Source organism: Stylophora pistillata, chromosome 6 (assembly GCF_964205215.1).
Source record: "Stylophora pistillata chromosome 6, jaStyPist1.2, whole genome shotgun sequence".
NCBI lineage: Eukaryota > Metazoa > Cnidaria > Anthozoa > Scleractinia > Pocilloporidae > Stylophora > Stylophora pistillata.
In genome coordinates this window covers 22,621,907-22,692,074 of record NC_142524.1, presented here as the reverse complement: position 1 = coordinate 22,692,074, position 70,168 = coordinate 22,621,907, and the positions used below count along the sequence as shown (strand labels likewise).

The following is a 70,168-nucleotide window of genomic DNA, read 5'->3' as shown; positions in this document are numbered from 1 at the left end:
TAACGAATAAAACAGCTGGTACCGTGGGGGATTTGCTCGTTTAGAGTTAACAAAAAAAAAAAAAAATCGGGTGTCTTGACCTTACGCAAGTATTGCTCTAGTAACTAATTTTTTCGAGAACTTTCTTGCCCTCCATCGCAGAAACAAAATGATACAAATCAATTATAGCGTCTTTTGATGTCTGGGAAAAAGCAGCTGGACGATGTTAGAACCCTCAGAACCCTCTATACAAACCGTGCACATTAAAAACCTTGTTGACAGAAAGAAAACGAAGTGTAATGTTCCTTAAGCAATAACTTATTATTATGCATGTGTTGTTCGCTTAGCTAATTAAACACGTTGCGGAGTGAAAGACCTCCTGGCGTTGTTGACTCCACTGATCAAAAGCACTATTGCAAAGGTGCACACTTTGTGCAAATTTGATTTGGGTACCTCTCAGTCTTGCAGAAAACCACTCTATCTACTATCTAAGAAACTGATGTGCTTTAACCATCGAACTTAAAAAAGAATAATTCTTATTGTCTTAAAAAGAAGTGGTACCTTAAGCAGAAAAGGCTTTTCTCATGCTTAAACTGTGCATGAGTATAACAACGTAATCAATATCTACTGCTAATTGATCAAGGGTTTTGCTCTTTGTTTTTTTGTTCTGTTTTGTTTTTTGTCTACGTTTTCGTTTTCGTTCTTGTTTGTTTTTTTGTTTGTTTGTTTTTTTTTTGCTTGTACACTTTAACCATTCCTGATCTTCTCAAGTAATGTTCATCGGTGAACAATTTTGATCGATGGGACGAACACAATTATTAGACATTTAACTAAAATATCGATCTAACGAAGTTATGAAAGAAAATGTGGGCAATTTGTTGAAGTACCAACCCTACCGGGCCGTGTCGGCGGCCAAATTCCTCAACAAGACATGTATTTTGGGAAGTTGATTTTGCATGCTCGGTTAGCTAATATCGATAGGCTTTAAGTGGCTGAGACCTTTTTTATGGTTTTTTAGCTCTGATTGATCGAAGAGCAAGCTTTCGCATAGAGTATGAAGAATCGGGGCAATTATGCACCAAAGGTTGCAACTCTGTTTGTAATTTTTTTTTTCAAACGTGTTTGACCGTTGCTTTACGTCTTTTTTGCCCTATACGTGTTTTTTATTTAAACTCTTCCTTAATTTCTGAAAAGCAATGTATGTATTTACAAAACAATATTTGGATGTGCTAAGGCTACATTTAATACTATTACTACTGAAACATTGATTTTATTCACCGTATTACTGAATCTACATTCGCGTCCTGACTCCATTTTGGCTACACTTGCAAAAAGGTATCTCAGGAAAAGTACCTATGATAATTTAAATAATAGTACAACAGGAAGAAATACTAATACCACTGCTCTCATCGGGTCCGATCCAAAGCGACGGTAAACACTAGATTTGAATACCTATAACTCTAGAGCACCTCCTGGGGTAAAGTGTACGCATCAAACGTCATTATCAACACCACCAATATATTCCTCAAAGTCCATTAGATTAAAATTGTTTAATCTCGCATCTGGACTGTTCAAGGTCTTTTAATCTTAGGTAAACTCTCGTTGACATCATACAGAGAATTATCTGTGAGATCTAATTACTTAGCATCGTTTTAAATGATTTGTACGTTGTGTCTGGTGGTTCTAAAATTGTTTTTCTCCTTAGACTATTACTAACCTCAGCATATTTACATAGAGTGTTTTGTTATAGTTATGTTACTCTGCGTGGCTAGATTTATCTCTGGTAATTTCCATTGATTTATGCAGCTGTTATCATGATAATCTTAGCTCCAGTTCTCGATACTCTTTCATATAAGTTGTCCCTTGAATATTGCTATATAGATATTTGAAGATATATTAGTGCTTACGAAGCAGTTCAGTAATAGCCGTTATTATAAATTGCAGTGAAATATCTATTCTTGTGTTGATTATGTTGGTTGTTTATGTTGATAAATGGTGATATGATATATCATATTAACTCTTCCCTCTCGTCACTGCACAAAGATGTATCCCATGCCTTTGATATGTCTTTCTCCGTTATCGAGAAGAGCCATGCTCGTATCGATTCCACACGTGTTATTGTCATCGTGTGGCCCTCCAGTGCCAAAACCGATCCTGGAATCAACATCATGGCAGTTATCATTGTTGTTGGCGACAATACCAATTCTTACTTTGGAGGCTTTATCCTTCCAGTAATCATTCTCTGGTGCGATATTGAACCCTTCTTTATTACAGTAAGGCTGCAAGGAGGCTTGTGGACCAATCAGTGACTTCTACTCGTCACGATCCAATGAGGTAGCGCGATAGCGTCCGTCAGCAATCAGTGAGTACAGCGAGTCGGCCTGCAGGTTGATGACAACGAACCTGAGCTGTTGGTTGATTTTCATTCCAAGACAAATTTTGGAGAACGAAGTGTTCCAGTAGGTCAGTAACTTGGTCTCCTCTTGGTCAATCCCAGTCAATCCTCGAGGAAGGTTGTATTCTTTCTTGTTCATCCAAAACTTGGAATCATAATGAAAAGTTCGCTGATTGGGAAATGAAGAAAGTCATTTTTGAATGGACATGAAATTTAAGTAAATAACTTATCTAAAACGTCCAGCCAGTATAAAATAAGATATTAGTCAGCATAAACGTATCGGAAACACAACGGTGTTAAACTGTTTAACCCTTTTCAACATTTTAACAAAAAAAAAGCAACAAAAAAGAAAATTGTCTGAGAGGAACCATAAATACTTTTTTAATGAATCAAGAACTAAAAGTCACAATTAAAGTCATCGCAAAATACAACACTCTTAGATTTCCAATCGTGGTTGAAATTTTTTGTTTTATCTTGATTTAGGATTATCAGAACCCTCTCTGGCTAAAAGGAGACTAAAAACACAGAAGTGTAAAAACCAGCATGGAAACGGTATTTCTTAAGTTGAGGGAAATTACAGCAGAATGCAAATCTTAAAGGGCCTAGATTTTTCTACATTCTCAAGCTGTAATTTAAATCTCTCATTTTTTCGGCTTAGCTAAGCAAAGAAATCGATGAAAATAAAAGAAAAAATTACCTTGTTCCCATTAATCTTCAAAACAGGGGTCCAGAATCCATCTCCACGACCAAAGTCACCCGCGTGACAGAAAACGGAAGTTTCAATTGAGTCCATAAGAATTGTAGCCCCACCACTAGAGTTTATTCTGAAAAACAAAAAATAATAAATCAATAAATAAATAATTCAATAGATAAATCTATGAAAATAGTCCCTGCAATCAATTATTTGGAATATTACATTTAAACTGAGTTTATCGTTTCTAAAATAATAATAATAATGAAAAAAAAACCTCATTGAGCAGAGTTAATAAAAATATTTACTAAGGTGCATTTCAATTAGATTCCACAATTTTCATTTTTGTGTCATATAGAAATACTCTTTAGTGACACACTTACAATTTCTTTTCATAAGCTTCTTTACAGCTCGAAACAGCAACTGCGGAAAAAAAAACAGTCAAAGAAAACAAAATAATGGAAAGGCAATAAAAGATGAGAAACTGTGAGACTGTTGTGATCTGTAATCAATTATTTGGAATGTTACATATGAGTTTATCGTTTCTAAAAAAATGATAATGAAAAAAAAACCAACAACAACAACTCACTGAGCAGAGTTAACAGGAATATTTACTAACGTGCACTTCAAATAAATTGCATAATTTTCGTTTTTGTATCAAGTAGAAAGACTCTTTAATGATACACTTTAAATTTCTTTTTATAAGCTTCTTTGCAGCTTGAAAAAAGTAACTGCAAAAAAAAAAAAAAAAAAAAAAACTAAGCCCAACAAAACGAAGTGATGGTAGGCTAATAAAAAAAGACAAACTACGAGACTGTATCAGAGCTTGCAAAAATTTAGAGAAAACGTTATGCGTTGATTCGCCAAAACATCCACTGAGGGCGAGTGTATAGTATAGCAGAGTTACCTTTGCAAGTCCATCCGTCTCCAGAATATCCAGGTTTACATTTGAGTTGTAAGATCCTTCGCTATTGCTGCAAACAGTATTGACACTGCACTTATTCTCTTGCGTAGCACATTCGTCAATATCTGAATGCATACGATAAATATGTTAAGCGGCCTACTATGTAGATTGACTAAGAATAACAGGAGCACATGTGAGTTTCATTTGCGCGCATAGTTACATTTTAACCTCAAAGATGGTGACTGAAGTATTTATAGAATAATCTACCTTCCTCACAGATCTGACCCTTGAATCCAGCAGTACACAAACAGCAATTACCTCCGCCAGTATTACCGCTGTGACAAGTGGCGTTGTTTTTGTAAGGATTTGTTAAACAGACATTCTGAGATTATAGAGTAAAAAAGCATATGGAAAGATACCGATAGGCATATCATGATTTACAAAAATCATATCTTTCAATAACATCTAGCTCACTTGACCCGTGGTCCAATTTCGTCTTTACAATAATATAACATGTTGTTCTCAAATCCTAAATTACTACTACAATCTTTGACTGTGAAGTCGAGAACTTCATGAGTGCAATGCAATGTTTTCTTACAGTGTCAAAAGCTTAACACAGATACTTTTTAATGTCCTATTAAAATATTAATTTTATAAACTGATTGAGGCAGGGTCTAAACGGCACTTACCTCTGCCCCTCGGTAATAGTAGTTTTCATCCTCGACCAGGTCGTCATTGTTTCCTTCGTGAGTGACATCATTCAACTCACATTTATGTATTCCGTCAATTTCTGTTAGTATTCTTTCGAGATTATAACTGACACAGTTTGGTTCCAAGAAACATTGAATCTCACATGACTCTTTATTCTTCACGTCTTTAACTCGAATCACGTGATTCACCAAGCGCTGACCTTCAAATGTTTTTGAGTTTGAGATCTTCAATTCCAAATAGCGGCAGATCTCTGGGTAAAAGGAAAATTTCGAGATTAAGTTTTGACCAAACCTAATCTGTAAACATTAAGCTAAGGAAAGTTTATATTTATCATGCGACAGGCAAAGATGCATTGTTTAGATGAAGCACTTGAGCCAAGTACTAACTGGTTTGGTGTTATGAAGATATCGAGATCAAACTTTTAAATTCAATTAATGACTCTCCAATTGGGGTATAATCATACATGAAGGAGTGATCTACCAAATCGGACGGACATTATGCGGCAGTAGGATAATTATATAAGACCGAACTAAATGATACGAAACCTAGAGAAAGTTTTATTGTAATCATTAGAGCCGTGAGAAAAAAAAATGCATTCACGTAACCATTGCAAATTTTGACAAAAACACTACAAAGCTCTTGACTGCGCCCTCTATATTTCAAAATCTTCAGGTTGAGGTGGTTTGCCTGTCAGGGCCCTGCGTCTCCTAGAGTGGAAGGATATGTTTATTTTTAACGATAGGCAAACAATAGAGGTCTTCAATCTGGGTCACACTTCAATCTGGGTTGGGGAAAGAAACTATGCCCATTTCAAAAGTTTAATAAAACCTCTAAAATAAGTTTTAGCTCTTAGTTACATGGATTTCTTTTCAAACTCTCTAAAAATGGTAAGAATTAGTCCACAATAAAATGAAAGCATGTTAGCACGATGGGCTTTTTCAACCACCCTTATCAGACCCAGAAAGTTATGTCGTCTAGGCTCTTTTAACTGAAGATAAGAGACTAAATGGAGTTTTCAGACTAATGACCTACCTGGCACTTTTGAATGCGCTCATGCACGATGCAAAACGTGTCTTTTCATTCACAACACTGAGAAAATATCGAGACCCAAACGATCCATTAAGATTACCGACCACTTCACGTGCACCTCCGCCAATGTAATCTATTGCATAACTTGCACTTATTGCAAAAATATTTACATCGGCGAAACAGGCAGAAGACTAGGTGACCGATTCCGAGAACACCTTCGCGACGTGGAGAGGAATGACAAGGACACATCGAAACCAGTCGCTAAACATTTTAATTTACCTAACCATTCTAAGCAACACAGGGCAATCTGCGGTCTTTCCTTACACTTAGGTAGCACGGAAAGCCGGAAAACTCTTCAACAAAAGCTCATCTTTCAAACCGGCAGTCTAAATCCCACAGGTATCAACGAACGCTTTTCATTCCACTAATTTATTCGTGTTTTTCTCGTTGCCGTGTTCCCATCAATTACGTAGCTCCTTTTTCTGCCTTTAAAAGTACACACAACCCACAATTCCCCTATTCGCTCCGACGAAGGGCTAACGCTCGAAACGTCAGCTTTTATAATCATAACGGTGGCCAATTTACCATTTCAACTTTGTTCATATATTCAAATAAATTGAAGTTTAAGCTTGCAATTTATTTCTCATATTTCAAGAAGTAAACTAATATATAAGTAAATGAGATTTTTTTCTGAAAGAGAACTTCAGGCAAGGAGTTGTTTTGCTTTGTTTCTATAGAAGCAGCTCCGTCAGTAACTTATGTGCATCTATCGACACCAAGGTCGGATTTAGATTTGTCTTTGAGAACCCTAACTAAGACAATTGAGGTAATTTTTTGAAGAAAAAATATCAATCAGCTCGCTGTTTAAGTGAAACTGGCACTAGACCAAGTTCTTGCAACGCATTTTTTATCATTATTTCGTCACCTGTCCAAACCGTAAGACTCCAGTTAAAGAATTTTTTTAGCTAGATTTGTTACTAACCTTCTGGAAACACGGTACTGAGCATCACAGAGCAAAAGAGAGGTAAAAGGACACAGATGTGGATGGAATGCAGGATGTGAAGTAATTTGCAGAACTGCTCTGCAGCTTTAGATATCATGGAGATCTCTATATGGTGAACGTGACTCACTGAAAAGTGAATCTAGGACTGAATGAAATGTCAAAGGTCTTTCTCTCGAAACATCAATTCTTAATGAAGATAAACAATGGGATCTGTTTTGTTCCTCTTAAAAGCGCTCAGATCATTTAATTTTAAACACTGCACGCCTGTTATGACAATCTTTATCCCCGTAGTTTTTTGAAAATTGAACTCAAAATAATGAAATAGCGTTTACATAATAATTGAGAATGTTGTTACCACTTTTTACGGATTGGCATCAACTTGCTGTTGACTGATATAAGTTGGTCCTAACGGAGAGAACTAATATTCGATAAAATCCACATCAATAACTACAATAAATTCTGGTTATATTAACTAAGCTAAAAATAGTCGATTGGCTACCGTCAAGAGTTAAAAAGCTAACGTTTCGAGCGTTAGCCCTTCATCAGAGCGAATGGAGGAGTTGTGGAGCTACGGTATTGGTGGAAGCATGGTGACAAGAAAAACAAGAATAAATTAGTAAAATGAGAAGCCTTTGTAGATACCAATGGGATTAAGAGCACCGATTTGAAAGATAAACTTTTTTCTAGAGTTTTGCGGCTTTCGAGCTACCTAAATGTTAGGAAAGACCGCAGACTGCCATATGCTGCTTAGAGTGATTAGGTACATTAAAGTGTTTAGCGACTTGTCATTCCTTTCTACGTCGCGAGGGCGTCCTCGGAATCGGTCACCTAGTCGTCTTCTTGTTTCGCTAATGTCTATCCTTTTGCAATAAGCGCAGGTTTATGCAATAGATGGCATTGGCCGAGGTGCATGTGAATTGACCAGTAATCTTAATGGATCGTTTGGGTCCCGATTGTGAATGAAAGGACATTCCGTTGTGAATGAAAGGACAAGTTTTGCATCGCACAGTGCACGAGCGCATTTAAAAGTTCCGGGTTGGTCATCAGTTTGGAATGAACTTCTGCCCAAAAGTTCCCTATGTTTTTGTCACGTTTTTGTCACGTTTTACCTTGTTACCTCCACCAATGTAGCACCACAACTTCTCTAGAAACTTACCCCCTTCACTACAAATTCTGCTAGTAATTTGAAAATATCATTCAAAATGTAAAATGAGAGGAGTGAAAAGCTCAGCCTCTGACTAATAAGGTGTAACGACAACAGACGTTCACTTTCATAGATATAAAAATATTCTCATTACCATCTTAAATTTTCGCAAAAATTAAGAAAAATACTAGATATTCTATCATCATCATCATGATTATTATTATTATTATATATTAGTATTTTTATTGTCATTTAGAATTTAAGTTGATGATTTGCTGTATATTACTTAACACATCACTCATTATAATTACAAGTACTTTACGCCTTTTCATTATATTTCTATTAGAATTGCTCATTGATTAATTAAAACTATTTCGGCTATGCATTTGAATACATGAAAATCATATATGTGTACTGCGGTTTCATGAAATGTATCCTCACAGTGATGAGCCCTACTTATGTGGAGGTGGAAGTAAGGCCTGAAAAATATTTACCCCGTACGGGATCTTAACCCACGACCTCTCTAATACCAGTGTGGTGCTCTACCAACTGAACTAACAAACCAACTGGTCATTATGTTGATTAGTATTGAACCCGTCGAAATGAATATACGTGTAGCAGGCGGTGTGCACACTTTGATTGCGTTGCATCACTGGTCGTAAAACTAAAATTGAGTCACTTGCATCTTAGCGCGTTGGAGTGAACTTCTTTGGTGGCAGCGAGATAGCGTGAATTGACGTGGATTGCAACGGGGATTCAGTGTCTGTTGTCGTTCCCTCGAAAGTTAAAAAGTTTGACGGGCCTGCGCGACTCCCGTCGTTCCTCCGTGACGAATTCGTTCTAAGGTGGCAACTGACGTTATTAAGAAAGATTCGAAACTGCAATCTGCCGAAGAATCTCGACACAAGTGGCAACAGTTACACTCACAGTTGATGGCGGCATGAATAATTTCATAGTCAGAAGTTATATTCCTAAACACGAGTTATATAACAGGGAATTGACCCTTGACATGCAAACGCACATTAAAGAGACTGAGACCTTGTAATACAAGAACTTTTTCCACTAAGCGTAAATACGGGATTTGTTAAAGGCGAAGCCCCACGTCTTCTAAGAACGCCCGCTCCAACGTTTAGTAAAAACGTAAAGAGTTTCAAATACCCTTCGAGAATAGAGGAAACCTAGATGAGGGTTTTGAGAAATGTATCTCTGGAGTTATTTCTGCAGGAGAGAAGTATACTTCAAAAAAGAAAATAGCAAAAGAGGTCATGAAAACGATATATAAAAGGTGAAATATGGAGCTGAGAAAGGAGAGGAGGTAAATTGAGTCTTACCTGAGCGTTCCACCTACGCTAAGGCTAGGAAAACTTCAAAATCCTGCAATGATCCTCATTTGATACTAGCTTCACTCAACCTAATACATCGCTATTTGAAGAAGGCAAAAAAGATAATTGGTGTCAAGTTTAGTTAAAATTATTTGGCATTCTTTGTTTAAAACCCTTCGTACCCGTGGTTCATCCCTCAAGCAACATCTTTAGACTCTTTGTATTCTCGAATTTTTTTCCTTTGGAATGTTTATATTAGTCGTTGTGTTAAAGGAAATAAATTAACTGACGGATTACTTTTTCGTGAAATCTGGACAAGCATTTTTGTCTGAAAATTTTTTCAAAGAAACGCACACTGGTCGAAGATGCGTGGTACTAGCCTTTCCGTAGGTGAAATAGAATGAAGGTAAGTCAGCGATGTTTATGTTTACAGGTAGTCTGACGGTCTAATTTAATTTTGACAATATTGTTATGTGAGAACCCATCAAACTTATGAGAAAACACGGACTGCTATAATGTGATGCAAACAAACCCACGAGATTCATGGATTTCGTTCTACTGCGAAAAGCATAAACTATATCGTTTAATCGTGGTAAATTTTCACCGCTATGTTTTCATGCTTTCTACTCGATTCGTTCAAACTGCAAGAGATGCTTTATCACATGAAACATAGGGCCTCTATCTTCGCACAACATTTCGAGTAAAAACTATTTGATGTTCGAGCTATAATGAACATGCCAGTGATACGATGCATTTTCTTCTAAAGCTGGAAACTGGGTATCGAACCAGATTAAGTTCCTGCAGTGGGCTCATAAGCACTCTGGTAACCTGATGATAAGCGTAATATAAAAGTCGCCGTTTACAGTTTTCGACTTTAAGAGCACTTTTTCACATTATCAGTTTACAACTCATAAATCTGTTTATGCAATCCACAGTCATTTTTTGTTGAATTCACTGAGTTACACATTTGAGGGGGATGCGAATTATTACCCTTACAAAAAGTGTGCAGCGATACTACTTATACTTTAAGTTGATATGATATAAGATTCCATTCACCTTACGCTGAGAAAATCACTGATTTATATAAGAAGTCAAATTTCCCCTTTTAGGCTAAAAAAAACGGTATTTTGCTGAAATGTTTTGGTAAATTAATTTATCTCTGGCTATTGCCATGTGCATATTTAAATGGAATCCCGATACTATAGGCTCCTAAAGAATTATCTTCTGAATATTGTTGTAAGTAGATGCTCCACTTATGTAAATGTCTATAGTAAACTGTTCTGATAGTTCATGTTCATGGAACTATTATTGTCATTGCTTTGTTGTTGTTGGAAGACTATGGTGATTGTTGTCGTATATAAAAGTGATCCTGGTGATATCTTTTATCACCGTATATACGTAGTTTTTCTTTGTTGTCACTGTACCAAGATGTATCCCATGGCTTTGATGTGTCTCACGCCATTATCGAGTGTTGACCCCGTAGCATCGATTCCACAAGTGTTGTTGTCATCTTTCGGTCCTCCTGTTCCAAACCCGATTCTAGAGTCAACACTCTTGCAATCGCTTTGATTGTTCGCGAAAATACCAATTCTTACTTTAGAAGCTCTGTTCTTCCAGTAAGCACTCTCTGGCTCAAGATTGAACCCTTCTTTGTTACAGTGACGCTGTAAAGAGCCTTGTGGACCAATCAGTGACTTCCACGTGTCACGACCTAATGAGGTGACGCGGTAATGTCCATCAGCGATCAGTGAGTATAAGGAATTGGCTTGCATGTTGATGAGGATGAACCTAAGCTCTTGGTTGATCTTCATACCGAGGCAGATCTTAGAGAAGGAAGTGTTCCAGTAAGTAGGTAATTTAGTCTCCGCTGTGTCGAAGCCAGTCTCTCCTCCAGAGAGGTTATATTCTGCCTTGTTTCTCCAAAGATCGGAATCGTAATGAAACGTTTGCTAATTAGAAGTAGAAGAGATTTATCGTCAATCAGAAAGGAATGATAAATAAATCATTTCACCACAACGACCGACCAACCAAAAATAACAAATTTTTAGGAGGGCTCTAACATAAATTAAGTAGCAACACAATAGTTTTCTTTGAATCCGATAAGCTGAGTGGATGATAAGAGTTTTGAGTAGTCTCTCTAATTTTGATTAGCATCTGACTTTCGATGAAAATGATTCTTCCTTCAGCAGTGTAAACTTATAAAAGCGTATACTTATGAAATTTAATGTTAGATTATTTACGCAAACACTTGAAAGGAATCTAAATTCATTTTAAAGAATCAAAGATGTTCAAATAGCCTTACCGTCATATCATAAAAGCTTTATCATGATAGATAATGACTCTCTTAGATTGTCATAAAAAAAAAAATCATTTTGAAGGAGACCAAGCAATTAAGATTCAATGATATCTAGGTAAAAAAAAAAAAAAAGATGGAAAGCGATGAATAAAAACCCAACAAGAAAAAGACCCTGTTGGGCGTGTGTGTACACAAAAGGCATATTACGATCTTGCAACCGTAATTTTTTTTTAAACTCTTAAGTCTTAAAGTAGATATTTTAATAGTTCCGTTAAAACAAAAAAAAAAAAAAAAAAAAATAGGAAGAACCTTGTTGCCATCAATCTTCATAACAGGGGTCCATGTTCCACCTCCGCATCCTACATCACCCACGTGACAGAAAACGGGAGTTGGCATTGAATCGATATGGAGCGTAACAATGCCACTCACGATTACTCTATCAAAGATAAACAATCAAAAGGATAAAAAAAGAAAAAAGAAAAAGAAAAAGCACTAATCAGTCACTAAATCAATCAGTAAGACAAGAGCTAAGTTAGACTAGGAGAAAAAAAAAATTTCCCTTTTTACCTTCCTTAACATCATTAGCGCTCGATGTAAGATTGACTTTGTCGTTTGTTTTCAAATATAGCACTTACATTTGCCTGTCATAAGCTTCCTTGCAGCTCGAAACCGCAACTGCAGAAAAAAAAATTATGCGAATTGTGCAACTTTATCAAAGCTTTCGAAATCCCAGGGAAACATTCTGATGTATTGATAAATACGTACTAGTATATAAAGTAAATGTAACCATAAAACAATAACTTAGCAAGAGAACTAAAACGAATTTCTGAGTTCATTCCGATCAGGACGACACTTTTCTCAAAATGGAAGATATTTCTGAAAACTCATGATTCTTCAGTATAGACATCATCAAGGGTGCACATGTTGCATGTAGTTGATAACATGCTTTCCTAAATTCTCAGTGCAAGTCTTTAGTTTTGAAGGACTTAAACGTCTTTGGAGAATTACTTGCTAAATAAATAAAGACTGATAGTTTCGAAAGAAACTGTTTGGGGCTGCGTCGGTGGGAGTAACGAAATAATTTGGATATATCAACAAAGTTGAAATGGTAAATTGGCCACCGTAACGATTACAAAAGCTAACGTTTCGAGCGTTAGCCCTTCGTCGGAGCGAATAGGGGAATTGTGGTTGTGTGTGCTTTTAAAGCACACACAACCCATAATTCCTCTATTCGCTCCGACGAAGGGCTAACGCTCGAAACGTCAGCTTTTGTAATCGTGACGGTGGCCAATTTACCATTTAAACTTTGTTTATATATCCAAATTACTCGCTAAATAGTCAGCGTCAGTTCAAACGATGTCTTCAAAATTTTCCGAACTAAAGAGGAGTAAATATATATTTTTCCCGTTTTTTAACCAATTTTCTATTTAAATTGTGCGTTAACATTAGCAATTAATATGACTTGCATACATGTAGCTCTATCAATGTGACGAATCCGCGCCACAAAGGTGGGTGCCCCCTAACACAAACAAAACACAGAACATAAACGAGTCCGAGAACACACGCCACAATACAACTAAACATAGGCCTAGAGATATTTATTATGCTAATTAAAACAATAAAGCGACTAACAATAACGATAATACAATGATCTAATTAATTTACAGGAATACGCTAACTTAAACTACAGTACACTAAAACTATTTACAAGATTATTACTATTAAGATAAAAAAAAGGTTTTTTTTTTTTTAGTTCAGTTCGGTTGGGTTTCACCTTACGCCCGCGTCCGTGTTCTTCTCTTGTCCACAAATCACCACGCTCCACCAACAAACAGTGCCCTGCCAAACCAAACTCCCGTTTCTCCAACCAGGTTCCTGTCTCACCAGTTCTCAACTTTGCTCGTTTCCTTCGTTTCAACTTTGCTTCGTCTTCTGACAACTTTGCAGTTTTCAACTTTTTACTTCTCGTAACTTGGTTCGCTCAGACTTGTTATTGAATTAATTACTATCTCTTCTTCCTTTAGCTCACAGTCTGGTAGATTCTTTGCACACCCGTTCCCCCGCAAATGGTTTTCTACCGTGAAATGGAACGATTATTCTGAATGAATTTCTCAGAAATGATACTGTGCCGAGTCTCCGTCGACTCAAATTTTTCCACGCTCTTCGCTCGTAACTCACAAACCTTCACCTCACTTCTTCAAAAAAAAACCACCCCGTACCAAACCACCCAAATCCTTAAATACACATGGACGCAAGGTGCCCGAAAAGAATGAAGAAAACTATTTGATATACACAATAAAGGTTAATTACACAACAGTTTACACAAGTGAAGAATACAAATTACGTAACAGATACAAATAATCACGAACTACACTGATCCTAAGAGAATAAAAAAAATAATTTACATTTAATAAATAAATTCCTAACACTTCCATGACACCTCCCCCCTTAAATAGCTATTTTTTGGGGACATGGAAACACAAAAATAGTGCTTAATTAAAGATTACATTAATATACTGTAGAGCAATATGAGGTATTTACGCCCTACTAAGGGCATCTACGTTACAATTTTGCTTACCACTCTTATGTTCTATTTTTATGTCGTACTCCTGTAAGGTAATGCTCCACCTTAATAGTTTCCTACTCTTGTCGCGAACCTGATTTAACCACACAAGGGGATTGTGATCCGTTTGCAGCTTAAAAGTGCGGCCATATAAATAATAGCGAAATAGCTCTACAGCCCAAACAATTCCTAAACATTCTTTTTCTGTGGTAGACAACTTTTCCTCTCTAGGCTGTAACTTTCTACTAGCATATGCTATGGGGTGTTCCTCCCCGTCCTGATCTTTCTGACTTAAGATGGCCCCAAGACCTCTATTTGACGCATCTACTTGCAAAATGAACTCGTCATTCCAGTGTGGTGGCCTCAAAACAGGGGGAGTCTGCATTGCAACTTTCAAATCCTGAAAAGCTGATTCATGATTAGTACTCCATTGAACCTTAGAGGGATTTTTACCCTTAGTGAGGTCGGTAAGGACAGCAGCCCGTTCCGAAAAATTTGGGATAAATTTCCTATAATACCCGATTAAGCCAAGAAAAGATCTTACCTGCTTCTTAGTTTCTGGTCTGGGATATTCTTTAATGGCTTGAACCAAAGCTGTGCGGGGCTGAATTCTATCACCTCCAACTCTGTGACCAACAAAATCGACCGTTGACATCGCGATCTTACATTTGGACGGCCTAGCATTCAGTTTGCACTCTCGTAAACGTTGTAAAACCTGTTGGAGCTCAAAAAGGTGTTGGGGAAAAGATGTTGACGTGTCAACCTCGACATCATCAATGTAGGCATCTGCAAAATCTAACCCCTGCAAGACTTTCTCAGACATCATCCTCTGAAAGGATGCTGGAGCTGTTTTCATACCAAATGGCATAACTAAGAACTCATACAAGCCTTTGGTAGTAATAAATGCGGACTTTTCGATGGTAGAGGTCTCCAAGGGAATCTGCCAGTAACCTTTTGTGAGATCAATTGTACTAATGTACTTAGCAGAGGCAATCTTCTCAATCATACGTTCCATGGAGGGAATAGGATAAGCCGGCATCCATCTTTGTGACAGAATTCATTTTTCTGTAATCAACACACAGTCGTATTGTACCATCTGGTTTGGGAACAATGACAACAGGGGCCGCCCATGGACTAGTAGAATGGCGTATTATGCCCATTTCCAGCATATTTTCAATCTCTTTGTTAACCTCCTCCTCAAGTTTTTGAGGGACCTTATAAGGGGCGCACCTAATGGGTGGGGAATCACCCGTGTCGATTTTATGCACCGCTACATTGGTTAAATTTGGTTTTCCTGAAAATACATCAGAATACTCATGTAGCAAGTTTTTTACCTGTCGTCTTTGATCTTCCGTCAAATTATCAGAGATCACTACATCTTTACAAGTCTCATCGTGACCAAATGGGAAAACGTTGCTTTCGTGCGGCAGTGGCATCTCTGGGGACTCCGCCATTACTAAAGTAGCCATTTCATCACGGCTCTGCCATTTGCTAAGCAAATTAATGTGATAAGTGCGATGCTGTTTGTACATCTTGCCTGTATCAAGCTCATAATTCAATCCGTCCTCTAGTGCTCTAGTGACTTTGAAGGGTCCTTGCCATCTCATTTCTAATTTACTCCCAGGGGTGGGAAGCAAAACTAAGGCTTTGTCTCCAACTTCTAAGTGTCGTTTTGAACTATGAATATCATACAACCGTTTCTGCTTACCTTGGGCTTGCTTCAAGTTTTCTTGAACAACTTGTTGCATCGTTGCAAGTCTTCTTCGGATCTCAAGGACATGAGTTATCAGATTGTCTTCTAAAGATGATCCTTCCGACCAAGTCTCCTTGATAACGGCGAGGGGTCCTCTCACCGTATGTCCATAAAGTAATTCAAAGGGCGAGTAACCAGTGGACTCACAAGGAATCTCTCTATAAGCAAAGAGTAAGTATGGGAGATACTTGTCCCAGGTTTGAACCCGCTCTCGAACAAACTTCCTCAGCATACTCTTTAAAGTGCCGTTGAAACGCTCCACTAACCCATTTGCCTGGGGGTGGTACACTGATGTCTTAATCTTAGTTATGCCTAATTGCTCATACAGCTGGGCCATAAGCTTACTCATGAAATTGGAGCCCTGGTCAGACACTATCTTATCGGGGATACCCACCCTAGAGAAATACTGAATCAATGCATCTGCGACCGCTTTTGAGCTCGTTGACCGTAAAGGAATGGCCTCTGGGTACCGTGTAGCATAATCTACGATTGTTAAAATGTACCTGTAACCCGTTGTTGTCCTGGGTAATTCTCCTACAATGTCGATGGCAATTTTCTTAAAGGGTTCAGTAACAATATCTACAGGCCTCAAGGGTGCCCTTTTTGACTTCAGCTTCCTGGCTACCACCTGACATTGCGGGCAAGTTGCGCAATATTTGCGAACATCAAAGCTTAGACCAGGCCAGAAAAAATGTGCGGTTATGCGTTCAACTGTCTTCTTGCTACCCATATGACCTGACAAGGGGATTGTGTGACCAACACGCAGGATTTCATTCCTATAGGATTCTGGTACTACAATTCGATCAACAAACCTTGTTCCATTATGTTCTTCGGGAAGATATTTACGGTGCATCAGGAGGTCGTTAGTGAAGAAGTACACATCCGATTCTTGTGGTGCCATTTTGGATGATTTCTTGCGTACTTTCTCGAGAGTCACGTCTGACTTCTGATCCGCTATCAGCTGGTTTCTGTCTCTATCTAGGATGTTTACTGGAGGTTTAACTTTACTAGGTTCTATTATCAAAGTATCACTCTCAGGATTCTTCTTACTTGTCTCTTCCTGTACCATGCCCTCAAATAACCTTTGCAAATCTCCTTCCTCTGGAGCTTCAGGCCTTATTTCTTTCTTCGCTAAACTCTTGACGGCGAGTGAATTTTCCCTGTCAATTAGCTCGTCTGCTTTCAATTGGGCTTCTTGTAATGCTTTCTGTCTCCTAGTCATCACGAAGGCCTCATCTCCACCAATGTCATCAGCTAGAACATTTCTCTCCCATTGGTCCAAAACATTTTGTCTCGACAGTGTTCTTCCAAAAGACGACCTGCCAAGTAAGCAATCTACGGGTAGCCTCTCCAACACTCCTACTAATTCTACGTGTTTACCTTCTTTGCTGTCTAATTCAACGTTTGCAAGTGGGACTGTAAGACGTTCTCCCGCAGCTGTTAATACTGTGATATTCTCCCCTGTGAAGGCTGTATTGTTTACATATGTTTTCTGGACTAGAGTCCTAGTACAACCAGAATCAATGACCATTTCTGCAATTTTCCCGTTTATTTTACCTCTAACATTGCAATGAGGGAACTGAGATTGTTCTGACGTTAGGGGTGTCATACACAGGAGGTACCCCTGTGAAGGCTTCCCACGGCCCTTTCCACAGTTGAACGACATGTGACCTGGTTTACCACATTTGTAACATTTAATTTCAGGCCTCGTGGTTCTACGGGCTGGAGGGGAGGATGGTTTGGAGGGTCTTACATGGTATTGGTCTTGTTTCTGTTCAGACAATAAGTTATCCGCCTTAACATCTGGCCTCTTCTTTTTCCCAAATTTCTCATAACTAGCGGTTGACATATACTTACCATCAACAAGTGGCCCTTTCCTAGATTGAACATGTAAATTAGCAAGGTTGCCAAGTTCTTCAGCAGTTTTGGGCTTTTGCTCCTTTAACCAAGCTCTAAGCTCAGGACTTACCGCATCAAGAAGTCGCTCCATCAATACCTGTTCAATTATCTTATCCGCATCACCAGTAGCCTCGGCAACAGCTATCCAGCGGCTGAGATACCTTTGGGTTCTGTTTCCCCACTGGACGAAGTCCTCGTCGGGCTTTTTCTCTGAGGTTCGAAACCTATATCTATAGTGATCTGCGGTTAACTGGTAGGCTTTAATAATGCTTGCCTTACTCTCGTGGTAATCCTGGCATGCAGGGTCTGGGATTTCTAAATAAATAGACTTAGCCTTTTCAGTGAGCTTGGGTACTAAATTACCAACCCATTCCCCCTCGGGTAAGGATTGCGCCCTTGCAGTCATTTCAAAAATCCGGAAAAAATCATCTATATCTTCACTCTCCCTCATTTCCCTGATTTTGATAAACTTGGGCCTTTTAACCTCATTGTCACTTACCTGTTTCCTTTCAAACTCCCTTACAGCAAATTCTTCCTTTTCAGCTCTAAGGTTTCTGAGTCTCTCCTCCTCTCGTACCAAACGCCTTTCTTCTTCTTGGGCTTTTTGAGTTTCAAACTCCCTTCTCTCCCTCTCTAATTCCCTTTCAGCCTGACGCCTTTCTCTCTCCACCTCCCTTTCTAACTCCTTCATTTCTCTGTGTTCCTGACTAATTCTCTTCCGCAGTTCTAACATCTGCAGCTCACGCTCTTGTAACTGTAATTTCTGCTCAAAACTAAGACCAGTCTCCAAAGTTTCCTCCGCAAGGTTTTCTTCTGGTGCATCGAAACTCTGACCTATGCGATCTGAAGTTCTGAGTTTGCTCGCTAAAGTCTTAACACCATCCTTAGGAGAAAAATGAATACCTCGTTTGATAGCCTCAGCTCTAAGATCTTTAAGGACCCAGGAATCATAGCCGATCGCTGCAGTAGCCATATTAAATAATCGTATACTATTACCTTGCGTGTCTCCTGTTGAGCTGTTTATGTAAACTGTTAAGGAGCGATCCCACTCCTGACACCAAAATATGTGACGAATCCGCGCCACAAAGGTGGGTGCCCCCTAACACAAACAAAACACAGAACATAAACGAGTCCGAGAACACACGCCACAATACAACTAAACGTAGGCCTAGAGATATTTATTATGCTAATTAAAACAATAAAGCGACTAACAATAACGATAATACAATGATCTAATTAATTTACAGGAATACGCTAACTTAAACTACAGTACACTAAAACTATTTACAAGATTATTACTATTAAGATAAAAAAAAGGTTTTTTTTTTTTTTAGTTCAGTTCGGTTGGGTTTCACCTTACGCCCGCGTCCGTGTTCTTCTCTTGTCCACAAATCACCACGCTCCACCAACAAACAGTGCCCTGCCAAACCAAACTCCCGTTTCTCCAACCAGGTTCCTGTCTCACCAGTTCTCAACTTTGCTCGTTTCCTTCGTTTCAACTTTGCTTCGTCTTCTGACAACTTTGCAGTTTTCAACTTTTTACTTCTCGTAACCTGGTTCGCTCAGACTTGTTATTGAATTAATTACTATCTCTTCTTCCTTTAGCTCACAGTCTGGTAGATTCTTTGCACACCCGTTCCCCCGCAAATGGTTTTCTACCGTGAAATGGAACGATTATTCTGAATGAATTTCTCAGAAATGATACTGTGCCGAGTCTCCGTCGACTCAAATTTTTCCACGCTCTTCGCTCGTAACTCACAAACCTTCACCTCACTTCTTCAAAAAAAAACCACCCCGTACCAAACCACCCAAATCCTTAAATACACATGGACGCAAGGTGCCCGAAAAGAATGAAGAAAACTATTTGATATACACAATAAAGGTTAATTACACAACAGTTTACACAAGTGAAGAATACAAATTACGTAACAGATACAAATAATCACGAACTACACTGATCCTAAGAGAATAAAAAAAATAATTTACATTTAATAAATAAATTCCTAACACTTCCATGACAATCAGAAAAGGCGTTTCGAGCACGAGACAAAATTTTATTCCAGAGCGTAGACGTACAAGAAAATGTTTTTAGAATCACCACCTTGGATGACATCAGAGAGCCCCTGAGTTCGAAGTTATAAATCAGGGGTTTATTTCACTCTTTCCCCCATATACCGTGGTAGGGATGTTGATATTGAAATCAGTTTGGCCGTGGGCCTGAGAGCTAGCAGTCGATTTGCTAAGAAAAAGTAATTTTCTCCTGATTTGATGACTCTTAATGAAGGCTTTCAAACTGATTCATTAGAATTCTTTCGTCATTTAAGATAAAAAAAAAAAAACCGTAGAGTTATCCACCAGTATATGCAAGGGACCCATTAAGGCACAGTGAAGCTCTGTGATTCAGAACTTTCCTCGTAGGCTTGGAAAATGTATTTGTGAATCCCGTCTAATTTCGTTAGAAACCTGTTAACCTGAATTATAATTTTATAGCCAATTTACCTATACCCATTAATCCATCTCCAGAAAATCCTGTTTTACATATACAATTAAATGATCCCTTGGTATTGTTGCATACAGCACCAGCACTGCAGTTATGTGTTCCAATGTCACACTCATCAATATCTGTATATTTAGATTATTAACTTATCGAGTTAGGATGTCGATAGCATTTGATCTCATGAGCAATGAACTGGTTATATGAAATATAAAAACATTAATCACTGTAATACTTTTGCAGATTCAACCGACGCCAGAATATCCAGTTATACATTTACAGTTGTAGGACCCATTTATGTTTGTACATACAGCATTAGCACTACAAACATACCCTCCCGTCACACATTCGTCAAGATCTGGAAATGTAACATATGCATTTAACTTCAATTAATACTGTTTCTAATTCAAACAGTGTTTATCAGTGTTGTTTATAGATGCACACAGATTAAAGAATCGGGGAATCTATGTACTAATAGAATAGTGTTACCTTCATCACAAGTCTGACCCTTGTATCCAGCTGAACACAGTGATAACCTCTGTCGGTAAAACCGCTTTGACAAGTGCCGTTATTTTTGCATGGATTAGTTATGCAGTTACTCTGACATGAAAATGATAATAAAAAAAAGGATAACTATTATCACAACAATAATAAAGACTTAAAAAAAGAACAGTAACGAAGGTTGGAAGAAGAAGAAAGAAAAGAGGAAGGAGAAGCAGAAGAAGGAGACAGAGAAAAAGAAAATGGAGACGAAGATAAGAAAAAAAAAACAAAAAAGGACAAAAAATGACTACGATCCGTATATAGAGTAGAGATGATTAATGATGCCGGCTTCATAACAGGATTTGAGACACATTTACTTACAACCTGATCATGATTTAAAACTCGTCATTGATTATTTTTTTAGGGAATCGAGATATTTGTATTTAAAAGGTGCATAAGAATTAAACAGTTCAAAGAAACTACGGAGTATACAGTTGCACTTGCCTCAGCTCCAATATAAATGTAACTTTGATTCTTAACCAAGTCGCCCTTGTATCCTTCGTGATCGTGAGTAACATTATTCAATTCACAATTATATGTTCCACCGTTTCCACTTGGTTGTTTTCCAAGATTGTAGCTGACACAGTTTGGTTCCATAAAACAAAGCACCTCACAAAATTCTCTGTCCTGGACATCATGAATTCGAATCAAATGATTTCGTAGGCGTCGACTTTCGATTGTATTAGCGGGCTTGAAAACCAAATGGCGACATGGTTCTAGGAAATGATAATTTTAGAGAAACAAAAAAATTAAACAAGAATTCACTTTCAAATAAGTTTTATGACTAACAAAAATAAGTGAATCTTAGGGCTGACTAATATATTTTTTTTCACAAAGGATGCAAGGTTTGAAGCCTATTTTAGACGTTGGTTTAATAAAAAAAAATTATAATAATGGATGAAATTTATAAAGAAAATAGAATCCAAGGTGTTTGTCGAACTCACAACCCGCCAGGATCACCAACCTAAAGCGTTGCGTGTGCAACAACTAAAATATTTATTCGGCTGGCAAACGAAGAATGTCCCTTTTTTTCTTTTTTTTTTTTTTCCAAGTTGACCTGCAGGTATTCATCTTAGAAGTGTCAGCATTTAACTAACCATCATTACGCCGCCGCCATCAATCCTCTTTCGATTTTGGTTGATGGAATATTCAACCTCTAACAGAATCAGTGAAGATAGCTTCTGCCTGTATTATGATTTATCGTACGAAATCCTCCGAGACGGATAAGAAATGAAAACCCGAAATGCTCTTTTAAAAAATTGTGGCGAGCGATTCACTAAACCTAAAATTTTAAATGCCAAATCGTGCGTAAAAGAGCTTAAAGGCAGGTAGTTGTTCATTGCCTTTCCCTTAAGGCAGTCATTGAAGACTATGCAAGATAGAACATCATCCGAAAAAAAGGAGGAATATGCCTATTTTTAATGTGAAGGAGGAGGAGAGTTTTTTTTTCCGGATTTCGCGCTGAAATTTACTGAGTAAATCACCAAGAATTTCGCCCTGAAACAAAACTGATATTTAGCCGATAAAGTCATTTGCACCGCATTCGTAGTTTCGTCACATTACACTTAGTAAGATAAAAGTTACTAGCCTTCTGAGGAAACGGAACTAGTCAGTACAAAACATAAAAGTGGCAAAATAAAATTGAGAAAGGACCACATGACGTAAACATAGAAATGCAAGCGGAACTATCTTGATGTTTAAGATGCTGAAAGGGACTTCACAGAGAACGAAATGCACTGCATCTGGTGTCATTAATGACTTTTTGAGTTACAAAAAAAAAAAAAAAAAAAAAATACATCCAGATGTTTTCCTCTTAGGGCATAAATTCTTAATGAAGTTAAACAAAATAGGTTTTTTTTTAAATTGGAATCTCTCGGCTGGTTTCGGTAATGGAGCTGTCCGTTGTCTAAAAGTACACATAGCCACTGAATTTTAATACAGCATGTCTACCCAACACGTTCTGACAAATTTACTTCCAAGTAAATTACAAATGATCAATTTTTTTTTTCTTTTTTCACGCAAGACCTTAAAACATTGAGCACCCTAATTATTTTTACTCATGCGGATTGACGTCAACCTGCTGAGAGCAGGCTGAAGAATATCGACATCTTAATTAAACACAAGTTTTGCTGAGATTCCACTTACATAGCAAAATGTCTGCCGTATTTTGAGAAGCCTGTATGGCGAGTCAGAATACAAATAACGAGTAAAAATACTCAGCGATACGACGCACCAAAACATCTAAGTTATTTATTATCCATCACGCCAAATTGTTATTTTAGTGTGGGCGAATTTCGCGGATATTTATTAACGGGGAGTGCGTGATAGAAGTCTACGAAGCGTAACGCGGAACGGCGCCTAATCGTGTTGCTGTTTCTAATTTCTTCAATGAATGATGAAATTTCGTTGTCGTCTAACTCCTTTTCCTCTTTCAATTTAACTAATAAAGTTGAATCAATATTTGCCACCCATTTGGACTCCTTGTCGTCAGAAAAATGATTTAATTTATTCGGTATTTATTTGTTTTAACCTCAGTCCAATTCGTCGCTTGTGCGATGCGAAAAACACATGTTTAACTGGTTCTCTGGAGTAAAAACACCGTGTGGTATTTGTACTCGTCTTAGGAGTTATTTGTACTCTACAGAGTGTAGTTTGATATTGACATCAAAAACCACAATGATGATCATTGATACTTCGACTTTAGCCCTGTCTTAAAAAATGATGTTACGTGCATGTTATTTTGACTCTCAAAAAATCATTTGTAAAACAACATTATTTGCTGAAAAAAATTAAACAAAAGAACAATAATAATAATGTGAAAGTGTAGTCTGATCGTCCGGGTGAGTGTAGCCCTGAGAAGGACTGTTGTCGGTGGTAGTGACTGACGTTTCGACAACCTGTCCGGAAGTCATCATCAGAGTCAAGTGAATGATTGTTGTCAGTAGAATGTTCTTATTCCAGTTCGTGTCAAATGATCGGTTGGTTTTGACATGATGTTATTGGCTGTAAGACTCAAGTGACGTAAGTCGGTCGTGATTGGTCTGTTTCGATCTGTCGGTAAAGTTAGGTCGTTCTTTTTCGGTCGTTTGTGATGTTTATGTCGTGATTGAGTCTTTTGTATGGAGCGGGTAGTTGTTGACATCTGTTTAGGGGAGTCTGTTCTAAGTTAGTAAACCAGCTTTCCAGGGTCAGTCGTTGAAAATAGTCAGTGCTGTAGGTTAGGCATTGCGCAGAGTCCCAGTCAATGTTGTGGTTGGTAAGTCGATGGTGTTCAGAAATGTGATTGCTGACATCACCTTTCCTCGTCGCCCGTCTGTGTTCAATCAGTCTTGTTGTGAGGTTTCTGCCAGTCTCACCGATGCAGGAGGCTTGGCAGACGGAACAATTGATCTTATAAATCGTTCCCTGTCTGTTCCTCCCTTCGTCTTTGTCTTTAACGTTGGTTAGTAACTGACGTAGTGTGGTGATGGGTTTGTGGGCGACGCGGATATTGAAGGGTGGTAAGATGCGCGAGATGTTTTCAGACATGCCTTTTATGTACGGTATGGTTGCTGTAGTCGTAGGGGTTGCGGTGTCGTTTGTTTCGGTAGTAGTAGTGGGTCGGTGAGTGTTTCGTCGGATGAAGTCGTTGTTGTAGTTGTTCTTCGTAAAAACACGGTGAAGGTATTTCTTCTCGTCGGATAAGCTGTCTGTCGAGTCGCATACTAGTTGTGCGCGTCGTGTTAGATTTCTGATACTTGTGGCTACATCACACAAAGCCACAACTATCAGAATTCTACTGTCGATGTCTTTCTTACCACACTATCGACTTCAAAGAAAGCGATTCTAGTTAGAGCGTGACAACTTGTGTAACAAATTGAGGCGAGCAACGCTGACTTTATTCTTAATGGACAACGCCAAATTGGCCAATCAGATCGCTACTTTACCGCCGATGTTGGTGAAAATGTGCTTCTCCGTTTTGATCAGTACTGGAAATAAAGAGGCGACTGAAAGTGCAAAAGGCTGTTTTTTTCTCATTTCAGTAGAAAAAAAAAATCAGCAATGAAAGTTTCGATTTTGGACAGCGAAGATATCGAGAACTAGATTAAAGAATAGTCAAATTCACTTTCGTTGCAAACAAGATAAAGTTAGAGATAAGAAATTATTTATTCATTCCAGACCTTACCTTCCCCTGCCTCCGATTTCAAATCAACAGTTAGTCTCCGTTTATGATAATTGTTTTAAAAGTATATGGAACCAAAATGCCTCTAGGAAAATACGTATGATCAGCCAATTAACAGCATGGATTTTCCCCCTTTTTTGTTCATTTAGCTATTTATTATTATTATTATTATTATTTTCTACGGGAAACTTAGTACGACAGAAACTGTAATTGAAAAAAAAAACAAACAAAATTCGAAATTGAGACGTCACTACCGTTGTCTCTTATCTGACATATTCGTGGGAGGGTTATAAAGGAGAAGCTCAAAAACCAGCTCAAATGGATATATCGAAAAATTTATGTTGAAAAAAATGTTGCTGCACTTAACGTTAATTTCTCCATCTATGACAGAGCTGGGCTTTTTCAGAAAAATATACGCAATTAGACGATGATCCTCTTTCAAATAGTGGACTTGCCAGTTGATTTGTATTCTCGTTTTTCCTGTAATCACAGCGCAGTTGTCATTTACCACCAGTTGTCAGTTACCACAAAATAGATACTTGTGTATTTATAAAGCAATATTAGAAAGTTCTTATACTACTTTCAGTACTTTTACTATTAATTACAACTAGTAAATTAATCTCAATACACTATCGTACTCGCACAGTCACTTGCGTCCTGATGTCATGGTTTGGCTTATTCTACTTCAAACTTACTTTGTGTGAAGGCTATTTTTGAATGCGCCTATAAGAATCATTTTATCACTAGCTATTATTTCTGATAATTGTGAACTGCTTTCCCGAATTTGGCCTGATAAGTACAATTCCAATACAAACAGCATAAACCCGAGCATATTTTCTGAATATTACTTAACCCAACTGATATGGTTGCTCTATTTTTCTGGCGCGAAGTGCTGACAAAATTTTATTGGGCTAAACCAAAAGTCTTTGCAAAATTTGTCACCGCCAAATTTTTATGTCAATCGTAGGTGCATTGAAAAAAAGCAAAATAATGTTGATCAGAAGTGTCAATCACACGGATATGAGCAGTGCTTGGGGTCTAGTTGGACCTAGATTCAGCTATAACGTAAAATTCGAAGACATGATAGTCGTATTTTAACATTTTGGCGGCCATTTACTTGAAAGACTTGGATTTAGAAAGCGAAATCAATGTCTCTTGATTGACTTTTTCCTTCAATTCGTGGCTTTTAAATCGAAATCTCAGTCAGATTTCCCGCCTGACAAAGAAATAATGCATCTTTTTCACTACAATTGGATATACCCCATGGCCTCATGGTTCCACAAATGACGGTGTCATTTTGCAGCCTTCCTATAGCAAACCTGATTCTATTATGGACATCATCGCAGTTGCTAGCATTGTAGGTGACGAAGCCTATTCTTGCTCTAGAAGCTCCGTTCTTCCGATAAAACTTGGAAGAAGGGAGGTTAATTTGTTGGTCGATCATCTTTTTTCCTTAAGTCAATAATAAATTCGACTTTTCTTGTCAGTATGTTGGTATGGAGAGGGTTGTGTTACACAATTACTAAAAATAGAACTAAGGAAGTTTCTAGAACGCTTAGTCATGCTGACTCATTAAGAACTCTTAATGGAACTTTGTAGAACCTTTAGCCAGTACAATTTGTTATGACGCAATAGTGATGTAATGATACTCAAAATAGTTGTAGTACAGATCTCCAGAAAGTTCTAGAACATTTTGTAAACATATATAAGGAGTTGCGATCGGTTAAAAGAAGACCTTTTTCAGTCACTTAGTGTTGTCGTGAAGAGCCCAGAGGAGCTAGTGTTATTACAAGCCGAACTAGAGAGAACTATTGCAATTATTTTCTGTTACTGGAATTTACGTATATGTGCACGATCCTTCGCAGTAAAGCACTATACGTTTCATAACCGCAGTTCATATATATGTATTACTGGAATTGTCAGCCACGTAGAAGGCTACACTGAGACAAGTTTTGTGGACATCGATAAGTTACAAGGATCTCTGAAAAGAACTGTGAGTTGTGCAGTAGTGCAGTAGTGCAGAGTTTATAATTTTATAGAGGGCTCTAAGTTAAGAGGATAGTTATTGCATTGGCTATTGGTATGACTCCGTAGTCATTACGTCAGTTTATAAAGTAGTTGAGTTGGTACGAGTTGTATCTTTCTGTCAGTTGAGAAAATACCGTAACAATAGACCGGTGGTGTTTCTATAATATACAAAATAATGAATGATTGCTTGAAGACATGGAATTAGTCTCTGTTCAACTCGATATCTAGGCGAGAGTAAGGGCAGCGACCATGTGAGGTTTCGAGTTGGACACGACTCGAGACATTCCATAAATTTGCGTGCCCATTCATTATTCTCCAAGTAGATATTCTTTCAGTCTCCAGGAATGCAACCTCTGAATCTTGCTTCATATAAGTGATAGCGTTGCATCAGTATGTATGATAATGTGTACAAATAGTTAGCGTTTATTGAGTTGTTTATTCTTCTTTTGGTTGTTGTAGTTGTTGTTGTTCATGATAGTGACTTTGTTTATCAGGCATGTAGAATTCTCGTTCGTCACTGCACCGAGATGTACCCCATGACCTCAGTGAGCTTCTGCCCATTATCAAGACCGTTTCCGTCTACCACGATTCCACACGCGTTAGTGTCATCATGCGGCCCTCTTGTACCCAACCCGATTCTGATATTGACATCATCGTAGTTATTGGCGTTGTTGGTGACAAAACCGATTCTTGCTTTGGGAGCTTTATTCTTCTAGTATGGGTACTCTGGGATAATATTAAACCCTTCTTTGTTACAATATATCTGTAAGGAGGCCTGAGGACCAATATCAGTGACCTCCATGTGTCACGACCCAATGGGGTGTTGCGGTATTGCCCATCGGCCATCAGTGAGTACAGGGAATGCACTTGCACGTTGACGACGATGAAACTACTGTCTTGGTTAATCGTCATACCGAGACAGATCCTGGAGAAGGATGTCTTCCAATAAGTCGGCAACTTGGTCTCCATTGTGCCAAACGAGTCTCTCCTCCAGGAAGATTGTATTCCGTCTTATTACTCCAATAATTGGAATCAAAATGAAAAGTTTGCTGATTTGGAATAGAAGGCAATCATCGTTAAGCAGGTAGAAAAAGTTAATTAGTAAATCTCAACAAGCAATCAGCACAAAAGAAAATGGGAATCATTATGGACTGAACGGTAACACGGCAATTTTCATTGAGTAAAATTAGCTGAAAGGCTGGGATCAGTGATTTGGACTCAAAGTCGCACCTTGAATGCAGCGGCGTAGTAGAATTACGCAACCCCCCGGAATTACAGTGAGCCTGGCTCATGAAACGTTCCCATGTGTTTTCTTAACAACTCAAAACAGGTGAAGACAGTCAAATGCTTTATCATAATTGTTTTCACTTTCAATTATTAAAACCCAACATGCTTCCGAGAGAAAACTTATCTAAGTCTTGTACACAGCTGACTGGCAGGCTAGGAATACACAGGGTTAAAATTACGAAAAAATAAAATTCTTTTCACTCTTAGAAATCAAAGTCCAACATGCTTCAGGGAAAAACCTTATTTAAATCTTCAACACAAGTAATTGGTAGGCTAAAAATGTACAAAATCAATTACAACAAACAAAAGTAATGTTGAACTTGCACGGTTTAAATTTGTAACCAATTTTAGACTAATAAAACAGTCTTAGTAACAGACCTAATAAATACAGTCTAATAATAATGATAATAATAATGATAATAATAATAATAATAATGATAATAATAATAATAATAAGACATGGAAGTACGGACCCCTTCGCTGGGAACTAAGGCAGCAGTTCCCAGGCTACGAGGTGAAGCAATATAACATCATCATGGATGCCCTCGGGGGAGTGATTACGGGAGCTGGATGTCATGATGCGCGAGTTGGTGGGAGGCAGAAGGACAGACGTACTGCGAAAGATGCAGAGGGCAGTGCTCTCGGGAACGCTGAACATTGCCCGGACTTTCAAGGTGGCAGTTTGAGTTCCTGTTAGAAGGAGGACCGTAGACACAACGGAAAAGCCTTTTACGATTAGTTAATGTACATTTACTTTTTACTCCATGGGTCACAGGTTACGATTTTCGCCCTGTGCTGCCTGATTAGAATGTAGCATTCAGTTGATTTCTCTGCAATAATAATAACAAAATGCCACAGTAAATAGCACTACAAAAAATAATGTATAAATTGTTTTGAAAAGAACAAGAAATATGGTAAGTTTTAAGCTCGATATACAAATGCAGAAAAATTATTATTCGTCGACCCTCGTTTCAGTTTTCGTGAACTTTTCTAAAATAAAGAGGCAGCTCTAAGAAGAAAAACATTTCCAGGTTTCTAAGTTAAGTATCTGCGACCTAAAGATGGCGACACTCATTTTTAGATTGATGAGCCACCTCTCACGCAGTCTTAGGAAAATGTCGCTCCGAATGTCTTGAAAAATCAGCTGTTTTCTTTGTCTAAAGAGGCTCTTTCCTCAATAAAAGGGCAGTTACTGCGTGATTTTGGTGAAAGAAATCGCCTACAAGCCGCTCGTCCCTTGACAGATGCAGAAGCAGACTTAGTGTTTGAGCGCGGCGAACTTGGCAAACGTGACCCTGAAGTCCTGCACGGAAATGTTTGGTGGTTATCGTTGCTCCAATTTGGATTCCTAGCACGTAATGAGAGTAGACAGTCAAAGTGTGCTAATGTAATCGTTTATTTATCTACTTTTTTCTTTTTTTATACTTATTTTTTTGCTAAGATGAGCCGTGACCCTCGTTACTCTGGAAGTTCTTTTATCTAGGGTATATGTGCTGAAATATTCTATTATGTTTGGAACTCAATCAGTTAAATACCCCATAAGGTTCCGGAAAAGATATTAATGCACACAAAACGAATTTCAAATGACTCAATGCTTCTTTTTTTGACTCCTTGTATTTTTTTTTCTGCGATGAGTAAATAAGATTCATCACTATTTTGTAAAATATCAACCAAAACAGCATGTCTTTTGGGTAAGTTTGCCTAAAGATGTCATTCGCCTCATATTAAGAATGTACGGTACACTCCAAAAATAAATCAACCGACTGCTATTTGCATATGTTAATTTTATCATTATACTCTTATTTGACTATTTTCCTCAAAGTGCATCTTCTCAATGTTTCTTTATACAAATGTCAATGCTGTATCAGTGTGTATGGTATACGGTACAGATAGTTAATATATATGTTGTAGTTCCATTTTATCCTTGGTTCAAATTTCATTTTCCTTTGTTCTAGGTCATGTTAATGTATGATAATGAGTTTGAAACAAAGGAAAATAAAATTTGAACCAAGGATAAAATTGAACTACAACATATACAAAGCGCAAAGAATACCGAATGGCGAGTGAAGACAATTTTTCAGGTACTGTTAATGCACCGCAACCAAATTACCGTTCGGATAGATGGTCTGGCGATATAAAACGAATGCCTTTTTTCACACGTGCCGAGATGTACAATCATATCATAAAGCCATGGAAAAACATGGATTCAAGCAAAAGTCACTCAGTACCGACTAGTGTGCGAAAGCTACAACGTTTTTGAATGACGAATATCTAAAGACCTTTTCAGCAGCAAGCGGTAATACTTATTTCTATTTGCGCTGTCAGTACCATCAGCTTTAGAAAAAATGATTCTCCCCACAAGCTGCGTTGTGCATTTTTAGTGGAGGGGTCAAGAATGCCTCTTGTTCTTGTGTTGCTGGCCAGGTCTGGTTTTGCAACCATATTTTGGTTCTTTTGTTAAAATTATACAAGTTTACATTGTATGAGTATAAAAGTGTGACTGACCTTGAAAACGAAGACGACATGCAGCCAAAACGGATCTGCACATCAACTGTGCAGCAGTGGCATCGTAAGGGAAGAGTAGACTGTATAAATCCACAACCAGTGATGGAATTGATGTTGTGGTGACCAAAAAAAACTTAGAGTTGGACAAACAATCATCATCCAGACACTCTAGTTTGAAATGCCTTTTGTATGAGGCCCGAAATAGCCTTAGGGGTCAGCAAGCATCTGAATCAAAATTATTGGAACGGTTCAGAGAGCTTAAACTTAAAAGGGCTTTATGACAAATTATAACAGCAAGAACTGACTTGTCCCAACAAAATTTGGAAAAAGTCCTCCAGGATCCTTTGGCAGTTACCAACTATCCGTGACTGAAGATAACTTTAAAGTGTTTTGTGACATTTCATCTGTCAACAGGTGCGATTCAGAAAATCATGTTAATGATTCTCAGTTAACTGCTTTTCCCACATTTCCCATCAGGGCTTCACATAAACAGTTTCAAATACCAACTGAGATTTCTGGAGATGAGAGATGCTTACTAGAAAAAAAACAAGTGGGTGTTGATAAGCTAAACGAAATTGAAAGGAAAACCCGGGAACTGTCAACTTGTCAAGAATGGAAGGTTGAAAGAAAATTAAGGTTCACTGCCTCAAATTCTGGCCTTATCAGGGAAAGGAAAGGAAACTATGAGACCCTAGTAAAAAAATCTACCTGACCCAAAACCTTTTTCTTTAAGGTATACAAATCATGGTCTCAAATACGGGCCAGTTGCCATTGAACAGCACCAGAAATACATGATGTCAATTCGAAGGCCTGTTAAGATACTTAAGTCAGGAATTGTTATCAGCCGAGATTCTCCCTATTTGGGTGCATCACCTGATGCTAAGGTAGTTGATCCAGGATACAATGATCCCTTTGGGCTTTCTGAAGTAAAGTGCCCAGGGACAAAATATCTGGTTACTCCCTTGAACGCCTGTTCTGATAGTTATTTTTTCAAGAGGTTGATCGAAAGCCAAAGCCTAAGAGGACACATAGATATTACTCTCAAGTCCAGGGATTGATGGGAGTAACTAGTGCCAGGTGGTGCGATTTATGTTGTATATACCAGCAAGGGAATGAGTATTGAGCGCATTCCATTTAATCATCAGTTTTGGAATGAGTTCAAAGGAACACTAAAACTGTATTTTTTCAAACACTTTTTAGCTTTAGCAGCAAGGGAACCTTAATTTAACCTTTACTGCAGCATGTGAAATGAGCAGATTAAATTTAAAATCGATAGTTAATGTCACTGATTGATATAGTGTCTATGTACTTGTTATGTCTAGCTTCTATTTGAGGGTCTGTAACACTTTGAGACACAATCAGCTGGTACCAGACTGCTTTACTGTATTCAAGCCAAAATCAAGTCATACACACTGTACACACAAGTTCTGTCTGCAATCATAGAAATGGTGCAAATTCTATGTGATTTCTGGTAGACAGTAAATTTAACAAGAGCTTCTGATTATGTCACAGAATGCTTCAGACCATTATAGAAAAAAAAAACACTACTAGTGGTAGTATTATTATCTTTCAAAACAAAAAAGTCTAACAGATGATGGAAAAAATAGCAATATTTCATAAATATACTAATGTTTCAGTCTAAATATGGATAGAATTTTCCAAATTTCTTAAGCTTAAAAAAGTTTCGAAAGCTGGAAAAACATGTAAATAACCTAATGGTTAACGTTCATTGTACAATATAATTTGGATATATCAACAAAGTTGAAATGGTAAATTGGCCACCGTAATGATTACAAAAGCTGACGTTTCGAGCGTTAGCCCTTCGTCGGAGCGAATAGAGGAATTGTGGGTTGTGTGTGCTTTTAAAGGCAGAGAATGGAGCTACGTTATTGGTGGGTGCATGGCAACGAGAAAAACATGAATAAATTAGTGGAATGAAAAGCGTTCATTGATCCCTGTGGGATTTAGACTGCCGGTTTGAAAGATGAGCTTTTGTTCAAGATTTTTACGGCTTTCCGTGCCACCTAAGTGCAAGGAAAGACCGCAGATTGCCATATGTTGCTTAGAATGATTGGGTAAATTAAAATGTCTAGCGACTGGTTTCGATGTGTCCTTGTCATTCCTTTCCACGTCTCGAAGGTGTTCTCGGAATCGGTCACCTAGTCTTCTGCCTGTTTCGCCGATGTATATCTTTTTGCAATAAGTGCAAGTTATGCAATAGATTACATTAGCGGAGGTGCACGTGAAGTGATCGGTGATCTTAATGGATCGTTTAGGTCCCGATATTTTATCAGTGTTGTGAATGAAAGGACACGTTTTGCATCGTGCACGAGCGCATTTAAAAGTGCCTGGTTGCTCATTAGTCTGAAAAGAACTTCTGACCAAAAAATTGCCTAAGTTTTTGTCGCGTTTGAATGAAATGAGCGGAGGCTGCGAAAAGATAGTGCCTGTCTCTGGATCGTTTTGAAGTAATTTGAAGTTTTTAAGAATGATGGATTTAACTGAGTGGTTGTGAGGGTGAAACGTGAGAGTGAATGGAATGCGGTCGGAATCTTCCTTATGCGACGTTTGTAGTGCTGAATGTCGATCAATAAGTTGAGCGCGGTGGTAACCCGCTTGAACGACGGAAACAGGGTAACCACGTTCATCGAAGAACTGGCACATTGACTCTGATTTGTGGTGAAAATCAGAGTCATTACTACATAAACGACGAAGTCTTAGAAACTGAGAAAAAGGAATGGAATTCTTAACGTGAGATGGATGAGAAGACGAATATAACAAGTAATTATGCGAGTCTGTAGGTTTGTAATACACACTAGTGCATAAACCGTTACCTTCAATTGAAACTTTGACGTCTAAGAAGGATAAAGAATTGTCAGAAATTTCCCAAGTATATTTCAGAGCCGGGTGAAAAGAATTGACTGCAGTTATGAATTGAGTGAGCTCCTCTCTGGTAGAGGAGGTAGCGCCGATACAATCGTCGATGTAGCGACCGTAGAGTTCAGGTTTGGACCCGTTGTATTGGCTGAAAAATTGGTGTTCGACAAAACCTACAAAAAGATTCGCATAGCTAGGTCCCATTTTGGTGCCCATGGCTACACCATTGGTTTGTTTGAAGAAGTTGTTTCCGAATGAAAACAATTGAGTGTGAGCACTAGTTCGGCTAAGCGTAGTAGTGTTTCAGATTTAGGTTCCTTAACAGTGCGTTGATCAAAAAAATGTTTAAGGGCCAGAAGGCCTTCGCCATTAGGAATGACAGTGTAAAGAGACGTAATGTCCATGGTGAAAAGGAGTTTGTTTTGGCCGAGGAAATTAAAGTCTTGAAAAATTTGAAGAGCGTGTTGGCTGTCTTTAATATATGATGGTAAAGTTTTGACGATGGGAGCCATAATTTTGTCTAAATAGCTGGAGATAAGTTCGGTAGGGCAACTGCAAGCCGAGACAATGGGCCGACCCGGGTTGTTAGGTCCCCAAATCGCTAACCACTCATCACCAGAAAACCTCAAAACTGTAGTTACCATTCCAGAAAACCTCTCACTTTCCGATTCAGAAAAATCCGTCCTCAGTAAGGGCTTAAATTTCGTTCCCATTTCTAAAACAACGGACGAATTCTCAATTAAACAAGACGTAGAAAAATTCCTTCGCCGCGTTCAATTAAAAGCCTTTTTTCACAACAAAGAGGATGATTCTAACACCTCGAACAAAGACACTTTCGAAACACTTCAGACTCGAAAGTCTAAATGGACTCCCCCAGAGGGCCAATTCGCATCATTAGACTTTTTTATCAAAAAATGCCGCCACGATATCAACAAACTCAATTTCAAACGTATTCCCAAATTTTCTAATCTCTCTTCTGAAGAGTGGTCGGCTCTAAAAAGTCTTAGAAAACGCAAAGACATAGTTATCAAAGCGGTAAGATACTCCGATAAGGGCGGCTCAGTCGTTGTTTGGCGCACCGACCTCTACCAAAAAGAAGCTTTGCGGCAACTTTCTGACACCTCTTTTTATCAAAAGATCGACAAAGACCTCACTGCCAGCAATCAAAACTCCGTCAAGAATACGATCAACCAACTCATAACTAAACAAGAATTGCCGGTCACAGCAAAGAATCTCATTATAACCGCTCCTAGAACTTCTCGTATTTACTTTTTACCTAAAATTCACAAACCTAACAACCCGGGTCGGCCCATTGTCTCGGCTTGCAGTTGCCCTACCGAACTTATCTCCAGCTATTTAGACAAAATTATGGCTCCCATCGTCAAAACTTTACCATCATATATTAAAGACAGCCAACACGCTCTTCAAATTTTTCAAGACTTTAATTTCCTCGGCCAAAACAAACTCCTTTTCACCATGGACATTACGTCTCTTTACACTGTCATTCCTAATGGCGAAGGCCTTCTGGCCCTTAAACATTTTTTTGATCAACGCACTGTTAAGGAACCTAAATCTGAAACACTACTACGCTTAGCCGAACTAGTGCTCACACTCAATTGTTTTCATTCGGAAACAACTTCTTCAAACAAACCAATGGTGTAGCCATGGGCACCAAAATGGGACCTAGCTATGCGAATCTTTTTGTAGGTTTTGTCGAACACCAATTTTTCAGCCAATACAACGGGTCCAAACCTGAACTCTACGGTCGCTACATCGACGATTGTATCGGCGCTACCTCCTCTACCAGAGAGGAGCTCACTCAATTCATAACTGCAGTCAATTCTTTTCACCCGGCTCTGAAATATACTTGGGAAATTTCTGACAATTCTTTATCCTTCTTAGACGTCAAAGTTTCAATTGAAGGTAACGGTTTATGCACTAGTGTGTATTACAAACCTACAGACTCGCATAATTACTTGTTATATTCGTCTTCTCATCCATCTCACGTTAAGAATTCCATTCCTTTTTCTCAGTTTCTAAGACTTCGTCGTTTATGTAGTAATGACTCTGATTTTCACCACAAATCAGAGTCAATGTGCCAGTTCTTCGATGAACGTGGTTACCCTGTTTCCGTCGTTCAAGCGGGTTACCACCGCGCTCAACTTATTGATCGACATTCAGCACTACAAACGTCGCATAAGGAAGATTCCGACCGCATTCCATTCACTCTCACGTTTCACCCTCACAACCACTCAGTTAAATCCATCATTCTTAAAAACTTCAAATTACTTCAAAACGATCCAGAGACAGGCACTATCTTTTCGCAGCCTCCGCTCATTTCATTCAAACGCGACAAAAACTTAGGCAATTTTTTGGTCAGAAGTTCTTTTCAGACTAATGAGCAACCAGGCACTTTTAAATGCGCTCGTGCACGATGCAAAACGTGTCCTTTCATTCACAACACTGATAAAATATCGGGACCTAAACGATCCATTAAGATCACCGATCACTTCACGTGCACCTCCGCTAATGTAATCTATTGCATAACTTGCGCTTATTGCAAAAAGATATACATCGGCGAAACAGGCAGAAGACTAGGTGACCGATTCCGAGAACACCTTCGAGACGTGGAAAGGAATGACAAGGACACATCGAAACCAGTCGCTAGACATTTTAATTTACCCAATCATTCTAAGCAACATATGGCAATCTGCGGTCTTTCCTTGCACTTAGGTGGCACGGAAAGCCGTAAAAATCTTGAACAAAAGCTCATCTTTCAAACCGGCAGTCTAAATCCCACAGGGATCAATGAACGCTTTTCATTCCACTAATTTATTCATGTTTTTCTCGTTGCCATGCACCCACCAATAACGTAGCTCCATTTTCTGCCTTTAAAAGTACACACAACCCACAATTCCTCTATTCGCTCCGACGAAGGGCTAACGCTCGAAACGTCAGCTTTTGTAATCATTACGGTGGCCAATTTACCATTTCAACTTTGTTGATATATCCAAATTATTTCGTTACTCCCACCGACGCAGCCCCAAACAGTTTCTTTCGAAACTATCAGCCTTTGTTCATTGTACAATGATTGGTTTAAACCTTAAGGATACTTGAAATGGCACCTCATCCACAAAATAAGTTCGTCCAGCGAGCGACTTTCCAAGATATTTTCGTCTAAAATGCAAAGAACAAAGTTTCGTGTCTTGAGTGGTCTGCCAGTTCTTTCCTTCGTCTCGTCGGATCGCGCGAATCCACCTTTTCCTCTGTAAAGATTGATTTGGAAATTCCAAAAAAGATACTTTCTCTTCGTGGGCGATTTTACACCTTTTTGGTTACATTCAGGGACACAGCAATGAGTGGGCATCGCGAGAATGACTATCACTACGCTCAATGTGTGTAAGTTTCTACCGACGCTTTTTCAAAACAAAACACATCGAGACCTAACTAGCCTCGACTTCGTGCAGCTCGGCCCGATCCGCCCGAGTGGTCCGCCATATTTGCATTCGGTGTATATGTTGTAGTTCAATTTTATCGAGTCAGTTTGCTAGACATAACGTCTCGTAGTCACGTTCGACGCACTAAAAACTACTATAAAACGAATACAAGAATTGTAAAAACGTGTAAAATGGTATATAAAAAGTCACTTGTAAAAATGTAGCGGAATTCCAAATCGATTTCGATCAATTACGATCCTCATCAGTAGTACTCCGCCATGTTTAAAATACTCATAAAAAAAAAAAAAAAAAAAAAAAAAAAAAAAAAATTTTATCCTTGGTTCAAATTTTATTTTCCTTTGTTTCAAACTCATTATCATGCATTAACATGACCGAGAACAAAGGAAAATGAAATCTGAACCAAGGATAAAATTGACCTACAGCATATACACATTGAGAGGATCAGGATCAACTGTATTTTGGTCTCGGCCAGTTTTAATATATTCTTCGACCTTTTAAGAGCGAAAAGAAAGCTACTTTTAGCTCGTAAAATCTGATTTTTCACACGTATTGGTGTGATATTTTGACAAGTTATAGCGAAACACGAAGCGATCTTGCGCCTAAGCTCTTCACTAGCGCTACTTTTTTTTCAACTCCTTTAATGAATCGCCTCTACATTTGAGCCAAAAACGAAGTTCTTCGCATTTTAAGGCCTGATGCTCTCTTTCAGCGAGAGAAGCTCTCGGAATATCGTCCTGGGTTAGCACACTTGCAGCCATTTGTGAAAACCAAAACAACATGGAAAAGCCGTGGCTTTACTAGCCTCGACTTAGCGCAAGTCGGCCCTGTCCACCCGAGTTGTCCGCCATATTTGCATTCGGTGTATAAGAACGTATGTTTTCGTTGTTTAATTTCGGCAAGAGTGATGATAACTATGTTGTTCATCCCAGTTTGTTTTCTTTTTCTCTCATTACTGCACCCAGATGTAACCCGTGACTTTCTCACCTTGCTATCGGGGGTTCATCTGGAAGCATTGATTCCACAGGTTTGGTTGCTATCCCTCGGCCCTCCTGTACCAAACCCGATTCTAGACTCAATGTCATCGCAACTATTTTGGTTTTTGGTGAAAATACTGATACTTGCTTTACAAGCTCTTCCAGAAGGCACCCTCCGGATCAAGATAAAACCCTTGTTTATTATGATCAGTCTGTAAGGAGTCTTGTGAACCAATCAGCGATTTATACGTGTCTAATGCTTATCCTTCGTGACGCAGTTAATCTCTGGTTATTGGTATGTACATTTGGAAATGTGATCAAGATACCGTGATGTACCCTCAGTTCCTGAGGAGTTATGTTCTGAATATTTTGTATATAAATCACTTCAGGAAGCTGATAGATGTCCAAGGCAAAGAAATTGTCCGAAAAATATGAAATTGACAAAGAAACGGAGCTTCTCGTGCAAATGTGAGTTTTTAATTCAAGATCACTGTTCATTTAGTTAGTTATCTTTAAACTGGTAAATTTGGTTGTGGTTGTTGATGAAGGAGACGCTGCAAACATTGTTTACCAGTTTGTTTACTCCTTTTTTTCGTCACTGCACCAGGATATATCCCATGGCTTTGATGCGTCTCTCGCCATTATCGAGTGGTAACCCCGTAGCATCGATTCCACACGTGTTGTTGTCATCGCGCGGCCCGCCTGTTCCAAACCCGATTCTGGACTCAACGTCACCGCAATTATTTTGGTTGTTGGTGAGAATACCGATCCTTGCTTTACAACCTTTATTCTTCCAGAAAGCACCCTCCGGTTCAAGGTTGAACCCCTCTTTATTACAGTGAGCCTGTAAAGAGCCTTGTGAACCAATCAGTGACTTCCACGTATCACGGCCCAATGAGGTGGAGCAGTATTGTCCATCGGCGATCAATGAGTACAGCGAATTGGCTTGCCTGTTGATGACAATAAACCTAAGCTGTTCGTTAATCGTCATACCAAGACAGATCTTGGAGAAGGATGTGTTCCAGTAGGTCGGTAACTTGGTCTCCAATGTGTCAAACCCAGTCTCTCCTCCAGGAAGGTTATACGCTACGTTGTTGCTCCAAAAACCAGAATCGTAATGAAAAGTTCGCTAGAGAGGAAGAGAAAAAATGTTCCATCGAACAAAGAACTCAGTAAGTCCAGACGACCCACCATGGCCGGGACAAATGAATTCACATTTAAGCCGCTATGGACTTAATGACAACACAACAGTTTTCTTTAAATCTGATGAGCTAAGAGGCTGGGAACCAGCGGTTCAAATTGACAATTGCGTAACAAGAACTTCATCACGACAGAAATAAGTGACCCTCAAAATTCCATTAAGCTTGACCTATAAATAGTTCTAGTACAGCTTTTAAGTCTAATATACATCACCAAAAATATATGTTATTGACCAGCCGGAGGTCCGTATTGGGAAAAACTGTGCCCGAGGTCTTGGATACCGCCCGAGGGCACAGTTTTTCTCAATACGGACCGACCTATGCTGGTCAATAACATTTTTATTTTTTTTAACACATGAAAAATGATGGCCATAAGAACCCGAACGATTTCGGGCTACAATTACGAGTTTAATTTCGGGAAAATCCTCCATAAACTCGAGTGGATGACGAAGAAAACAGACGTTATCCAAGTTAAAGAGAAAGCATTCACCAGGACATTTTTATTTGTAAAGGTAACTTAAAAGGCCTTTAAGCAAACTTTGAAACATTTTTTGATAAGTAACTGTTATGATGTGATACCTGTCAATTGAAGAGGAAAAAAGCGTACGCCTTTGAATCAACAACACGGTACTGGTGTGACAAACACGCACGAATTAAATGACTACTGGCGACGATCTTATCGTAAAAAAAAAAAAAAAACACTCGAAGATCTTACGAAAAGTATTGTTTATTTCCAACGACAATTAATCTTCAAAGATTTACCTCTTTTCCATTTTAAAATGTCACGGAAAGTCACTGTAAGTGAGAGCAAATGTGTCCTTTGGAATTGTCAGTCTGCTTGTTTGTTTTCTGTAATGGTGTGTGTAAATCGGTTTTTATCTTTCACCGAAAAGCTGCAGTCAGTAAGACTCTTTCCAGCTAGACACAGGGGGATTTAATGCGACTTTTATTCATCGAATTCCTTCGGTTACTGTTGTAAAGTTTACGGTAAGAATATCCAAATTCAAGTGACTTGCAAAGAATGGGCGAAAGTGTATTTGTGGAAGAACTCAAAACTTCGCTCAACGTTTTACAAACGAACAAATTGTGTTGAAGAATTCAGATATTAACGATTGAGAATCGCATTAATTAACGTAATTGTTAACTGCAACTGCCTCTCGTTTTAACTTTCAGAGCTACTTTTTTTTAAGGATTATTACATAACAAATCGTTACTAGATCGCATTTCAATCTTTTTATAAACAAATTTAGAACCACAAAATTTATTTCGAAATCAATTTTAGGCAAAATGAGATATATTTGTGAAAAATTGCAACGAAGCTTGAGATGCTCTGCAAAATGACTCAAGCGAAACGGATACCGCCTGCTGTGAGCGGGCCGGATGGGGAGAATACTGCCCGCTCTCGAAACAAATCAGATTGCAGGATTCGTAGAATACCGCCCGCTCATGAACTGAGAAAAATATCAATCGGGGATATTTCGAGCCCGTTACGAAATGTCAGCGGTAAATCGTAATAGAGACAATTCAATATGGCGGCGGTGGATGTGAAGTGAACACGTAACTTTCTATTTTCGGAAGACCCCGCCAGAGAAAGGCCTGGTACCTTATAATCCCAGAAAGCCAAAGGAGACGTCAGAACAAGGAAAATGGCAGCCAAATTGTGCAGTCACAAGTGACTTGTATCCTTCGTGTTCTTCCTTCCTAAAATTGGGGTATTTAAAAATGGCGTATTGGGCTTTTGAGCTCTGTGAAAATACAAAGAGTCTCTCGGCTCAAGGAAAATTTGTGGGCCAACATATTCGACGGTTTACAAGCGATTTAGTTGAGCACACTTCTGCAGAATGCATATCGAGCTATGCAGTTGCTAATCTTCACAAGTTTGTTCCCACGACAAAAGAATTGTAACACCTAGTTAAAGCGGATTTTAAGAGTTTGTATGGGAAAATGGAGTCAGAATTATGAGTTTACTTGTATGCCTTGGGAAAAGGTAGGCATGAATTTGAGTTTTTCTTTTTCGTAGCGATGGACGCTTTCACGGCTGCACCTCCAGCTACGGCGAAAGAATATCCCATTCTTAGACAGCCATTTTGAAAAACAATAGTTTCCCATTCATTTTCTTATACTATTTCGGCGCCATTTTGCTTGTAACACGAGAACCGCCTCCGCCATATTGTCTCAAATATCTGACAATGTGTAAAACAGTGATATTTAAAGAAACGCCTCATGATATTTTTGTCCGAATTTTTCTTTCCTTTAAATGAAGACGACAAATACTGTTGCAGTGAGGAAGGAGCGGAAACATAGTCAGGTGTGGAAAACGACAGGTAACCAATATAGGTGACCTTGGGTGAGGTTATAACCGAAGTCAAATTACGAACTAGAATCTTTCAGGTAACGTTTTTCAAGATCGATTTACAAACCATAACATCGCCCTTTTATATTTCAAGTTGTGTCAATGAAACTAAAGAATGAAATCAATCATATAGTTTAATAAACAAATAAATACCTTACTGCCATCAATCTTTATAACCTGGGTCCACGCTCCATCTCCACAGCCGAAATCGTCCACGTGACAGAAAACGGAAATTGGTGTAGAGTCGATATGGAGCATAACAACGCCACTATCACTTATTTTATCAAAGATAAGACAAAGACAAAAAAAGAAGATAATTATAAAAGAGAAGATCGTGAACTGCATCCAATATTTTGGGAATTGTATTGGGCTTTCAATAGTGTAATAAAACAACAACAACAATAAGGACAACGATAGCAACAGCTATTTAAAATTAAACGATGTTATACCTTATTACGTTATTGATTCGTCGTGAGATCAATTCGATCGTTTAATCTCTACTATTGTAATTACAATTTAAGGTTATGGGCTTCGTTGCAGTTTGAAATTGATCCTGCAAAAAAAAAAAAAGAAAAAAGAAAAAAGTCACAAAAACCGCCGTGTGTTTATAAGTTACTTTGTGTAATTGAAAGCTGATAGCTAATGTATCTACCATCCCATAACAAACCAAACGAACTGAACCAAATTTCTAAATATGATTGAAACAACAACTCTTCCCTTTAAGAAAAAAATGTAAGGATATTTCTATAGTGATTATTCTCTAGTCTCAGGACCTAATTAAGAGACATATTTGTTTAAGTTCATGTTATACCTTTAAAGAATCATGTCCTGGCTCATGCTGCTTCTTTTCTTTAGAGTGTTCCTATCCTTATTAAAGAGGTTCTCAATGAGGTGAGAGCAAGATTTTTTTTTGCCTTTTTTCGGTTAACCCTCACTCTAATTTTAATTCGCCTCATAACTTATGCTGCTTCTTTTCTTTAGAGTGTTCCTATCCTTATTAAAGAGGTTCTCAATGAGGTGAGAGCAAAATTTTTTTTTGCCTTTTTTCGGTAAACCCTCACTCTAATTTTAATTCGCCTCATAATTTAAAAAATATATCTATATTTTTTGAGGGTCAGTATCTCAATTCATCAACAGCGGCAAGTGTGGAGCCCTAATTTTCTAAGTTTATCTTAAGTTTTGCTAAAGCTAGATGTTGCCAGGTTGACTCAGCGAATTTCACACCCAAGTGGCCAATATCCAAAGGGACTCCCAAAACTTATGCAGCATGATGGAATTTCAGTTTTGTAGAGTTATCTCTTCTCTAGCAATTTGGCGACATTGTTGTTGGTCCTTCAGACTTTAGTGCAGAAAGGACCATGTCAGAGTAACTAACTTTCTCAAGAACATTGCAAAATAGGCCAGCCAAGACTCATAACCAGACTTATTTATCCGAAGTCCAGTATACCATACAGCAGGCCATCACATCCCTCGTAAAAACTATGGTCTATTGATAATTTTAAACACATTTTTGTTATTTAACACTTCCCTTGTTGGTTTGGCTAAATTAATTTGTTACACCCATACTGACGTTATTTATCCAGGTGCAGATATAGTCAAATTCACCTTTGCAAGTTCTTCCATCTCCAGAATTTCCACGTTTACATGTACAGTTGAACGATCCCTTTGTATTGATGCACACAGCATCAGTGTTGCAGTCATGTGTTCCAATAGCACACTCGTCGATATCTGAATATGCATGTCATGAATTGATCGTGTTGTGCTGTCGGTAGCATTTGTCTAAACTTATTAACAACAGACTAACAATAAAAAAATGTAGCCGTCTACGTGACTCTTTAGCCCGCGACATTTTATCCTTCCATTCTTGAATATTTCCTTATTGTACCTTAGCAGGAATCTTAGTAAGGACGTCAGTTACCATATAAGTCTGGGGTAGTAATAACTTTGCTGATTGAAATCAACGAATAAAGGTTGTTAGTTTCTAAAGAAACTGTTTGGGGCTGCGTCGGTGGGGGTAACGAAATAATTTGAGTATATCAACAAAGTTGAAATGGTAAATTGGCCAGCGTTACGATAATAAAAGCTGCCGTTTCAAGCGTTAGCCCTTCGTCGGAAGGGCTAACGTTCGAAACGCCAGCTTTTATAATGGTAAGAGTGGCCAATTTACCATTTCAACTTTGTTGATATACTCAAATTATTTGATTAAAATAAAGCTTTCCAAACTGTTTAATGACAATTCCACTTTTACTTGGACTTTCGTAAAACTAAACATGGTGATCAAGAGAATTTTCAATGAATAGGCATTTGGCAGCCCGTGTGAATTATACTTACAGAGGCTCACACAGATTTCTATGCCATGATGTGATCCTAGTCAAACGAAGTATCATACTACATAGTATTGCCAGGATTTCCGGCTACTTCCCTGGTAAAATTTAACACCCTTGCACATGGGTAAAAAGAAGCTTTTCAAATGTTACGTGTCCTTCCTTAGAACAACGAGTCTCCACTTACACCGAAAGAAACAATTCTTAACTTGATACAATTATTTACACTATGTGACTCAGATATCTCCTCACAAGCTCGGCTAAGCTATGGGTTACCCTTCATTATTTCAGTTAGAAACACTATCACTAATAAAACTGAGAATATAGCCAATTTACCTTGGCAAGCTCTACATTTCCAGAATATCCAAGTTTGCATGTACAGTTGAACGATCCCTTGCTATTGTTGCACTCAGCATCGGCACTATAGTTATGTGTTCCTGTAGCACACTCGTCGAGATCTGAATAATCGAATAACCTTCTATTTTTCATAAAGTCTGTAGCATTTACTTCAATAAAATAGCACTCAAAAATCTTTGAGGCTATAACATTATCCTTTAATATCCCATTGAAATACCTGTGCAGGTTCATTCGTCACCAAAATATTCAGATTTACATTGACAGTTGTGTGATCCCTTGATATTGTTTCACACAGCGTTAGCTCTACAACTGTGTGACAATTAGTTTCGCTGTATATTTAAACCTCTAGTATATTTCAAGGCATTACCTGTGCAGGTCGATCCGTTCCCTAAAAATCCAGGTTTGCATGAACAATTGTACGATCCCTTGGTATTACTGCACACAGCATCAACACTGCATCTCTGCTCTTCCGTAACACATTCGTTAATATCTAAGGATGCACCAAACTGGTTTTAAATATTATTGAGGCTGTTAAATCCAAAAGGTGATCGACCGAATGAATTATCTGAAACTGTTACAACATTTAAGTCGGATGACGAGAGACGTACTCTTGTTTTCCCGGTTTTTAACTTAGGCCCCGAAACAACCCTGAAATTCCGATCATACCTCTAAACTTTCCTTATTAGGTTACAGACATATTCACGGAAATAAATAAAGAAAAAGCAAGTTTGCCTTTGCAAGTCTGTCCATCACCATAATATCCATTTTTGCATGTGCAGTCGTACGGTACCTGGGTATTGCTACAAACAGCATCAGCACTGCAGTTGTGCTTTTCTGTTGAACATTCGGCAGTATTTGAAAATGAGTTATGCTGATTTCAAACATAAGATTAGAATTCTATTAACATGGGTTTCAATTGATCTTAAACCCATAGCTAAGTCAAAAAGAGGAGATACAAGTGTGGAGAGGGGCATTACCTTCATCGCAGGTCTGACCCTTCAATCCAGCAGTACACAAACCGCGATAACCTTTGTCGGTAAAACCACTTTGACATGTAGCGTTGGTCTTGCAAAGGTTTTTTATAAAGGTACTCTGACAGAAAAACAAAACAAAACAAAAAGCTAAAGCAAAAGATAACAAGATGTCTATAGGCATGCCGTCTCGTCGTCTCGATGATCATGTCTCGAAAAAGTATCCACCTAATTCGCCCAATAATCTGAGCCAATAGGTTGTGTAAATAAAAACTTATATGTTACTGGAAACCTGCTATTCTTAAATTGTGGATGCTAATTCTCTTTTGATACCCACTGTGAAGTTAAACGCTCCTTGAGTACAATGAAATAATGTCGAACGATAAAGAAAACCAATTATCACAAATCCTCGCTTCTTTCTCGTTGAACATCGGTTTGCATTCTAGTGAACCCTTTTATCCCCAAGAATAACTACAGTAGCATCTGATTTTTCCTCACAATGTCACCGTAAATAAAACATTTAGGTCACGACAAAAAAGTTATCGATTTTTAAACATTTATCCTTTGAAGAAGCTCAGAAAAGTATAGTCAATACGCGCAATAGTTTTAATTGTAAAATGGTTAATTTAAGAAGTTAGAAAGTGAGACTTACCTCTGCTCCATAGTAAAGATAATTGAAATCCCCAACCAGTTCGTCTTCTTTTCCTTCGTGAGTAGCATTATTCAATTCACATTTACTTGTTGTATTAATTCCACTTCGTTTTCTTTCGAAATTATAACTAACACAATTTGGCTCCAAGAAACAACGTATAGCACATAATATTTTATCCTTGACGTCGTCAATTCGAATCACGTGATTTATCAGGCGTTGACCGTCGAAAGCTTTAGCGGGCTTGAATCCCAAAGAACGACAATTGTCCGGGTCTAAATGAAATTTTGTTATTACTTTGTGACATTCATCTCATAACTAAACTCAATCTGTAAACATTAGTGAAGATAAAGTTGATATTTCCTAAATTTCAAATTTCAATTTGGCGGTTTTGTAAAGCATATGAAACAAATGGTGGTTTGGCATTCTGTAGATATAGAGATTAAACAATTAATCCGAGTAAAAGAAGAGATCTATGTTCCATTTCAAAACCGTAGCCAGGGTTACGGATTTCGTGGAACACGGATAATTGCAATTTATTGACATGCCAGGTCGTTTCCAATGAGTCAACCGATCTGCCTACTGTCAGAACGCAGCAATGTTAAAAGGATTGTGAGTGTGATCAAAAAATTAAGATACACATTTGTCATTTCATTTTTATCGCGGGGGACAGACGAAGAAAATATCTACTGTTCCACCCATATCTAAAGGCTATATCATCGTAGATCCTAAATCCTTTTAGAGGGGAAGGATATTCCTTTATTCAATGACAAGAAAAGCACTGAATGCTAAAACTTATCTTGAGTGTATCTTTGTCTGTCGTTCGTCTCGCTCAAGTTAATATTGTGAAATCCAAAAGATATTTTTGCACATACTCCAATGATGGAATCACGCAAACAAACTTGAAGGGAAGGAATTGTTTGAGCGTCAATATTTTGGAGGGTAATTACGCGGAAATATTTGGCCCAAATGCTCACCGCTAAACCGAAACTGACACTGGACTGCGTATTTGCATCGTGTTTTCAATTCCAACACTTGCACAAATGATAACACATCACAACGTTTAAAATTGTAACGAGTGTCTTGGCTTTTGGGTCAGTTAAATAATATTCACCTTTTGAGGAGACCGCAGCATCAATATTTTGGAGGGTAATTACGCGGAAAATTTGGCCCAAATGCTCGCCGCTAGACCGAAACTGACACTCACCCGCGCATTCGCATCATGTTTTCATTTCTAACACTTGCACGAATGATAACACATCATAACGTTTAATACTGTAACGAGTGTCTTGGCTTTTGGGTCAGTTAAATGATACTAACTTTCTGAGGAGACCGCATCATTGAGCCTCGCAGAATAAAAGAAGAGCAAAATAACACAAATGCGAAGGGAATACATGATAAAAAGACCATTCACAGATTATAATATCTAGAGTTGTGGAAAGAGCGCACTCAAAATTGACTTCTAGATGTTTTTCACTCAAGTTCTTCAGGCATTCATTCTTAATAAGAAGTCAGCCGCGTCATTTGAAAACATATTTGTCTTAAGAGAACTTAGAGCACCTTATTTTCAGTCCCATGACGGTCTGTTATGCAAATTTTAATCCTCATGCAAACGAATTCGAGTTCCAGTCTTAGTTCCAATTGTCTACTTGGTGTTTTTCCTTTAAGTTCCAGATGTCTTCCTCTTGAGGTATCAATTATTAAGAAGTTAATAAGGACGAAACAATTTATTTTGAATAACAACGTCTGTTATGTAAACAACGTGGACTTTGAACTTGAAATGATAAATCAACATCTGTTGTACATAAAGGGTAATTATTTAAACTTCACACGCTATTTCATATTGACTGTATACTCTCGACCAAACAGAGTTTTCATCGTAAGTTTGGTGTACGGTAATGTTAGTGATTGCATTGGTACATGCATATGTCACACACTGACAATATTTTCGATTCTTCTATTTGCATCTTTACGTCCAATCAGGAGCTGCGTATCGCATGAAATTTCATGTGTGAACCGTATCAATGCCATTCTCATTTAACCTTCCGCTCCCACCCAGGGCTTTTTTTTTTCGATTTGATTTGCTTACAAAATAAAGAAAAAATAATAATACATAAAAAAAATTAATAAAAACGATGACAGAGAAATAACATTGTAATAGTCAGACTTCTGCAGAGGATTATGTGGAATAGAAATCCACGCAGAACAAAAAAACACAAAACAGGAAACAAATATGTATTTCTCCGCACTTAGCTCAAGGCTGTTTTATCACGGATCTTAACGCCTTTTAGAGGGGAATGATACGTATACATAATTTTTTTTAACGGTGAGAAAAGGGATCGAGGTCAAAACTTATCTTAAAGACATTTATTTTACAATCCTGTTAGCTATGTATTAGTTTGAAATGCAGATAGCTAAACAACTTCAGCTTTAAAACAGTTTTTTCCTTGGCACACCAGCCATCAGCCAGTCGAAAAAATTGCCTATAAAAAGCTTCAATTATTCGACTGGAAGAAAATTCGAAAATGTTTTGCAAGGCTTTAGGGTGTAGAAATTCTCGCTGTTAAACCGAAACTGACACTTTCTTGGCTTTCCGGTCAGATAAATGCTACTTACCTTCTGAAAAGGCAACAGAACAGAGGAATGACAATAGAACACAGGTCCAAATGAAATGCGTATCAAAAAATCATTCACAGATTTTATGCTCTCTGGTCTTGAACTTAGGTCATTGATATGATATTTACTACTTAGTGTTTTTTTTTTTTTTTTGCACACAACTGAAGCACCAGATGTCTCACTCTATAGAAATTAATTCCTAACAAAGGCTTAATGAAGAAAAATGATAATAACTTTGTTTCAAAAGTGTTTAGAACAATTTAATTTGAATAAAAGTCTGTTATGGAAATTCCTAATCCCCGTGCATTTTTGCATAATAATGCAATTTACATCGAAGTCAAACGATACGTAGCTGTTCAAATGAAATGTTTACTTGCGAAGGGATTTTTTATGTTTTTTTCCCTTGGCAACCTAATGGTTAATTGTCTTGTGTTACTTGTTGCGTGACAACATCCGGGCATGTGCCGAGAGGTCTTGGGGTCAAATCAATGCATGACCCTCTAAGAGCAAAGGTCGGTAAGTGCACAATCTGCTGCTATCGTGTCACTCTATTCTTTAACTCGCTGGGAAAGGAGTGTTTTTCCATCGCTCTGTTTTATTAAGAGGTACGCTCTCAGTTTATTCTCTTCTCCAGTATCTTCCATTGGTTACATTGGCCAATTTTTTTACTATCGTTACATTTGCCAACTGTTGATTATCGCGTATCGCGTTTCAATTTAATTTACTCGGATCACTTTTACACGTACGGCCCTCCGATGTTGCTTGTTCGTTTGATCCCTCATTGTCACGTCCACTGGGGTTCCATCGGTCCTTATTTTGGGTCATTCATTTGTCAGGCGTCTTCCATGCGATGTAAGATCCCAATTTGATCCTCGGGTTCATGGCAATTTTAATCTTGCTGGGACTGCGTCTGTTCAGTTGCACGGTGTTGGCGGATGCACTGTGGCGAAGCTTCGGTCGTTCGATCTTCACGTGGTTGAACAGATTGCTCCCGATATTGTCATTCTCGAGATTGGGACTAACGATCTCGTGCATAAGAGTCCTGAGGTTGTTGGCTCTGAGATTGAGAGTCTGGTTTGTCTTTTAATAGAGGTATATAACGTTCGCGTCGTTTGTGTTTGCCACGTAATTCCTCGTGGCCATTCACACCACGGGGCGGCCTCTCTCTTCGAGCGTGTCGCGATTCTACGACATTATCTCGGGGTTGTCCTTTCTCCCATCCCCAATGTTTTTTGTTGGTTCCATAGCGCCTTTTCTCATCCAGGGAAAGACTTGTGTTTACCCGATTGCGTTCACGTTAATCCAGCGGGTCAGTATCATTTATATCGTAGCTATAGGGGCGCCATTTTGCGAGCATTGCGCTCGCTTTGACATTTTTTGCTTTGACATGCTTCTTGCACATTTTTTTGCATTTTTGAATTTTCCCACCTTCCACACCTCACAGTAATAGTACATTCATGGCTTTTTACACATTAATATGGTCTTATTTTAATTGCTTCGGGGATTCGTCCTCGGTAATTTTCATTTATTCTCATTTATTTTATTATATGAGGAATTTACCTCCACATTTTTCACTAGAGGATTCCTCCTTCTCTGTATGGATTCGTCCATTGTTTTTGCTGTGTGAGGATTCTTCCTCCACTTTTTTAATGGGGATTCGTCCTCATCCCTATGAAATTGTCCATTGTCTTTGCCTTATGCGGTTTCTTCTTCCACAGTTTTATTAAAGGATTCGTCCTCATCTCTATGGATTCATCCATTGTTTTCATCCTCTTCCCTGTTATGTTTTAATTTGGCATAAGAAGGATGCTACTGCGTCGACATTTTGTCTGATAGGCTTTCCTTGCCATTTGTTTTAGTTTTTCTCATTACCAATATTTCCATTTCATTGTCATCTTCTAGTTTTGGGCATTGTCTGGTGGTTTCCCTATTTCTTTTTTTTCAGACTTAGTATGCCTCCAAAGCGCTCCAAACGTTTGCGGACGCCTTCAACAGATGCGATTGAAAGTGCAGCCGGGGGCGATCATCCCCGAAGAAAGACCAGGCGTGCTGCTTCCCAGCCCACCCTTGAGAACCAAATTTCATCCCCTGGCAACAATGTTAACACGGACCAGTCCCGACCAACTTCAACTGCAGCTTCCAGGGAGCCGCAAACCCTCTCTCTTCCTCCTGATTTAGTGCAACAACTAGTCACTCGGGTGGCGGACGAAGTAACTCGACGCCTTTCTCCCCCAGATAATATCAGACCCATTTTCATCAGCCAGACCCCTACGCCCTCTGCATTGTCCGAATTGCCGTGTCGATTCCACCACTCGAGAACCAGCCAGCGCTGCCCCTGCGTCCAGCGCTTCCATTGCATCTGCGGACATGGTGGTAAGTATAATACAGGGGTCCTTGCACACTACGCAAACAGCTCTGTCAGGTGAGATGCAATTACCCACTCAGCTTTTCTCTTCACCAAGTCTTGCAGTAGATGCTAGGGTATTAGAAAAGCTCCGTGCCAAGATCTGGAACAATGAGTACTTCGATTTTAATACTTTACTTTCTAATCCAGTTAGGGAGAATAGATACCAGGTAACCATTTCAAGCTCTGACAAGGACAAAATTCCTTCATTGTGTTTAGAGCCTCTCGAAAAGGCTAAGAAGCACTTGTCGTTCGAAACCTAGCCTGCTGGCAGAGTCGTTTATTTGTTAACTTCCCGTACGGTCCACGTATAAATAAAGTCCTCTACGCTCGGCCTGTTACATCTTCTTCGAGTATGCGCGGCCTGTTGCTTAGAAACAAATTAGTTCCAGGTAGTACTCGGCCAACTTTGTAGGATGCGTGCGCATAAAAACGTGTTTAAAACAGGTTCTGACCGGTTTTGCAAATCAGATTATCCACAAACTTGGATAATAATCAGGCACATGCTCGAAGAAGATTTGACAGGTCGAACGCAGACGACTTTATTTTTACGTGGACCGTAGGGGAAGTTAACAAATAAACGCCTCTGCCAGCAGGGTAATTGAAACCTGGCTAAGCTGCTTTCATATTTTTGTTGGGGTTTACACTAGTCGGCTTCCTCATGAGGCCCCCACCCTCATGAAATATGGGAAGTTGTTTAGGATTTGGAAGCCAAGGGTGGCAATTGGAAGTTCTATGATAGAACTTACGCTTTCTAAGGCAGGCACAGCGTGCGTCATTCCCATGGGGTCTCATCCATTGGGAATTGCTCAACATTCTTTTAGGAAACCAGCCTTTGCTATCAGTCAGGGACATTCTAAGCCACACAATAAAAGTACCCCGAAGGGGTACTGTTTTAAGTTTCACAAGGGAGTGGATTGTGATCCAGGTTGTGCTTTTAAACATTTGTGTTACAAGCGTGAAGGTCCCCCATGCAGTCATTCGATGTAATTTTCGAGGCCAGCGCAGAGTCTCTTCCAACCAGCCCCTGCCTGCCAAGTCCCAACCTAACAAATCGTTATTTGCCAACACCCGTCATTGTCAAGCGTTTAGATTTTCCTTTGTCTGGGTACAACCAGTCTATCGCAGCGTTTCTTTCATCAGAGTTCAAGGAGGGTTTCCCTCTACATTATGAAGGTATCCCTGCTTGCTCCGATGGCAAAAAGCTAATTTCAGCATCAGAGAACCCAGCTGTAGTAGATGCTAAAATTCGTAAGGAGTTATAAGCAGGTCGTCTAGCTGGACCATTTTTCAGTCCCCCCCTTTTACCCATCTCGGATTTCTCCCCTGGGTGTTGTTCCGAAAAAGACTCCCGGGAAATGTAGATTGATTCACCACCTATCTCATCCCCGGGTCTCTTCTGTTAATGATGGGATCTCTCCAACCCATACCAGTGTTTCCTATGCGACTATTGCGGATGCTATTCACCACATTAAGGCGGCCGGTCAGGAATGTCATTTAGCCGAACCTGATGTGAAAAATGCTTTTAGGATTATTCCCATTCATCCTATTGATTATAGCTTGCTTGGTATGAGATGGAGATATTTGTATTATTACGATCGGTGTATGCCCATGGGGTGCGCAAGTAGCTGTAAAACATTTGAAACCCTTAGTACTGCAATCGAATGGATTGCGCGGACTAAGATGAGGATCGATCATATTATTCATTTACTTGATGTGATTCTAATTATCGCCCAGTCACGATCAGTATGCCAGGATCAGTTTCACTTATTACTTGACCTGTGTTCATACCTTGGCATTCCCATAGCACCAGAAATAACATGTGGGCCAGCTACATCATTGTCCTTTGCTGGAATCGAATTGGATTCTGTTTCTTTTGAGGCGCACTTGCCCCTTGACAAAATAGACAAGTGTCGCCGTCTGATTTCTGACTTTCTTACTCGTAACAAGGTGACACTGAAAGAAATTCAATCATTAACTGGCACGCTCAATCTCGATTGTTCTGTTGTTGTCCCTGGTAGAGCCTTTTTGCGTAGGTTAACTGATCTCACAGTTGGGATCCAGTCGCCATATCACTTTATTCGGTTAAATCAGGAGGTTAAAGCAGACATGAATCTTTGGCAGTCTTTTTTAACTAGTTTCAATGGCAGATCCTTCTTTCTTGAGGACCTATGGCACAGTTCAGACACCTTAGAGCTGTATACTGATGCCGCTGGTTCATTAGGTTTCGGTTCCGTTTTTGGTAATAAATGGTGCTTTGGGAATTAGCTTGACCATTGATTAGACCAAAACATTGCTCTGCTGGAGTTTTATCCCATTGTACTGAGTTCATATCTGTGGGGTGATCAAACGCAAAATCGGCGTATCCTTTTTTTCACAGATAATGAGGCGTTAGTTCATGTGATTAATAAGCAGTCCTGCAAAGATAAAAATTTGACGTTTTTTGTCAAAAAAATGGTACTGGTCTGTTTAAAGACCAACATCCTATTTAAGGCCAAGCATGTTCCATGTGTTCACAACACTCTGGCGGACTCTTTGTCTCGATTACAGGTGGATACATTCAGGCATTTGGCGCCAATTCACATGGAACGGGTGCCAACAGACATTCCTGTGCATCTGCAGCCTCTGAATTGGAGCCTGTAATTTCCACACTATTGCAGTCCAGCCTGCAACCTTCCTCGCTTCCCAATTATCGACGGGCCTGGAAGCTTTTCGCACAATTAAAACACAGGTGATCTTACCTGGCACTTCCACTACCTTGCCCATTTCACCCCCTGTTTTGGCACTTTTTATTGCAAACATGTACGATGGTCACCACGCTCCTTCCACGGTGAGCACTTATGTCTCGGCTTTAGGTTACTGCCACAAGCTCTCTGGTTTTCTCGATCCCATCAAGGCCTTTTTCGTCGTTCAGATGCTTAAGGTTTATGAAAAGCTTGAATCTCGCCTAGACAGTCGGCTCCCAATTACCCTACCTATTCGTAATCAAATTTTGGACTGTGCCGTTCAATTTTGTCACACACCATATGAAAGTTGTTTATTTAAGGCCATGTGCTCCCTCGCCTTTTTTGCTTGTATGCGCATTGGTGAGCTCACTTTGAGAACCACAAAGGAGGGAGGCTCCTTTATTCAACTTAACCAGCTTACACAGCTGCTTGAAGCGAATCAAGAGGTCGTTGCTTTGAAGTTCACATTTCTTGACTCCAAACACAGATGGGGGAGTCTGCTTGCAAGGGCAGCTGTTCCTATTTCCAGTACTGCATTTCCTTTGGGTGGGGCAAGCATCAGGTCTGCAGAGAATCCTAATGCTCTTTGGCGTTTTTGAGTGCCCTCACCTCTACTGGGCCATAACATGTTTCATTTGTTTCTGCGAAATTTCTCAATATCTAAAAACATGTTTTTATTAAAGCGGCTATGGGCCTCTGTCCATAGCCAGATAACTCCAGCAGGGGTCTGTTTTGATTTGTGTTGGGGCCCAGCAAAACGAGCTTCAGGATATGCAGCAGTGGTTTATATATGTAGATAGGACTAAGGGGAAAACCATAAATAACAATCGAAAAAGTTATTCATACTGGTGATGCGATCATTCGTTTAAGTATCGGAGAAAAATCTGGGATTCGATGAAATCCAAAGCTATCAAAAGTAATGCTTAAAAGGAAAAACTTCATAACTCCGTAAAAGTATTTTTCACGTGGTACAAGAATGTTTATTGTGATGTTTATTGGGTACTGGTACTGGCCCAGATTTTCATGATGTTCATGGTTTTCATGATTTGGTGGGATGAAAAATTTGCAACAAGGCTGAATGAATTGGCCATCGTTATGAAAATGAACAAACGGTACGTGGATGACATCAACATGGCTGTGCAAGCAACACCAGTTGGGATGAGGTACAAGGATGGAAAAACTCACATGGATGAGAGATCCGTAGCTGAGGATCAAGGAATCAGTGACGATGAGAGGACTATGACATTGATAAAACAGATAGGAAACGACATACACCCGTCAATACAACTCGAAATAGATTACCCCTCTAAACACCAGGACGGAAAGCTACCTATCCTTGACTTGAAGGTGTGGATGGAAACAAAAGGGGAAGAGACAGACAGGCAAGACGAGAAAGCCTCAGCCTCAGTGATCATGTATGAGTTTTATTCCAAGAGCATGGCTTCTAAGACAGTCATACATGCTAGGTCTGCCGTAAGCTGGAGTACAAAGAGAACAGTACTGACCCAAGAAGTCCTTCGGGTCTTACTTAACTGTAGCAGATTGTTACCATGGGAACGAGTAGTAGAGAATGTTAACGAGATGGTCCTGAGAATGCAATACTCGGGGTACAGCAAGAAATTCAGATATGAGGTTGTAGATTCGGCCCTCAAAGCTTTTAGAGCGAGACAAAGAGCTGAGCGAAAAGGAGAAAGACCGTTACATCGACCCAAGGAGTGGAGAAAGGTGGAACGAGAAAAGGAAAAGAGCGAAAGGAAATCCAACTGGTACAAACGCGGCGGGAATGAATCAGTAATTTTTGTACCAGCTACGCCCAACTCACGGTTACGGAAGGAATACCAGACAGAAATAAAGCAGCAAGGTTTCAATATTAAAGTGGTGGAGAAAGCCGGAATCGCCATTAAACGACTACTCCAAAAGTCCGACCCATTTAAACCGCGACAGTGTGGACGAGAAGACTGCCCAGTGTGTAGCACAGGTGGAAAAGGACCGTGTGATAGAGAAAGTGTGACGTATGAGATTAAGTGTATCCAGTGTAACAGCGTATACGTAGGGGAAACAGCCAGGAGCGCGTATACCAGAGGGAAAGAGCATACGAAATCACTTAACAATAAGGAAGAACGATCTGCATTGTGGAAACACTGTAAAGAAAAACACAATAGAGAGGTAAAGCAGTTCCGAATGGATGTGACGGGGGTTTATCACAATGACGCGATGCTGAGACAAATAACTGAAGGAGTGAGGATAAATAATGTGAACGAAGACTCGCTTATGAACTCCAAGAAAGAATGGAACTTTTTTCAAATCCCACGAGCTGTGATTGATGCATCATGACCGCTTACATGAAGCCTGGAAGAAGTGTGGACATTTCAGAGTCACTTATATGAACAATTATTTATGAGTATTTTAAACATGGCGGAGTACTGCTGATGAGGATCGTAATTGATCGAAATCGATTTGGAATTCCGCTACATTTTTACAAGTGACGTTTTATATACCATTTTACACGTTTTTACAATTCTTGTATTCGTTTTAAAGTAGTTTTTAGTGCGTCGAACGTGACTACGAGACGTTATGTCTAGCAAACTGACTCAAGAATGTTTAAGAAGTGACCAAATCCCACAACAAAAAGTGTCAATTAGGACCTTTCGAATTGCGTTTCAATGCCCTACCGCGGCTTAATAAGTCGATGGTGAACTTGGTCAAAGTTCACCATCGTTTCAAAGGTCACCTTGAAACTATCGTTTCAAGGTGACCTTTGAAACGATAGTTTTGTTTTGTTTTGTATTATTTTTTTTTACTCTCGGTCTATTATTTTTCATTTTCAATTAATTATCTATTTATTTATTCTTTCTATGTTGACCAGAAAGGCTAGGCGCTCATGGCGTAGATTGCATAAGAAAGAACATCAATCATAAATGTGTCATTTCACACTCTCTGTTATTTCCCCTTTTTATCTTTCTTCATTTGATTGATACCACAACCCCACAAAGGTAACTGAATACCAATTTTCCTTTAATCAGTTATTTGCCTTCTTTGGAAAACTAGTAAACAAGGGTAAGTTTGCTATGAAAATTCACTTTAGAAGCAGATTTTTTTAAACGAATGCATCATCTTTCTTAAGAATGATACATTTAATTATTCGCCTTTCAGCTCAAATTATTAGGATTGCGGTTCAAAGAAACTGAAATACTACAAAAAAACAAAGACAAAACACAAAAAAAAGCAAAGCAAGATTCGATTAGTTTAATAACAACTTAGACACACTTTGTTTATACAAGGATAGCGATTTTTAAATTTCGAGAAAAGGAAAGGATTACAAGAAAAATTGAATTTAGTAGCTTGAAGAGTTTTTTCCCGGTGTTTTAGATTAGGATTAGGAGCTCCAAAAATGAAGATGTAAATTTGCAACAGTGCTACAACAAAGTATTACCAAGATTAACCACGACTTATACTTAAATTATGAGGTGAAATTGGGGTGAAAACTTGGGAAAACAGAGTGAACAGATTGAGTACCAGAGGAGGGTGGGAGAGTGTAAAGGGGGAGACAAATCAGAAGTTCAATAATAGTACTTATCAAAAAATGGTCTATTGTTCCCGCTAAATTCACACATTAAGTAGTAAAGAACAGTCCTTTGGTTTTTTGTAGCGCTGAGGGACTTTGACCGAAGCGCCGCGAAAAAGTTCGTGACTGATCGGAAACAAATTTTTGGCATCACAATTTAGCTGTTTTGGAAGACTAGATAGCGCATATTTCAGACCACCTCTCTCCGTATAAATTTTTCTCCAGAAACTGTCATAGTTCTAAAATAAAATCGTCATAGTTCTAAACTAAAGTCAGGTCTTTCCGAGCGTTTAAATTTCCCCGCTAATCGCAAACCTCGACAAATCCCTCGTGTGTTCTGAAGCTGTTGCGCCATTGTTCAAAAATGGCCATATAGGGTCATTTTTCGCCTGTCTAACAAAGCCTATTGTTATCGAAGTTGAGCCACTTTTCTTGATACGAAGTCTACAGAGTTTGGTGCTTAAGGGTGGAATTTTTTAGTCAAGCCTCGATTGGTGGCAGGGGGAGGGTACAGAAAGTTATCAACATTTCTGTAAGCGGTGCTGGGAGATAGAAGTCGAGTGACGTCAAGGCCATTTTTTCTCTCTTGTCTCTTAGGTGACAAAAAGGGTAAAGATTGTAAAGAAAGAATAACCTCGGTACATTTAAAAATGAAACAATCAACGCAGCCAAATTAATCAAACATATTTAAGATATGTTAAATTTTCGACACTCTTGTCCAGCGCCTTCATCAGGGGTAATCTAATCTTTGCAACAAGGTCCTTTCATACGCTCACTAAGTTCCAGATGTTTTCTTCTAGAGGTGTAAACTCTAAACTGGAGCTTGATGGGGAAAAGTAATAATTATACCTTTAAAGCATTTAAAGCAAATGGTTTTGAATATCCCGCGTCTATTATACAAACTTCTAGACCTCGCGTTTTTTCACAATTGAAATTTAGTTCGAAACTAATTGAAAACGATATGATCTTCTTTACATAATAATTTATAAAGTTATTCATACGGGTGATGTTTTGTTTCATTTAAGGAGATTGACGTTAACTTTCTGATTAAATTCGTGAGGACTTTTTTCATATGAGAAAAATATGAGACTCCATGAAATCCAAATGTACAACCATATAATTTTATTTTAATCGAAAGTGAAAGTGTTTTTGTTAAAAATAGTGATTAAGATCGAAAAGAAAGTCTGTCTGTGTGAATATTGCCATAGCATTGCAGAACTGTGTTGAAAAATTAAAGTGTGGAATGCTGTTGTGATAAGCCAAATGGAAGTATATATTAGAAGAAACACGTAATTTTTTAAGTACAGATTTTCTGAAGTAAGAAATTTGGAAAAAAATCAAACTTTGCCATGGTATAGTTACTAAGGTTAAAGCAAAGAATCGCCAACATCACCGAGCGGCTGTCTATGAACTAAGACTTACGGCTTAATCAACAATTTCAGTGACTCAATCGGCCATCACAATTTATATTTGTTTCAGTTAATTTCAAAACATTTTAATCGGTTTCTTTCAACTTGTTACTAAACAGTAAAAAATGAGCATGTTGACGTCTACTTTTGCAGTTATCAGTGGTGAACGGTACCCTAATATTATGATAACTCGCCCAAACAGCAGCACATATATCCCTCGAATGGTTAAGTAAACCATTTAAGAGTCGATTTATTTTTCAGAGAAGAAAACTTGTCAGCAGTATTTATGATTTCAATACAACTGTGCCACACAAAAAGGCAATGGAAATTTCCATGTAATACTCATTCACGTATACTTAACATTATCAATCATTATTAAACAAAATTGAACGGGTACATGGAAATTTCCATGTAATACCCATTTGTGCGTAAAAAAATAATTTCAAACACCTTTGGCCATTAAACGGGTCCATGGAATTTTCCATGTACATGCAATACTCGCGTATACAAAACAGTATCAAACATTCTTAATCAAAACAGATACATAGAAATTTCCATGTAATACTCATTTACGTATACAAACAGTATCAATCATTCAGAACCAATTTAAACAGGTACAAGGAAATTTTCATGTAATACTTATACGATTTCATTGTGCCGGATAGTGCCTCACCAAAATGATCTATGGAAATTTCAGTGAAATATTTATCCTCGTATACAAACAGTATCAAACAGTCCTGACCAAAGCGGTACCGGTACGTGGAAATATCCATGTAATACCCTTTCACACGCAAAAAATTATAATAATTTCAAACTTTCTTGGCCCAAAATGGGTGTATGGAATTTTATAGTGACAAGTTTATAGTGTCCAAAATTCCTTTTCAAAACAAGTTTATGGAAATTTTCATGTAATACTCATTCGAATATTCAAAATAGTATCTGTTTCATGTTTTGCTAAACAAATTCTCCACTCGTCGTTATCTTTGGACCCTGATCCCGGCTTGCATGCTGGACGGCTCAGCGTGACAGCTTCTTTCCTAAAACCAGAAACAGGCTTCTCGTCCTTACATACGGATAATAAGTTCACGTTCCTTTGAACCGACAGTTTGAGGCAGAAAGTCACTGAAACACATAAAAATAAGGGATAAACAAGTTATTACTTTTTGCAGGTATTGGCATTGTTTACAGATGTTTTGACTGCAGGTTACTGCAAGTCAGCAATTTTGTCTCACTTCTTTTAGCAATTTAGTAACTGTATTATGGCATAGAAAATAAAGGAGTCAATGTCTGTAAAATGTGCAGCTTAAGTACATTTTATTTGTATAATTGTGTCTTACCTAGAGTATACGAGTCTCCAAACAATAATACAATCCCTCTTAGAGGCACGAAAAGCTTTATGATGTGCTACATGAGGTCCACCTCATTCTCAGCCACAAACCAATTTGTGGCACTTTTCGATGTGTGCCAACAATAATGACACTGGCTCTTACGTTTACGTTTGCCGACGTAAACGTCGTAATCGACAAGGTCTCAGCATCAAAAGAAAATGGTTCACTTGGTTGTACGGAAATAGTGTTTGACTCATTCTCACCTCACCGTTTTTTTGGCTTGATTTTCCTCGCAGCCACTGGTAGAGGAACTATTTACAGGTCGTTTGTCAGAACTTGACGTGGGGAACAATTCTACTTCTAATAATTTTCTGACTTGTTTTCCAAATCTTGAAATGTCAGAAATTTCTCGGTACAACAGTTTATTGAGGTCGTCGGTGGGATTTAAGAACAACTTGAAACGTCCGGGAGAAGACTTTTTCCGAGGTTTATTTTACCTAAGAAACAATGAATGCCGTTTGAAATATCATAAAACCGTTTTACCGTATCTTTTACGAATTACATTGGTGTGAAAAGTAAATTCGATTGAAAATGCGGCATCGCCGGCTCCGTCCAAACACGTTTAGCGGAAACGGAGACCAGAAGCGGAACTTTCTTGCGGCATTTTTGAAAAGTGTTACAGATTGATTGCTATTGTGCTCGCATTGCGAAATGCTTTAAATTTGTGTGGGAAATTTCATGTAAAAGGTAGTAAAAATTGAGAGTGAATGGTCAGAGTAAGCTAAACGCCGAAAGGAGGGAAATCCATTGCCATAGACAGGCCAAGTTTACTCAGTGAGGACCTTTTTGGAAGCCAAATCAGATGCAGCTAATCTAAGAGACAAGAACATTTTTTCCTCCAAACTTATTTTTCTATTGCACGATATAAAATGATCCTTATCTCGTACAAACTCAAAATTATCTTTCTCAGGGCAAATTCTCTTTTCTTCTGACTGAAGCTTAAATTTTTCAGAATTCTCGAAACGAAACGTGCCTTGAGTTTCCTTCGATCTTCACTCGCAGGCTTCATGTGAACAACAGACCCAGGATCAGTGCCATCTTGCGTTAGAATGGATGATTTATTGTAATGATGCAGTGTGCCGGCGCACCTCTCCGTTTTCTGTTTTCGCGAAGTACCACTTTCTGTCGGAATAGTGCCGCTTTTCCCTTTTTCCTTCTTTCGAGTAAGGAAGCGAGGACCCTCTACCACGTGTTGTTCCCTTATCTTTTCACTCACTGAGTTTTTTGAGCCTGGCTTGTCAAATAGCTGACCTGCATGAACCCTGAAGAATGTGCGACCACCATTTTGAATTGAGATCATTTAAGCCGTATCGTTTGTTTATTGGTTAATATGCACACCCCATAAGAAATTCTTTTGTATGCCCGATGACGTAGGAGTTTTCAAATTTCCGACAGCCGCATCACGCTGTTGAGGAAACTGTTAGTTTTTTCAAACTGAAATAGGAATACATGAACGGCTATGGATATTATGGATTACTCTAGTTCGGTTGCAGAAGAGCCACTGTCACTCTCGATTCCTTCAAGTCTCGCCGAGGAGCCTTTGGTAGAAACATCAGTTACTGAAGAAAGTTTTGAGAGCCGAGCTACGAGAATAGAAGAGTCAGCCGTGGAGGTATTTCAACCTCTCTTAGCAAGCACGCCTGCTAAACGGAAAAGGGAAGCCTCGATCGAGTACCGAATCGTTAGACTCTTCAAGAGCTGAAACACCACTCTCGCCTGTGCACAGAGCTTCCAAAGAGTAAGAAGTAGAAACTTCTAGCGCTGCAGGTTGTGAGGACGATGACAATGTGGTCCTTTCTGAAAATGAAAGCTTCAGCGGTAACAAGGCGCAAAGCGGCAACCTTGAAGGTAAATTTCTAATCAGCTCTTCCCTAACTTCAAAAACAGAACATTTCTCTTTCTGTTTGAGGATAATAATTCTCAATTCAGAAACACTGCAGTTGATATAGGGGGAAAAGTAGAGGAATTCTTTGATGTTCTCAAAGTAACAGATCTCGTTATGAATAGCCGGAAGACTGTTTGCCAGCTTATACCGTCCGCACAATTCAATACCTATTCACGCAGCCAAAGAGCAATTAAGAGCTCCTCCAAATTAAGTGTTTTTCCTCCAGTGTTTAAAATGATGCTAACATCGTGGACGTGGCTGAAAAAAAAAAGGATATCAGTGTATTCCAAAAGTTAATTTTTCCGACTTATCCAAAGTGAAAAACGAGATAGGAACGAACTGACCTCAAAAACCCAACGCCGGAAACGCGAAAAAATGAGAGAACTAAAACTTCATTTCATCAAAGTTGAAGATCAGTCCAGGAGGTTTTGCTCCATTTTGAAAGAATTTGACAAGTTTCCGACTTTAGACGTAGAGGAAGACCGGGAATTCAATCGGGCTTTGGGCGGCGCATCCAAAGCAAGTAAAAAAGGCTTATTGTGAACATTGTGAAGAACACGTATTAGTGAGCTGGATTTGCACTGCAAAATGGAGCGTCATAAATCCATAATACAGCAACTAGGATAGTGGAACAATCTTGACGCCCTAATCTATAAACTACCGTCTATTGGGAAATTAGAGGATCAATAAAAAAGGCAGTTTTCATTTCGATGTATTGATAAATTTTTTGATGTAAACAAGAATTCTAACAGAAGGGCCGAGTTTACGTAATTTTTGTCATTTAGTCATTTATTTTAAGCCTGTATTATGTACGGGCAAGGTCGAAGGAATGCCTGACCTTATAATGTTAGATATTTCAAGTTTTGATTTGAAAATATCTGACAAAGACACATTGTCTGCAATTTAGAAAGTTTCATCATACTTTTTAGTTGTCATCTTAACCAAATTAAAAAAAGGATAAGTTGATATTTCTAACCTAGTAAACAAAGAGAGACGTATCTGTCGTAGGAAAAGTTCACAAATGAAAAAACCTGGAGGTTGCGATGGCGAGAAGTGTCATGCTGCTTCTTTGAAAGAAGGAAAGGCTCTAAAATCCAAAGCGATAATTGTGGTAATTAGATAGGAAGTATTACGAACTCCCGCAGTGACATATCGTAACGCATTCCTTAGGCCTAGTTTATACGTCGCGCTACGGTCGAATTTAATTCAGACGAATTCGTCGTTCCGTCAACGTAAATCGTGGCGTGGTTTTATGCGTCGAAATCAGTTTGAACCGAATTTATTTCTCTTCCCAAATGCAGTGCCTCTGGTCAGAGGTGTCATTTTGAAATAAATTGAAATACATCAAGTAAATGCATGCATTTCATTATACGCGACTCTCGGTGCGACGTTAAAACTGAAGACGCGTTATCGATGTTTTATCCGTCTTACCAAGACGGATAAAACGTCAAGGACGAATTTAATTTACCAGACGAATTTAATTCGTTTTAGACGTCGCGCTATCGTCGAATTTAATTGCTTGTGCGACCTTGAATTAAATTCGTCTGAATTAAATTCGACTGTAGCGCAACGTATAAACTATTAGTGTCGTTTATTAGAGAGACTGGGTTCGAAATAGCCATTACAGAGTGGACGTAAACACCAAAACAGCCAACAGCGTAACGACTTAAAAAAAAAAACCAATCAATCGATATTATTTTGTTGCTGGCTATGCCATATAGAGCAGAAGAAGTGGGGAAGAGTAAACGTTTTGGTCGTTTTTTGTAGAGAGAGGAAAAGAGACTGCTTGGGTGATTTGTTTCCGCCGTTCGCTGTTTTGTTGTTTACGAGTTACAGTCCTTTACCTCAAGCTGAAGGCACGAAGGCGATTATTTAGCCTGGTTCTCTGACGATACAAGGCGCCCTCGTGATTTTGACGGATATTTGAGAAACTGGATTCAGACCGTCTGAGATTTCGGCTAATATCGACTCAAAGCTACGAAATATTCATTACTTCTGTGGGTTTCTGTATATTTAAGGCAACAAAATCTGGATGTGCTGAGAAATGCTTAGAAGCCGTGGATCTCGCAGAGATGTGCATGATACGTAGGAATCTTCAGGGAAATAACTCGCTGCAAACAAGGTAAATCGTACTTGATTGGCTATGGATGCACGCCAAACTAAATGAAAAGTACAGTACATCTTATGTTGTCCTTTAGTTGCACCAACAAGTTTCTTCTCGTATATAGTCTAAATCATAAATCAGAGTAAATTAACTAAAACGAATTTGTAACCATTCCTTTTATAACGTGATTCATGAACAAAAAATTCCTTCAAATCTAACTTTTGTCTTTATAGGTAAAACTAAATTTGGACACACTCATGAAGCTGCTGACCAGATGTTTAACAAGTAAGAATCAGAGTTTCATTTTCATTGAATTCAGTTGAGAGGAAAACTCTCTTTGAGAATAGTTACATTGCAGAACCATCTTATTAATGCTGCCGATTTTAGTCAAAGTTTCACTGCTGGGATGCTTAATTGGCAGCTTCAAAATACTAAATGTTGTTGTTAACTGATAGTCATATTAAATTGTGTCTTACAGGCTTTCTGAATTTTTGGTAAAGAAGGACACAAGAACCTCTATAGGTACTGTTAGGAGGAATGCAATCAGTAAACTTCTAGCTTGGAAAATGAGTAGTAGTAGTAGTAGCAGCAGCAGCAGCAGCAGCAGCAGCAGCCTCAGTAGCAGCAGTAGTAGCAGCAGCAGTAGCAGCAGCAGCAGCAGCCTCAGTAGCAGCAGCAGCAGCAGCCTCAGTAGCAGCAGTAGTAGCAGCAGCAGTAGTAATAGTGGTAGCAGTAGTAAAACTTTATTGAAATTGTCATTGCATGAAGAGCCATCCTAAGCTAGGGAAAAATCCCTTACTAATTTGGGGACACTAAAAAGGAAAAAAGACTAGGAGCTATTTACAGTAGTATATATATTAATTAGTTAACTAAGAGAAAATCTATAGTTAACTAATTACAGATTTGTAATAAAAAATATATATAAAATTCAAGAGGAGCAGAGTAGATTTGTATAACTATTGAGACGGTCATGTAGTTATATTTTAAGCCTTCAATTGATTGATGTTTATCCTCTCCTGACAATATGGATGGATACAATATCTTAAAATGTTTTCTCTTGTTAATTGATAGAGCTTGTGACCTCCTTTGAGAGTTGTTACACCCCAACTCCAAAGGCTGCCGAGGTTGAGCATGTTTTTGCTGTGAAGGAGGGGATGTCACCCATTTCACTGGGGGAGTGGCAAAAAGGAAAACTGGAAACCGGTAAACCCTCATCCACTGAGAACAGTGGTTAACTGTCGTGAAAGTAAGTGGAAATATCTGCTGTACAATGGAGAATAAATAGAAACAAAAAATCTCAACAATAGTTTCCATTAACAATTATACTCTGTTCATACACTGAAGATATCTGTTTTGCTCAGATGGAGTGTGATGATCTTACATTTTAATTCTTAGCATTAGACAAGACCAATAATGATAGTAATAATTGTAAATAACAATAATATTAGTAACAATGACAAGTACTATTAGAAAAATCACAAACTGATCTCTGTTACAGCTTGATGGTATAGTCAGCTGTAAGTTACTTAAATTAGAAGCTTATTTATTGTTGAGGTCATTTCATTCTCTACTGTCTGATTCATGTCCTTCAAATATTAAATTTCTGGAATAAGCGTTTTTGCTACAGTTTTTTAAGCTTGCTTTTCTTTATTTATGTCAGGCTGATGCAGAAATAAATGTTGATGTCCCCCCAGATTATGTCATTCCAGATACAGAGAAGCTTGAGCATCAACGGTTCAGGTCAGAATTTGGAAAGTAGATTGTCAAAATAGAAGATTTTCAGTTATAATCGATTCACACTTGTGAATGGAAATTTCCATAGATCTTCCAGTAGAATGGTAAAATATAAGATTTTCAGTTATAATCAATTCACACTTGTAAATGGAAATTTCCATAGATCTTCCAGTAGAATGGTAAAATATAAGATTTTCAGTTATAATCAATTCACACTTGTGCATGGAAATTTCCATAGATCTTCGATTGACATGGCAAGATTTAAGATGTTCCGCTATGATCAATTCACACAATGTGCATGGAAATTTCCATGGATATTCCAGCAACATGGCTCAAATGGAAGAATTTTTCAGTCATGATCGATCCAAACAATGTGCATGGAAATTTCCATAGATCTTCTGTATGATAAAATGACATATCTTAGATATTCAGTTGCAATCGACTCACACATGCATGAAAATTTTCGTAGACCTTCTACTAACATGGTAAAATGTAAGATGTTCAGCTCTAATCGATCTAGACATGTGCATGGAAATTTCCATAGACCTTCCGTTAACATGGTATTGTAAGATATTCAGCTATAAATAGATCTACACATGTGCATGGAAATTTACATAGATCTTCCATTAAGATGGTACAATGTGAGATGTTCAGCTCTAATCGATCTAGACATGTGCATGGAAATTTCCATAGACCTTCCATTAACATGGTATAATGTAAGATATCCAGCTGTAATCGATCTAGACGTGTGCATGGAAATTTCCATAAGACCTTCCATTAACATGGTATAATGTAAGATATTCAGCTGTAATCGATCGAGACATGTGCATGGAAATTTTCATAGACCTTCCATTAAGATGGTATAATGTAAAGATGTTCAGCTCTCATAAATCTAGACATGTGCATGGAAATTTCCATAGACCTTCCATTAACACAGCAAAATTTAAGATGTACGGTTATAATTGATCCTGACATGGTGGAAATTTCCGTAGACCTTCCATTAACATGGTATAATGTAAGATGTTCAGCTCTAATCGATCTACACCTGTGCATGGAAATTTCCATAGACCTTCCATTAAGATGGTACAATGTGAGATGTTCAGCTCTAATCGATCTAGACATGTGCATGGAAATTTCCATAGACCTTGCATTAACATGGTGTAATGTAAGATATTTATCTGTAATCGATCTAGACATGTGCATGGAAATTTCCATAGACCTTCTACTAACATAGTAAAATGTAACATGTTCAGCTCTAATCGATCTTGACATGTACATGGAAATTTCCATAGACCTTCCATTAAGATGGTATAATGTAAGATGATCAGCTCTAATCGATCTAGACATGTGCATGGAAATTTCCATAGACCTTCCATTAACATGGTATAATGTAAGATATTCAGCTGTAATCTATCAAGACATGTGCATGGAAATTTTCATAGACCTTCCATTAAGATGGTATAATGTAAGGATGTTCAGCTCTTATCAATCTACACATGTGCATGGAAATTTCCATAGACCTTCCATTAACACAGCAAAATTAAAGATGTACGGTTATAATTGATCCTGACGTGGTGGAAATTTCCATAGACCTTCTATTAACATGGTATAATGTAATATGTTCAGCTCCAGTCGATCTACACATGTGCATGGAAATTTCCTTAGACCTTCCATAACACAGCAAAATTTAAGATGTACGGTTATAATTGATCCTGACATGTATATGGAAATTTCCATAGATCTTCTATGGACATGGTAAAATGTGAATGTTCCGTAACGTTCTAATCGATCCAGAAATGTCCATGGAAATTTCCAAAGATTTGCTTAAGTGACATGGTATAATGTAACATGATTTTTTTGTCCTTTTGGATTATCATCTCTATGGTAATGTCTGCATATACATTTGTAAAAAAGATTCTCAGAAAAATCGCTGTCAGATACGCCATATCCTATTTTTAATATTTAAAGCACGGATGTATAAATTTCAGTAAATAGTTCTCAAAAGAAATTCTGTCTTTGTTGTAAAAGTTCTTGTAATCAATTCAACTGTGGAGTGGCTTTTATAGACTATTAAACTTTTTATTCTTCAATGTAGTTGAGTGTCCTGGTTAGAATGATACATTGTAGAGCACATGTTACCCAACATATACTGAAATGGCAAGGAAGCATCTCTTTCATTGTGGTTTTTACCAAATTTTCTTTACTTCAGAAAATCTGCACTTAAAAAATTATGTGTTAAGAATTGTTACGCATTGATTGACTCAATGGACATAAATAGTTAACCAAATTAGTTTTCTTAATTATATTTATCTTTCCGGATGGTAAAGGCAGCGTTTTTATTATTTGTAATCTTATTTCAGTTTACGTCTCGATTATAATGAAGTGTGGAGAATCTGGATACTTGAGTCACAATTCGAAGTCAGCGACTGCCACCACAATTGCTTCACCGCAATGTTGCATGTTATATGCTGTGCAGACAATTAAATATTATTGTGTTCGTGAATGTGATCGTTGTCGTTGAAGAATGTGTTAATGTTCTCTTCTTTCTCTTCACTGAACCAAGATGTATCCCATGGCTTTAATGTGTCTCGGGCCACCATCGTTTCCACACGTGTTGTTTCTATCTCCACCCCCTCCTGTTCCAAACCCGATTCTAGAGTCAACATCACCGCAATTTTTTTGGTTGTTGGCGAAAATACCGATTCTTGCTTTACAAGCTTTATTCTTCCAGTATGCACTCTCCGGTACAAGGTTGAACCCTTCTTTGTTACAGTGTTGCTGTAAGTAACCCTGCGAGCCAATCAGGGACTTCCACCTGTATGGACCCAAATGGGTGGAACGGTATTGCCCGTCAGCGATCAGTGCGTAGAGGGAATCGGCTATCTTGTCGATAACAATGAACCTGAGTTCTTCGTTAATCTTCATACCGAGACAGATCTTGGAGAATGATGTGTTCCAGTAGGTCGGTAATTTGGTTTCCAGTGAGTCAAACCCAGTCACTCCTCCAGGGAGATTATACTCTTCCTTGTTGCTCCAATAATTGGAGTCATAATGAAAAGTTAACTGATCGGTAGAAGACAAAAAAAAAAAAAAATATATATATATATATATAAATTATGTATACGAGGGAAACCCTGACCCCCTAAGTAATCATACTTAAATAGAATAAATGGTTGAAAAGAAACTTTGCCCTGAGCGGGATTTGAACCCACTTACCTCCTGTTACTAGTCAGGTGTGATGACCACTACACTATCAGGACAACCATGCTGGCAACATGGAAATCAAAGATGTGATTTACATGATCGGAGACGTGGTCTCCCGGGAAATTAAACTTTTCAAGGTGACAGGGTAAGGGAAGCCTATAACCCTATATGAAGCCCAGCTAAACATTAAAGATACACGACCGAAGTAAACTTAGCGGATCACAAAGGAGGATCCAATTACGGAGACAGGCTAATTTCAATTAAACAAATTCTGTATACGAGGGAAATATATATATATATATTGATGAATTAATGAGAAAAACAAGTGAATCATTCAATCCCAACGAGCAACCAGCTCCAAAGAAATTGTGAGCAGATGTTATCTCAATCAAGAACAATAACGATTCTAGCTGAGATTAGCTGAAGTTAAAACGGAGGTCAAATTATGAACATGAAAATTTTATCCCAAGGTTATCAAGATGTATTGATCATGACACAAATCTCAGATCAATCGATTTCTAAAAGTTTTAGTAGTGTCGTCATTAGTAGTGAGACAAATGGATCGAGTATTCAAATAAAGGGATACCTTGCTGCCATCAATCTTCATAACAAGGGTCCAAGCTCCATCTCCACATCCAAAATCCCCCACGTGACAGAAAACGGAAGTTGTTACCGAGCCAATTTGAAGAGTAACTACGCCACTTTCGTTTAATCTATTACATAAAGATAATTCAGATAAAAACTGTAGAATCCATCGTTTTGAATATTACACTTATACTGAGTTTTCACTAGTTAAGACTAAATGCAAATAGACAAAAGCAGAATTATCAAGGGTAAATTAAATTCATATTATAACTTGTTATTTTAGGTACGTGTAGTACAACTTGTGGTGTGAAATCAAGTAGGAAAAATTTATTTTGAACTTACAGCTTGTTGTGGTGAGCTTCTTTGCAAATTGAATTCTCTGAAAACAAAAAAAAAAGGCAATCAAAACAACAGCAAAAATAAATCAGAACTACTGTCAAACTGTGACGACATTTGTGAGATTATGAGCTATGAATTAATTTCTTAACACTACCTTTGCAAGTCCGTCCATCTCCTGAGTATCCGGTTCTACATGTACAGTTGTACGATCCCTTGGTATTGTTACATACAGCATCATTGCTACACTCGTCCTTTTCTGTGACACACTCGTCAATATCTGAAATATGCCAAATTGCTTTTAATCATCTTTGAAGTTGTCAAAAAAGTGCCATACTTATC

General features: G+C 38.4%; 6 protein-coding genes, 2 long non-coding RNA genes and 2 pseudogenes across 12 annotated transcripts in view; 4 read left to right on the top strand and 6 right to left on the bottom strand.

Annotated features, from left to right (window-relative positions):
* Nucleotides 1–2,853: 2,853 nt before the first annotated feature.
* Nucleotides 2,854–4,130, bottom strand: LOC148728846 (uncharacterized). Of its 2 annotated transcripts, XR_015988787.1 has the most exons (3): nucleotides 3,973–4,130; nucleotides 3,449–3,488; nucleotides 2,854–3,198 (listed from the first exon to the last, which is right to left on the bottom strand). It is a non-coding gene; the product is annotated as an uncharacterized LOC148728846 (long non-coding RNA). The 2 variants fall into 2 exon arrangements; XR_015988786.1 differs by having other exon boundaries at nucleotides 2,854–3,488.
* Nucleotides 4,131–9,689: 5,559 nt separating this feature from the next.
* On the bottom strand, nucleotides 9,690–21,465 carry LOC111334111 (putative skeletal organic matrix protein 5). 2 transcript variants are annotated; one of them, XM_088725421.1, is made up of 5 exons: nucleotides 21,171–21,465; nucleotides 20,673–20,783; nucleotides 12,110–12,149; nucleotides 11,784–11,910; nucleotides 9,690–11,127 (listed from the first exon to the last, which is right to left on the bottom strand). In XM_088725421.1, exons 4-5 carry the CDS (start codon nucleotides 11,868–11,870, stop codon nucleotides 10,594–10,596), a joined length of 621 nt encoding a protein of 206 aa, XP_088581547.1. In that variant the 5' UTR covers nucleotides 11,871–11,910; nucleotides 12,110–12,149; nucleotides 20,673–20,783; nucleotides 21,171–21,465; the 3' UTR covers nucleotides 9,690–10,593. The 2 variants fall into 2 exon arrangements, with proteins under 2 accessions (XP_088581547.1, XP_022795535.2); XM_022939800.2 differs by having other exon boundaries at nucleotides 20,673–21,465.
* On the bottom strand, nucleotides 13,058–18,662 carry LOC148728845 (uncharacterized). The gene is made up of 4 exons (XM_088725041.1): nucleotides 18,307–18,662; nucleotides 17,760–18,084; nucleotides 15,372–17,561; nucleotides 13,058–14,663 (listed from the first exon to the last, which is right to left on the bottom strand). Exons 1-4 carry the CDS (start codon nucleotides 18,660–18,662, stop codon nucleotides 14,652–14,654), a joined length of 2,883 nt encoding a protein of 960 aa, XP_088581167.1. The 3' UTR covers nucleotides 13,058–14,651.
* An 8,794-nt stretch (nucleotides 21,466–30,259) lies between the features above and the next one.
* Nucleotides 30,260–32,440, top strand: LOC148728844 (uncharacterized; annotated as a pseudogene).
* Nucleotides 32,441–37,378: 4,938 nt separating this feature from the next.
* LOC111334105 (putative skeletal organic matrix protein 5) lies at nucleotides 37,379–41,915 on the bottom strand. The gene is made up of 2 exons (XM_022939793.2): nucleotides 41,723–41,915; nucleotides 37,379–39,146 (listed from the first exon to the last, which is right to left on the bottom strand). Exons 1-2 carry the CDS (start codon nucleotides 41,912–41,914, stop codon nucleotides 38,613–38,615), a joined length of 726 nt encoding a protein of 241 aa, XP_022795528.2. The 5' UTR covers nucleotide 41,915; the 3' UTR covers nucleotides 37,379–38,612.
* Nucleotides 41,916–42,013: 98 nt separating this feature from the next.
* Nucleotides 42,014–49,311, bottom strand: LOC148728843 (uncharacterized). Its single transcript, XM_088725040.1, has 8 exons — nucleotides 49,212–49,311; nucleotides 48,487–48,489; nucleotides 45,874–46,181; nucleotides 45,228–45,342; nucleotides 44,618–44,740; nucleotides 44,230–44,351; nucleotides 43,175–43,297; nucleotides 42,014–42,122 (listed from the first exon to the last, which is right to left on the bottom strand). Exons 1-8 carry the CDS (start codon nucleotides 49,309–49,311, stop codon nucleotides 42,060–42,062), a joined length of 957 nt encoding a protein of 318 aa, XP_088581166.1. The 3' UTR covers nucleotides 42,014–42,059.
* A 1,542-nt stretch (nucleotides 49,312–50,853) lies between these two features.
* Nucleotides 50,854–52,518, top strand: LOC148728842 (uncharacterized; annotated as a pseudogene).
* Nucleotides 52,519–52,564: 46 nt separating this feature from the next.
* On the top strand, nucleotides 52,565–53,533 carry LOC148728841 (uncharacterized). Its single transcript, XM_088725486.1, is given in 1 exon segment — nucleotides 52,565–53,533. A coding segment is annotated over 1 exon segment (960 nt). The 5' UTR covers nucleotides 52,565–52,573.
* A 9,583-nt stretch (nucleotides 53,534–63,116) lies between these two features.
* Nucleotides 63,117–67,795, top strand: LOC148728840 (uncharacterized). Of its 3 annotated transcripts, none has more exons than XR_015988769.1 (5): nucleotides 63,117–64,033; nucleotides 64,201–64,252; nucleotides 64,446–64,489; nucleotides 65,039–65,170; nucleotides 65,628–67,795. It is a non-coding gene; the product is annotated as an uncharacterized LOC148728840 (long non-coding RNA). The 3 variants fall into 3 exon arrangements; XR_015988767.1 differs by having other exon boundaries at nucleotides 63,125–64,033; nucleotides 65,039–65,213; XR_015988770.1 differs by having other exon boundaries at nucleotides 63,272–63,985; nucleotides 65,039–65,213.
* Nucleotides 67,796–67,915: 120 nt separating this feature from the next.
* Nucleotides 67,916–70,168, bottom strand: part of LOC111341103 (uncharacterized) — a 6,450-nt gene continuing 4,197 nt past the window's right edge. Inside the window, exons 4-7 of the mRNA XM_088725269.1 lie at nucleotides 69,984–70,106; nucleotides 69,833–69,869; nucleotides 69,492–69,618; nucleotides 67,916–68,764 (exon numbers count right to left, since the gene is read on the bottom strand). Coding sequence (XP_088581395.1) covers nucleotides 68,252–68,764; nucleotides 69,492–69,618; nucleotides 69,833–69,869; nucleotides 69,984–70,106 — 800 coding nt within the window. The 3' untranslated portion in view covers nucleotides 67,916–68,251. The remainder of the gene's footprint in view (nucleotides 68,765–69,491; nucleotides 69,619–69,832; nucleotides 69,870–69,983; nucleotides 70,107–70,168) is intronic.

What these genes read in the sequence shown, in the direction of transcription:
- LOC148728845 (XM_088725041.1), bottom strand. Translation starts at nt 18,662, where the DNA reads ATGGCTACTGCAGCGATCGGCTATGATTCCTGGGTCCTTAAAGATCTT. An exon ending in TTAGAGAGGGAGAGAAGGGA is followed by an intron (nt 18,085 to 18,306) that starts GTTTGAAACTCA and finishes AATGACTGCAAG; the next exon opens with GGCGCAATCCTTACCCGAGG. An exon ending in TGGAGCGACTTCTTGATGCG is followed by an intron (nt 17,562 to 17,759) that starts GTAAGTCCTGAG and finishes TTGTCTGAACAG; the next exon opens with AAACAAGACCAATACCATGT.
- LOC111334111 (XM_022939800.2), bottom strand. Translation starts at nt 11,870, where the DNA reads ATGCCAACTCCCGTTTTCTGTCACGTGGGTGATGTAGGATGCGGAGGT. An exon ending in TGAAGATTGATGGCAACAAG is followed by an intron (nt 11,128 to 11,783) that starts GTTCTTCCTATT and finishes ACTTCTAATTAG; the next exon opens with CAAACGTTTCATTACGATTC.
- LOC111334105 (XM_022939793.2), bottom strand. Translation starts at nt 41,914, where the DNA reads ATGCAGTTCACGATCTTCTCTTTTATAATTATCTTCTTTTTTTGTCTT. An exon ending in TAAAGATTGATGGCAGTAAG is followed by an intron (nt 39,147 to 41,722) that starts GTATTTATTTGT and finishes CTTCCTCTCTAG; the next exon opens with CGAACTTTTCATTACGATTC.
- LOC148728843 (XM_088725040.1), bottom strand. Translation starts at nt 49,311, where the DNA reads ATGACCCAAAATAAGGACCGATGGAACCCCAGTGGACGTGACAATGAG. An exon ending in GGGTCAGACCTGCGATGAAG is followed by an intron (nt 44,741 to 45,227) that starts GTAATGCCCCTC and finishes GTGCATCCTTAG; the next exon opens with ATATTAACGAATGTGTTACG. An exon ending in GAAATGTAGAGCTTGCCAAG is followed by an intron (nt 43,298 to 44,229) that starts GTAAATTGGCTA and finishes ATGCATATTCAG; the next exon opens with ATATCGACGAGTGTGCTATT.